This window comes from Ovis aries, chromosome 3 (assembly GCF_016772045.2).
Source record: "Ovis aries strain OAR_USU_Benz2616 breed Rambouillet chromosome 3, ARS-UI_Ramb_v3.0, whole genome shotgun sequence".
Classification (NCBI taxonomy): Eukaryota; Metazoa; Chordata; class Mammalia; order Artiodactyla; family Bovidae; genus Ovis; species Ovis aries.
This window is the reverse complement of record NC_056056.1, coordinates 15,415,612-15,487,700: the sequence shown is the minus strand read 5'-3', so window position 1 is coordinate 15,487,700 and position 72,089 is coordinate 15,415,612. Positions and strand designations below refer to the sequence as shown.

The following is a 72,089-nucleotide window of genomic DNA, read 5'->3' as shown; positions in this document are numbered from 1 at the left end:
CGGGGTGCGCCAGCGGTCCAACCAGAGAGCTGAGCGGCAGCGGCGGAAAAGGTGACAAGCCGCGGCAATTGCGCTCGCCAAACTCCTGAGCTACTCGGACCTGGGAAGGGCACAAAGCGCAGTCCCAGCTGCATTTATGCCTCTGAGGGCTGCCTGAGGGCCGAACCTGAGCGGCTTGGACCGGGGAAGTGCACGCAGCCTAGGGCCGCCCCCAGACGGTTCCCGGCTGAGCATCGTAGAGCCGGAGTGGTTTGTGCGCCGCGAGGAAGGACAGGTCAAGCGGGGCAGAGATACTGTGTACACACGACAGTGCTATTTGTTTGCAGCATCCCCCCTCCCCACAGCGCGACTGAACTAGTGAGCCTAAAAACCAGCAAACAGAAGAAGTTAAACAGAGGGAACCACCTTGGAAGTGAGCCCACACGGCCCATAACATCAGAGAAGAGCCAGATATATTTTTAATTTTTTAATATTTTTAAAATCATTCTTTTTTTTTTTTTTGCCTTTTGCATTTTTTTTTCTTTTTTTTCCGAGCTTTTTTTAATTGTTAAATCTTCTTTTTCTCCTCTAATTTTTATTTCTATAACCTAGCATTACTATTTAAAAAAAAAAAAGACTTTTTTTTTTTTAAGGCAAACACCATATATACTCTTTGGATGGTTGTTGGTGTTTTGTTTTGTTTTGTTTTGTTTGTTTGTTTTTAATAATTCTTTTTTTCTTTCTTCCTTTTTCCTTCTGCTTTTCTTTAATATTGTATCTTTGAAAATCCAACCTCTACTCCAGATTTTTAATCTTTGTTGTCAATTTTGTACATTTAAAAACCCAAACTTCACTACCCAAGTTTACCTGAGAGCGAGATTACTGGCTTGTCCACTCTCTCCTCCTCTGGCCTCTCCTTTTTCTCCACCAGGTGGCCTCTGTCTCTTTTCTCCCCCATCTCTTCTATATCCAACTCTGTGAATCTCTGTGTGTTCCAGACGGTAGAGAACACCTAAGGAACTGGTTACTGGCAGGATTTGTCTCTCCTACTCATTCCTCTCTCTTATCCTCCTGGTCACCTCTGTCTACTTCCTCCCTCTCCTCTTCCCCGTATAACTCTGTAAATACCTCTGAGCGGTCCAGACTATAGAGCGCACATAAGGAAGTGACTACTGGCTAGCTTGCTCTCTCCTCTCTTGATCTCACCACATCTCATTCCACTTACCTCTAACTACCCCCTCCATCTTCTCTTCTCCTTGTAACTCAGTGAACCTCTCTGAGTGTCCCTCAAGGTGGAGAAACTTTTCATCTTTAACCTAGATGTTTTATCATCGGTGCTGTATAGATGGAGAAGTCTAGAGGCTACTGTGAAAATAAAACTGAAAACCAGAAGCAGGAAGCTTAAACCCAAAGCCTGAAAACATTAGAGAACTCTTGAATTCAGGGAACATTAAGCAATAGGAGCTCATCAAAAGCCTTCATACCTACACTGAAACCAAGCTCCACCCAAGGGCCAACAAGTTCCAAAACAAGACATACCACGCAAATTCTCCAGCAACACAGGAACACTCCCCTGAGCCTCAATATACAGGCAGCTCAAAATTATCCCAATACCTTTGATGTCTCATAACCCATTACGGGTCACTCCACTGCACTCCAGAGAGAAGAAACCCAGCTCCACCCACCAAAACTCCAACACAAGCCTCCCTAACCAGGAAACCTTGACAAGCCACTGATAGAACCCCACCCAAAGTGAGGAAGCTCCATAATAAAGAGAACTCCACAAATTATCAGAATATAAAAGGCCACCCCAAACGCAGCAATATAACCAAGATGAAGAGACAGAGGAATACTCAGCAGGTAAAGGAACAGGAGAGTTGCCCACCAAATCAAACAAAAGAGGAAGAAGTAGGGAATCTACCGGAGAAGGAATTCCGAATATTGATAGTAAAATGATCCAAAATCTTGAAATCAAAATGGAAACACAGATAAATAGCCTAGAGACAAGGATTGAGAAGATGCAAGAAAGGTTTAACAAGGACCTAGAAGAAATAAAAAGAGTCAAAATATAATGAATAACACAATAAATGAGATCAGAAACACTCTGGAGGCAACAAATAGCAGAATAACAGAGGCAGAAGATAGGATTAGTGAAATAGAAGATAGAATGGTAGAAATAAATGAATCAGAGAGGAAACAAGAAAAACGAATTAAAAGAAATGAGGACAATCTCAGAGACCTCCAGGACAATATGAAACGCTCCAACATTCGAATTATAGGAGTCCCAGAAGAAGAAGACAGAAAGAAAGATCATGAGAAAATCCTTGAGGAGATAATAGTTGAAAACTTCCTAAAATGGGGAAGGAAATAATCACCCAAGTCCAAGAAACACAGAGAGTCCCAAATAGGATAAACCCAAGGCGAAACACCCCAAGACACATATTAATCAAATTAACAAAGATCAAACACAAAGAACAAATATTAAAGGCAGCAAGGGAAAAACAACAAATAACACACAAGGGGATTCCCATAAGGATAACAGCTGATCTGTCAATAGAAACTCTTCAGGCCAGGAGGAATGGCAGGACATACTTAAAGTGATGAAAGACAATAACCTACAGCCCAGATTACTGTACCCAGCAAGGATCTCATTCAAATACGAAGGAGAAATCAAAGCTTTACAGACAAGCAAAAGCTGAGAGAATTCAGCACCACCAAACCAGCTCTCCAACAAATTCTAAAGGATATCCTCTAGACAGGAAACACAAAAAAGGGTGTATAAACCCGAACCCAAAACAATAAAGTAAATGGCAACGGGATCATACTTATCAATAATTACCTTAAACGTAAATGGGTTGAACGCCCCAACCAAAAGACAAAGACTGGCCGAATGGATACAAAAACAAGACCCCTCTATATGCTGCTTACAAGAGACCCACCTCAAAACAAGGGACACATACAGACTGAAAGTGAAGGGCTGGAAAAAGATATACCACGCGAATAGAGACCAAAAGAAAGCAGGAGTGGCAATACTCATATCCGATAAAATAGACTTTAAAACAAAGTCTGTGAAAAGAGACAAAGAAGGCCACTACATAATGATCAAAGGAACAATCCAAGAAGAAGATATAACAATTATAAATATATACGCACCCAATATAGGAGCACCACAATATGTAAGACAAATGCTAACAAGTATGAAAGGGAAATCAACAATAACACAATAATAGTGGGAGACTTTAATACCCCACTCACACCTATGGACAGATCAACTAAACAGAAAATTAACAAAGAAACGCAAACTTTAAATGATACATTAGATCAGTTAGACCTAATTGATATCTATAGGACATTTCACCCCAAAACAACGAATTTCACCTTTTTTTCAAGTGCTCATGGAACCTTCTCCAGGATAGATCACATCCTGGGCCATAAATCTAAACTTGATAAATTCAAAAAATCGAAATCATTCCAAGCATCTTTTCTGACCATAATGCATTAAGATTAGATCTCAATTACAGGAGAAAAACTATTAAAAATTCCAACATATGGAGGTTGAACAACACACTTCTGAATAACCAACAAATCACAGAAGAAATCAAAAAGAAATCAAAATATGCATAGAAACTAATGAAAATGAAAACACAACAACCCAAAACCTGTGGGACACTATAAAAGCAGTGCTAAGAGGAAAGTTCATAGCAATACAGGCATACCTCAAGAAACAAGAAAAAGTCAAATAAATAACCTAACTCTACAACTAAAGCAACTAGAAAAGGAAGAGTTGGAGAACCCCAGAGTGAGTAGAAGGAAAGAAATCTTAAAAATTAGGGCAGAAATAAATGCAAAAGAAACAAAAGAGACCATAGCAAAAATCAACAAAGCCAAAAGCTGGTTCTTTGAAAGGATAAATAAAATTGACAAACCATTAGCCAGACTCATCAAGAAGCAAAGAGAGAAAAATCAAATCAATAAAATTAGAAATGAAAATGGAGAGATCACAACAGACAACACAGAAATACAAAGGATCATAAGAGACTACTATCAGCAGTTGTATGCCAATAAAATGGACAACGTGGAAGAAATGGACAAATTCTTAGAAAGTACAATCTTCCAAAACTGAACCAGGAAGAAATCGAAAATCTTAACAGACCCATCACAAGCACGGAAATTGATACTGTAATCAGAAATCTTCCAGCAAACAAAAGCCCAGGTCCAGATGGCTTCACAGCTGAATTCTACCAAAAATTTCGAGAAGAGCTAACACCTATCCTACTCAAACTCTTCCAGAAATTGCAGAGGAAGGTAAACTTCCAAACTCATTCTATGAGGCCACCATCACCCTAATACCAAAACCTGACAAAGATGTCACAAAAAGAAAACTACAGGCCAATATCTCTGATGAACATAGATGCAAAAATCCTCAACAAAATTCTAGCAATCAGAATCCAACAACACATTAAAAGATCATACACCATGACCAAGTGGGCTTTATCCCAGGGATGCAAGGATTCTTCAATATCCGCAAATCAATCAATGTAATTCACCACATTAACAAATTGAAAATAAAAACCATATGATTATCTCAATAGATGCAGAGAAGGCCTTTGACAAAATTCAACATCCATTTATGATAAAAACTCTCCAGAAAGCAGGAATAGAAGGAACATACCTCAACATAATAAAAGCTATCTATGACAAACCCACAGCAAACATTATCCTCAATGGTGAAAAATTGAAAGCATTTCCCTAAAGTCAGGAACAAGACAAGGGTGTCCACTTTCACCGCTACTATTCAACATAGTTCTGGAAGTTTTGGCCACAGCAATCAGAGCAGAAAAGAAATAAAAGGAATCCAAATTGGAAAGAAGAAGTAAAACTCACTGTTTGCAGATGACATGATCCTCTACATGGAAAACCCTAAAGACTCCACCAGAAATTACTAGAGCTCATCAATGAATATAGTAAAGTTGCAGGATATAAAATCAACACACAGAAATCCCTTGCATTCCTATACACGAATAATGAGAAAGTAGAAAAGAAATTAAGGAAGCAATTCCATTCACCATTGCAACGAAAAGAATAAAATACTTAGGAATATATCTACCTAAAGAAACTAAAGACCTATATATAGAAAACTATAAACCACTGATGAAAGAAATCAAAGAGGACACTAATAGATGGAGAAATATACCATGTTCATGGATTGGAAGAATCAATATAGTGAAAATGAGTATACTACCCAAAGCAATTTACAAATTCAATGCAATCCCTATCAAGCTACCAGCCACATTTTTCACAGAACTAGAACAAATAATTTCAAGATTTGTATGGAAATACAAAAACCTCGAATAGCCAAAGCAATCTTGAGAAAGAAGAATGGAACTGGAGGAATCAACTTGCCTGACTTCAGGCTCTACTACAAAGCCACAGTCATCAAGACAGTATGGTACTGGCACAAAGACAGACATATAGATCAATGGAACAAAATAGAAAGCCCAGAGATAAATCCACACACATATGGACACCTTATCTTTGACAAAGGAGGCAAGAATATACAATGGAGTAAAGACAATCTCTTTAACAAGTGGTGCTGGGAAAACTGGTCAACCACTTGTAAAAGAATGAAACTAGATCACTTTCTAACACCGCACACAAAAATAAACTCAAAATGGATTAAAGATCTAAATGTAAGATCAGAAACTATAAAACTCCTAGAGGAGAACATAGGCAAAACACTCTCAGACATAAATCACAGCAGGATCCTCTATGATCCACCTCCAGAATGCTGGAAATAAAAGCAAAAATAAACCAATGGGATCTAATTAAAATTAAAAGCTTCTGCACAACAAAGGAAAATATAAGCAAGGTGAAAAGACAGCCATCTGAATGGGAGAAAATAATAGCAAATGAAGCAACTGACAAACAACTAATCTCAAAAATATACAAGCAACTTCTGCAGCTCAACTCCAGAAAATAAACGACCCAATCAAAAAATGGGCCAAAGAACTAAATAGACATTTCTCCAAAGAAGACATACGGATGGCTAACAAACACATGAAAAGATGCTCATCATCACTCATTATTAGAGAAATGCAAATCAAAACCACAATGAGGTACCACTTCACACCAGTCAGAATGGTTGCGATCCAAAAATCTGCAAGCAGTAAATGCTGGAGAGGGTGTGGAGAAAGGAACCCTCCTACACTGTTGGTGGGAATGCAAACTAGTACAGCCACTATGGAAAACAGTGTGAGATTCCTTAAAAATTGCAAATAGAACTACCTTATGACCCAGCAATCCCACTTCTGGGCATACACACCGAGGAAACCAGAATTGAAAGAGACACATGTACCCCAATGTTCATCGCAGCACTGTTTATAATAGCCAGGACATGGAAACAACCTAGATGTCCATCAGTAGATGAATGGATAAGCAAGCTGTGGTACATATACACAATGGAGTATTACTCAGCGGTTAAAAAGAATTCATTTGAATCAGTCCTGATGAGATGGATGAAACTGGAGCCGATTATACAGAGTGAAGTAAGCCAGAAAGAAAAACACCAATACAGTATACTAACACATATATATGGAATTTAGGAAGATGGCAATGACGACCCTGTATGCAAGACAGGGAAAGAGACACAGATGTGTATAACGGACTTTTGGACTCAGAGGAGAGGAGAGGTGGGATGATTTGGGAGAATGACATTCTAACATGTATACTATCATGTGAATTGAATCGCCAGTCTATGTCTGACGCAGGATGCAGCATGCTTGGGGCTGGTGCATGGGGATGACCCAGAAAGATGTTATGGGGAGGGAGGTGGGAGGGGGGTTCATGTTTGGGAATGCATGTAAGAATTAAAGATTGTAAAATTTAAAAAATAAAAAACTAAAAAAAAAAAAAAAAAAAGAATGCTCAAACTACCTCACAATTGCACTCATCTCACACACTAGCACAGTAGTGCTCAAAATTCTCCAAGCTAGGCTTCAGCAGTATGTGGACTGTGAACTAACTTCCATATGTTCAAGCTGGATTTAGAAAAGGCAGAGGAAACAGAAATCAAACTGCCAACATCCGTTGGATCATCAGAAAAGCAAGAGAGTTCCAGAAAACATCTACCTCTGCTTTATTGTCTACACCAAAGCCTTTGACTGTGTGGATAACAATGAACTATAGAAAATTCTTCAAGAGATGGGAATACCAGACCACCAGACCTGCCTCTTGAGAAATCTGTATGCAGGTTAAGAAGCAACAGTTAGAACTGGACGTGGAACAATAGACTGGCTCCAAATAGGGAAAGGAGTACATCAAGGCTGTATATTGTCACTCTGCTTATTTAACTTATATTCAGAGTACATCATGAGAAACGCTGGGCTGGATGAAGCATAAGCTGGAATCAAGATTGTCTGGAGAAATATCAAGAACCTCAGATATGCAGATGACACCACCCTAATGGCAGAAAGCAAAGAAGAACTAAAGAGCATCTTGTTGAAAGTGAAAGAAGAGAATGAAAATGTTGGCTTAAAACTCAACATTCAGAAAACTAAGATCATAGCATCTGGTACCATCACTTCATGGCAAATGATGGGCAAACAATGGAAACAGTGACAGCTTTTATTCTGGGGGGCTCCCAAATCACTGCAGATGGTGACTACAGCCATGAAATTAAAAGATGCTTGCTCCTTGAAAGAAAAGCTATGACCAACCTAGATGGCATATTAAAAAGCAGAGCCTACTTTACTGACAAAAGTCCATCTACTTGAAGCTATGGTTTTTCCAGTAGTCATGTATAGATGTCAGAGTTGGACTATAAAGAAAGTTCAATACTGAAGAATTGATGCTTTTGAACTGTGGTGTTGGAGAATGCTCTTGAGAGTCCCTTGGACTGAAAGGAGATCAAACTAGTCAATCCTAAAGGAAATCAGTCTTGAATATCCATTGGAAGGACTGATGCTGAAGCTCAAACTTTAATACTTTAGCCACCTAATGCAAAGAACTGACTCACTGGAAAAGACCTGGATGCTGGGAAAGATTGAAGGCAGGAGGAGAAGGGGATGACAGAGGATGAGATAGTTGGATGACATCACCGATACGATGGACATGCATTTGAGCAAGCTTCAGGGGTTGGTGATGTACAGGGAAGCCTGGTATGCTGCAGTCCATGGGTCGCAAAGAGTTGGACATGGCTGAGAGATTGAACTGAATAGTTGATTTAAAATGCTCTGTTAGTTTCTGGTGTACAGCAAAGAATTTCATCATATACGTACATATGTACAGCTTCTTAAGTGGCTTGGTGGTAGAGAATCACCTGCCAATATAGGAGATACAAGTTTGACCCTTTGGTTGGGAAGATCCTTTGGAGTAGGAAATGGCAACCTGCTCCAGTATTATTTCCTGTAAAACTCCATGAACAGAGGAGCTTGGCAGGCTACATTCCATGGGTTCACAAAGAGTCAGACACGAGTTAGTGATTGATCATGCACACACGCACACACACATATTAATATATATTTATATATACACACGCCCTGGCTCACACTGTAAAGAATCTGCCTGCAATGCAAGAGACTCAGGTTTGAGCCCTGGGTTGGGAAGATCCCCTGGAGAAGGGAATGCAACTCACTCCAGCATACTTGCTTGGAGGTTTCCATGGACAGAGGAGCCTGGCACGCTACATTCCATGGGGTTGCAAAGAGGCAGACATGACTGAGGGATTAACACTTTCATATTTCTATATATTTCCTCATATCCTTTTCCATTGTAGCTTATTGCAGAGTATTGAATGCAGTCCCCAGTGCTATCAGTAGGTCCTTGTTGTCTATCTAGTCTATATATAGTAGTTTGTGTCTGCTAGGTGCAAACTCCTCATTTATCCCTCCCCGAGTCTTTTCCCTTTGGCAACCATTTTTGTTTTCTATGTCTGTGAATTTCTTCCTGGTTTGTAAACAAGTTCATTTGCATCATATTTTAGATTTCACATATAAGTGATACTGTATGGTATTCTTGATCTGACTTACTTTACGTAGTATAATAATCTCTAAGTTCATTCATGTTGCTGCAAATAGCATTATTTCATTCTTTCTTATGGCTGAGTAGTATTCCATTGTATATTTGTAACACATCTTCTTTATCAGTTCATCCATTGATGGACACTTAGGTTGCTTCCATGTCTTGGCTATTGTGAACCCTGCTACTATGAACACAGGGGTGCATGTATCTAAGTGAATTAAAGCTTCTGAACATTTCTCATTTTTGAATGTCATTGGTGACCTTTCTCTAAACTAGCAAATACATATATCTCTGACCAGATCTCTTCGAGTTGTAGTGAGGAGGAAGGAATCCTCTGGGTCCACTTACTGTGGAAGTGATATAAATTTTTTTTATCTAAGATTATTCCTTTAGGATAGACTGGTTGAATTTCCTTTAGGATTGATTCCTAAATCCTAAAGGAAATCAGTCCTGAATATTCTTTGGAAAGACTGATGTCAAAGCTGAAACTCCAATACTGTGGCTGTCTGATGTGAAGAGCTGACTCATTGGAAAAGACCCTGATGCTGGGAAAGATTGAAGGCGAGAGGAGAAGGGGACGACAGAGGATGAGACGGTTGAATGACATCACCGACTCAATGGACATGAGTCTGAGTAGACTCAGGGAGTTGGTGATGGACAGGGAGGTCTGGCGTGCTGCAGTCTATGGGGTCGCAAAGAGTCAGGACACGACTGAGTGACTGAACTGAACTGAACTGAACTGAAGATTATTCATGCTACCTCCTCCTACTTGGGGGTTTGAAAGGAGACCTTAACTAACAACAATGTGGAAAGAATGGAGGCAAGTGGTAACGAGAGTGGAACTGCTGCCTAACTGAGGCAACGTAGGAAGAGGTGGATGTTGACCACATTAACGTCACAGGCTTGGAGAACAAATAGAACTGGGGTTTGGCCAACCATCCAGGAATCAGCTCTATAAACCTGAGGGCATTCATTCAGCATTTGCTTCCTCAGCTGTGAGAGGGAGCACAGGCAACTGCGGTCCTCTATGAGGCTGACGCCATGCTGACCTTGAAGTTCATGGTGCAGGACCAGGAAGGCGGGCACTGGGCTGTGTGCGGCACCCAGGAGGGTGAGGACCTGAAGTAGCATCATGGCAGGTGCCAGAGACCAGACACATGCAAACGGGAAGAGGGATGTCTCCACAAGCCAGCAAGGCTGTCAGAGTGAGCCCTGAGATTGTAATTTGGTGCAGTCGCGGGAGTTGTGACAGTTGTATTTAGAAGTCTCAGGGTGAACAAACACCATTCTTCACATAAAATGAAACTGTGGAAAACTCTCAGAATCTGAGTAGATGCTTTCAATTATCTTCTCAGAAGGCAAGTTGGCTTTACACAAATTCATTATGTGATAATCCTTAGATTCACTATTTACATATGTGTGCACATGGAGTGCAAGGAGTGATTAAATCATATTATTCCAGTCATATTATTATATTATTATTATTATTCCAATCCTAATCCACTGTTGTTGTTCAATCACTAAGTCATGTCTGACTCTTTGTGATCCCATGGACTGCAGCACACTAGGCTTCCCTGTCCTTCACTATCTCCCAGAGTTTGCTCAAACTCATGTTCATTGAGTTGGTGATGTCATCCAACCATCTCATCCTCTGTTGCCTCCTTCTTCCCTCAGTCTTTCCCGGCATCAGGAATGAGTTGGCTCTTTCCAATGAGTTGGCTCTTCAGGTGGCCAGAGTATTGCAGTTTCAGCATCAGTCCTTCCAGTGAATATTTAGGGTTGACTTGTTTGATCTCCTTGCAGTCCAAGGGACTCTCCAAGAGTCTACTCCAGCACTACAATCTGAAAGTATCAATTGCTAGTTTATGCTGAAGTATTAATATTGATTCTCTCAGTCTTCGGGGGGCAGACAAGTCCAGGGCTAACTTAGTGATCTGTGCAAATACTTTAATCTTTCATGGGTATCAGAGTGTGGAAAGTTAGGGAAGTGCTAAGTCTGCCAAGGGCAGTCTGTGGGTCAGAGTAAAGCATATTTGCAGCACTGGCCAAGCAGCACACAGCACTCTGTCTTCACTACTAAGATGCTCAACAGATGCGATGCTGTGTAATCTATCCATCAGGCAAAAAATGAACTCCATCCTCTGCATTTTCACCAATAATATGTTATTTTTCCCTCTGTGTTTCTGGAGGTATACCTATTCTGCAGGTGTGCCCCTCCCCCTACTTTGCTTGTAAATGTTAGAAAATTTGATTAACGCTTTCATCTCTGACTCCCATTCACAGAGTTGATCTGGGCAAGATTTATCTTCTGAAATGGATCAGCATGAATTAGAAGTGGGTGGGAGAAGCTGATAAGAAAATCGTCCCAACAGGGCAGCTTCCAAGCCATTTCTCGCTAATAACCCAGCCTATTGTCAGCGCTGCCACTGGGGCCAACACCTCTGCCTTTGGGAAAAAAGGCATACATCCTCTGGAGCAAGCAGCATACAGGGTAGGATCTGTATCTAAAATTCAAGCTAAAATGAACAGTTAGATCTTGATGGAGAGGACATTGATGGAGTGGCTTAAAATACACATTCGGAGTACAGAAATCATAAACATGGAGATGCTTCAGGCTTTTCCTCTGCGCCTCATGCATGGGAACTGGGATGTGTTGAGCTACTCTTGCAGTAGTAACTCATCAGAGATTCTCTGGATTCCTAATAACAAATCACGCTCCAAGCAGTAGTGATTTTTCTTTCTTCGATGGCTCAGATGGTAAAGAATCTGGCTGCAGTGTAGGAGACCAGGGTTCAATCCCTGGATCAAGATGATTCCCTGGAGGAGGATATGCTTCAGTTCAGTTTAGTTCAGTTGCTGAGTCGTGTCCGACTCTTTACGACCCCATGGATTGCAGCATGCCAGGCCTCCCTGTCCATCACCATCTTATCTCCCGGAGTTCACTCAGACTCATATCCATCGAGTCCGTGATGCGATCCAGCCATCTCATCCTCTGTCATCCCCTTCTCCTCCTGCCCCTAATCCCTCCCAGCATCAGCATCATTGACTCTTTTCCAATGAGTCAACTCTTCGCATGAGGTGGCCAAAGTACTGGAGCTTCAGCTTTAGCATTATTCCTTCCAAAGAAATCCCAGGGCTGATCTCCTTCAGAATGGACTGGTTGCATCTCCTTGCAGTCCAAGGGACTCTCAAGAGTCTTCTCCAACACTATGGTTCAAAAGCATCAATTCTTCAGCGCTCAGCCTTCTTCACAGTCCAACTCTCACATCCATACATGACCACTGGAAAAACCATAGCCTTGACTAGATGGACCTTAGTCGGCAAAGTAATGTCTCTGCTTTTGAATATACTATCTAGGTTGGTCATAACTTTTCTTCCAAGGAGTAAGCGTCTTTCAATTTCATGGCTGCAGTCACCATCCGCAGTGATTTTGGAGCCCCCAAAAATAAAGTCTGACACTGTTTCCACTGTTTCCCCATCTATTTCCCATGAAGTGATGGGACCGGATGCCATGATCTTCGTTTTCTGAATGTTGAGCTTTAATCCAATGTTTTCACTCTCCTCTTTCACTTCATCAGGAGACTTTTTAGTTCCTCTTCACTTTCTGCCATAAGGGTGGTGACATCTGCATATCTGAGGTTATTGATATTTCTCCCTGAAATCTTGATTCCAGCCTGTGTTTCTTCCAGTCCAGCGTTTCTCATGATGTACTCTACATAGAAGTTAAATAAGCAGGGTGACAATATACAGCCTTGATACAGTCCTTTTCCTATTTGGAACCAGTCCGTTGTTCCATGTCCAGTTCTAACTGTTGCTTCCTGACCTGCATACAGATTTCTCAAGAGGCAGGTTAGGTGGTCTGGTATTCCCATCTCTCTCAGACTTTTCCACAGTTTATTGTAATTCACACAGTCAAAGGCTTTGGCATAGTCAATAAAGCAGAAATAGATGTTTTTCTGGAACTCTCTTGCCTTTTCAATGATCCAGCGGATATTGACAATTTGATCTTTGTTCCTCTGCCTTTTCTAAAACCAGCTTGAACATCAGGGAGTTCATAGTTCACGTATTGCTGAAGCCTGGCTTGGACAATTTTGAGCATTACTTTACTAGCATGTGAGATGAGTGCAATTGAGCAGTAGTTTGAGCATTCTTTGGCATTGCCTTTCTTTGGGATCAGAATGAAAACTGACCTTTTCCAGTCCTGTGGTCACTGCTGAGTTTTCCAAATTTGCTGGCATATTGAGTGCAGCACTTTCATAGCATCATCTTTCAGGATTTGAAACAGCTCCACTGGAATTCCATCACCTCCTCTAGCTTTGTTCGTAGTGATGCTTTCTAAGGCCCATGTGACTTCACTTTTCAGGATGTCTGGCTGTAGGTGAGTGATCACACCATCGTGATTATCTGGGTCATGAAGTTCTTTTTTTGTACAGTTCTTCTGTGTATTCTTGCCACCTCTTCTTAATATCTTCTGCTTCTGTTAGGTCCATACCATTTCTGTCTTTTATCGAGCCCATCTTTTCATGAAATGTTCCCTTGGTATCTCTAATTTTCTTGAAGAGATCTCTAGTCTTTCCCATTCTGTTCTTTTCCTCTATTTCTCTGCATTGATCGCTGAAGAAGGCTTTCTTATCTCTTCTTGCTATTCTCTGGAACTCTGCATTAGATGCATATATCTTTCCTTTCCTCCTTTGCTTTTCACCTCTCTTCTTTTCACAGCTGTTTGTAAGGCCTCCCCAGATAGCCATTTTGCTTTTTGCATTTCTTTTCCATGGGGATGGTCTTGATCCCTGTCTCCTGTACAATGTCATGAACCTCATTCCATAGTTCATCAGGCACTCTGTCTATCAGATCTAGGCCCTTAAATCTATTTTCTACTTCCACTGCATAATCATAAGGGATTTGATTTAGGCCATACCTAAATGTTCCTGTGATTTTCCCTGCTTTCTTCAATTTGAGTCTGAATTTGGTAATGACTTCATTATCTGAGCCACAGTCAGCTCCCGGTTTTGTTTTCGCTGACTTTATAGAGCTTCTCCATCTTTGGCTGCAAAGAATATAATCAGTCTGATTTCGGTGTTGACCATCTGGTGATGTCCATGTGTAGAGTCTTCTCTTGTGTTGTTGGAAGAGGGTGTTTGCTATGACCAGTGCATTTTCTTGGCAAAACTCTACTAGTCTTTGCCCTGCTTCATTCCGCATTCCAAGGCCAAATTTGCCTGTTACTCCAGGAGTTTCTTGACTTCCTACTTTTGCATTCCAGTCCCCTATAATGAAAAGGACATATTTTTTGGGTGTTAGCTCTAAAAGGTCTTGTAGGTCTTCATAGAACCGTTCAACTTCAGCCTCTTCAGCATTACTGGTTGGGGCATAGACTTGGATTACGGTGATATTGAATGGTTTGCCTTGGAAACGAACAGAGATCATTCTGTTGTCTTTGAGATTGTATCCAAGTACTGCATTTCGGACTCTTTTGCTGATCATGATGGCTACTCCATTTCTTCTGAGGGATTCCTGCCCACAGTAGTAGATATAATGGTCATCTGAGTTAAATTCACCCATTTCAGTCCATTTTAGTTCGCTGATTCCTAGAATGTTGACGTTCACCCTTGCCATCTCTTGTTTGACCACTTCTAATTTGCCTTGATTCATGGACCTGACATTCCAGGTTCCTATGCAATATTGCTCTTTACAGCATTGGACCTTGCTTCTATCACCAGTCACATCCACAGCTGGGTATTGTTTTTGTTTTGGCTCCATCCCTTCTTTCTTTCTGGAGTTATTTCTTCACTGATCTCCAATAGCATATTGGACACCTACTGACCTGGGGAGTTCCTCATTCAGTATCCTATTATTTTGCCTTTTCATAGTGTTCATGGGGTTCTCAAGGCAAGAATACTGAAGTGGTTTGCCATCCCCTTCTCCAGTGGACCACATTCTGTCAGACCTCTCCAGTATGACCCGCCCGTCTTGGGTTGCCCCACGGGCATGGCTTGGTTTAGACAAGGCTGTGGTCCTAGTGTGATTAGATTGACTAGTTTTCTGTGAGTATGGTTTCAGTGTGTCTGCCCTCTCATGCCCTCTTGCAACACCTACCATCTTACTTGGGTTTCTCTTACCTTGGGCATGGGGTATCTCTTTACGGCTGCTCCAGCAATGTGCAGCTGCTGCTCCTTACCTTGGACGAAGGGTATTTCCTCACCGCCGCCCTTCCTGACCTTCATCGTGGGATAGCTCCTCTAGGCCCTCCTGAGCCAGCGCAGCCACTGCTCCTTGGATGTGGGTTGATCTTCCTGGCTGCCGCCCCTGACCTCGGATGTGGGGTAGCTTCTCTCGGCAGCGCTGAGTGCGCCGGCTATCGCAGCTGCTTGCGCTGAGGAGGATATGGTAACCCACTCCAAAACTCTCGCCAGGAGAATCCCAGGGACAAAGGAGTTTGGCAGGCTACAGCACATGGGGTCGCAAAGAGTCGGATGTGACTGAGCGACTAACACACTTGGGTTGTTTTATAGCTATCCCAGGTGAAGATATCTCTTCTTGGTAATGGAAAACAAGTACTAACTAATTTTCATGTTTATACTATTAGATTCTACAATTTTTGCTATGCAATGAAATACAGAGGGTAATTTAATGAAACGTTGGTAAGTCATATGTGTGCTTTCAAAGCATTTAAGCACAATTCAGAATAATTGACAAGGTATCATTCTGTTTCTGTTAAACGTAATAATTAAAGTTTTCTCATCAAATTAAACCTATCATTCAGAAACCTTTGTAAATGCTCTGACATACCTATTTGCAGGATTTCCCAGATGGCTCAGTGGGTAAAGAATTTGCCTGCAATGCAGGAGACACGAGTTCGATCCCTGGGTCAGAGAGATCCCCTGGAGGAGGAAATGACAACCCACTCCAGTATTCTTGCCTGGGAAATCCCATGGACAAAGGAGCCTGGTAGGCTACAGTCCATAGGGTTGCAAAGTCAGACAGGACTTATCGGCTAAACAACAACAGCATCATCTATTTGTAATTACAAAAAGTGAAGTCGAAGATGTAATGAACATTGGCCCAAACTAGACAAAATAGTACCGAGTCCCCTTGAAGCTCAAGTCCTTGATCCAAGCTTCTTGTGATGGCCAGCTGCCCCAGGTGGCACCTACTAGGCTCTGGTCCTCTGACATATCTCCTATCTTGTTCATTCCTTTTTGTTACTACCTTTCTTGAACCTACCTGCAGTTTGTACTACTTTTTATGTTTATTAATGAAGAAATATTACAGTATTAAAAGAGTTGACCCTCTCCTTTCCTCCATGTTGAACACTGGCCACCTGGATGCATGGAGGAGAAGGCCAGGTCTGCAGGTGCCATGGAATAAACTAGACTCCAGACCTCCTCCCAGTGCCCAGGCCTGGACTGTGCAGGACTAAAGTCCTACATGATCCCACACTTCTGGGAGGAGCCAACTTTTCAGTCCCCAGCTTCATGAAGTCAGTTACTCTCAGCAGGCGGTGTGCAGGGAAGTGGAAGGGTAGGGGTATCAGTGCAGTGGATTTGGGAGCTTTGCTCACATTCTCAGAGGCCTTATCAGCCATGAGGCTGCCACACATCCGAGTGGACCCAGAGCTGTGATTTCTGACCCTGTATCCCTATTAGTTTCTCATTTCTCTCCTGACGGGCTTGTCCATAGCTTGCCTTAACCAAATCAGAAGATCAATGTCAGAAGATCCATGTGTCGAAATGAATCATAAAATCTTAAAATATGGTGAAAAAATAATAAAAAAATAAAGTCTTTACATTGTAAAATATGAGTTAGGATACAACTGAAGATCAGAGTGAGCCCCAAATAAACTTTTCTCCATCTGCAGTGGCTAAATCACATCTTAGTAGATTAAATTGCATATTTGTTGCTTTTTTAAAGTTGCTAAGTCATGCCCTACCCTTTTGCCCGGTCGATCACAAATCTGTGTTTGTAGTTTATGGTCTTTTGTGGAAATCACGGTGCTAGACCTTCCCGGGGAGGAAGGGGAGCCGTGGAGCAGATCTGATCTTCAGGACTCTGTTCAGAGATTTCATCATCTGTCTAGGTTGGCCGGCAGCTTCTTTATATTTCAGTTCCCTTGCAAAAACAGTTGAAAAGTAATTCAAATACTCAACCCTACATAAATGAATATATGAGATCCCTTTGATCTCAAAGGACTTCCCAGGTGGTGCCTGTGTAAAGAACCCACCTGCCAGTGGAGGAGACATAAGAGACGTGGGTTCAATCCTTAGTCTATAAAAACATTACTATGATGGAGATAATGACAAACACTCAGATTTAAAAAATCCAAGGGTTTCAAAAGGAAAATATTGTAAGACTGGTTCAAAATAACAACAAAATACCCAGGGTTGGGAAGACTGCCTTTCGTTAAAGCCTTCAGTGTGGGATCCTGGGTATGGAGAAAAGGGTAGTTTCCCCAGAAGGAGCTAAGCTGTGGTCCAAGACCCCCCAGAGGAGAAGTGGTGTTAACCAGCAATTCTGGTGTTAGCCATAGTGGAGAGAGGTCCCGGGAACACACATCTCTGCTTTGGGTCTTCATCTGAGGATGAAATGGGCAGGTAACAGAGCAGGTAACAGGGTGGGTGGAGAGAATGGGGCAGGAGAACCCCAGGCCTTGCTGAGAGGTTTTTGCTTTTAAAGCGTTTGGGGTAAAGAAGGGGTACAACCGTGATGGAAGTTTCACGCCCTCCTCTAAGTGAAGAATCAACTCTCCATCTGAGTGAACAACCGAGGATGTGAGTTTAACATATCAAAGGGGTAGAAATTGGAACTTGTTTTTATTTGGACTGGCCTCACTTGGGGGGTGGCCTGGAAATAACGTCTGCAGGCATCTAGGGACGTGTCCACACACACAGGCCCCTCTGACTTTGCTGATGGATTCGCTGGCCAGGGAATGGAACAGATACAGGAAAGAAAGCTGCATCAAAGGACCAGGTGAGGAATTCTGGGTTCACACTCTGTTTTCGAGGACAAATTGCCAGCACTCACAGGGCCTCAGATTGCACATACATAAAAAAGAGAACCATCTGAGATGACCTTAGATTTGAGAATTAATTACATCAGTCCAAAAGTACACACATCTGTTTCATCAAAGACTTATTCAAAATTTGATAAAATACATTATGGAAATGAATTTACTTGTGTTTTGATTTAACTATTGTTGATTCAATTTTTTTCGGTGCTGTCAATTTTTTTTTTAATCCAGATTTTTTTTTTTTTAAAGAACAGTTTCAGATTCATAATAAAATGGAGCAGAAGGCACAAAAGTTCCCCTACACCTCCTTCCCCACCTGCCACACAGCTTCCCCCTTTACCATTGTCCCCACCAGAGGATACATTTGTACGATTGATGAACCACATTGACACACAATCATTGCCTAACGTTTATCATTTGCATCAGGGTCCCTCTTAGTTTCACACATTCTATGGGTCTAGACAAATGTATAATGTCACATACTCACCATTGTAATATCATACAGAGTAGTCTTGCTTCCCCAAAGCCCCTCTGAATCCTACTTATTCATTCAATTTTTAGCAAACATTGTTTTGAGGATGTACTCTTGGCCAGGCAGTGTGATAGGCATGGGCTTCAAGGACAATTTAGCTCTTTAAAGGGCACAGTGAAGGGTCAGGAGAGGTGCAAGTTTTATGTTTTCTTCCCTTATGGTAAGCTCCCTAAACTTTATAAAAAATGTCTAGCCAGGGAAGGTGGAGGCTTCAAGTGAGAGCCAGAGATTGATTAATGATTAAAGAAAAGTAACAAGCCTAGCTAGGAAATATTTTAGTTAAATATAAGCAGCAAGATTTTTCCCCCCTTTCAAATTTCTGATAAACTTTCATCTTCCTGACTCTCTATGTGCAAGTTAAAATACCTCTACTAGCATCTTCCCCAATGCCAGGCATTTTTCTGACTTTTCTCTTTGGGGACAAACCATAGTTAAAAGCTGTTTGAATATGTGAACATCCATAAATCCAGCTCTCTGTATATGTTTAAGATCCAACCAAAGCAGGATTTTTTTTAAGCGTGCCATGTTTATAGTTTTAATTTAACATTAGTGGGACATCTGCCAAGCTAATATAGACCCTCCTCTATCACTGGAAAACCCAATTAGGACTTGTTCTGAGTTTGATTATCAGTCAGAAACATGCATTCGGAAACATTCATTAGAGAGCTGCTGAGAGTTGTGATAAAGCAGCAGACGGCTGAATTATGGAGCCGTTGTCCCTCTCCCCCACGGTGTTACATCTGCCTGCTAAAAGGCGAGGGACCTTGCACCCTCAGGGTGCCATGGTGCCCACAGGAGCCTATTGCATGCTGAGGGGCGCCCTTCTGACTCTTCTGATGGTACCCAGCCTTTCAAGACATGCTACAGACAACGGTGGATGGCAGCCTGACCACAGTGCATGACAGCTGCTCTCGGGTGGGCACGCTCCAAGCTTCAGTATTGGACTTGGAGACTGTGTATGCGGTACCTGGAGGGTCCACATATACAGGGGAGGGTCCCAGCATACCGAGAGGGTGGGGGAATCTGAAAGGTGGCATCTTCCTGCCCTTCTGTCATAGAGCTGCAATTCTTACCATGAATTCCCAGATTAATCTGGTACTAGGTGCTAACTCTGGACTGGACTTGTTGAGGTGGCCCTAATCATTCCAAGAGGACTTTGAGAGACTCAGGAACAGGCCCAGGACTGCTCAATAAGGAGAAGAGGAAGAAGGCCTGGGGACTCTCTTTTCTCAGGACCATTTCTTTGATCTGGGTTTTGAGGTTAGAATCTTTTTTTTAATGCTTTACTTTAAAATTCTTGTTTTATATTGGACTATATAGTTAATTAACAATGTTATGTTAGTTTCAAATGTACAGAAAAATGATTCAGTTATACATACATATATCTATTCTTTTCCAATTTAGTTTATTACAGAGCATAGAGTTCCCTGTGCTATACAGCGGGTCCTTGTTGGTTACCTATTTTAAATACAGCAGAGCATACATATCAACCCCAAACTCCCTACCTATCCCTCCTGCTGGTAACTATAAGCTCATTTAGAGTGTTCTTCTAAAACACTATTTTTTAAATAAAACAGTTTGGCGAAAATGAATAGAATCTGGCTAACTCAGCAAACTCGAGGACAGCACTCAACTAAAACAATAAAAGGACGACTTTTCCCCTCTCGTTGGGTGTTGGGATTATGATATAGCTGAGTGCTCCTTTCAGGGCCTCCAGTGGTCTTCTGCTCCCAGAGTGGCTCCAGGCCTCAGGGCATGGGACATGTCAGCAGACCGCCCCCACTCCCTCTTAAGAGGCCCATGCTGGGGCTGCCATTCTGCTGTCAGCTAACAGGATCAAAGACTTCTGAGCAGCTTATTTGAAAAATATTTGAGTAGTTTAGCTCTTAATGGCTTCAGTGTGTTTGCTATTTCAGACGTTAAATCGATCATTTTTAAAGTTTAAAAAAGGGAAAAATTTGTTTTCAGATTGGCTGTTTCATCCATTGAACAATATTCATTCCCTGCATAAACTAAGACACCAAATTAATTAACACAGCCTCCAATGCAGTACAAGAGCATGTATGAAAATGGTTAACCTTGCCTGGAAAAAAAAATTTAACTTTGTATTTTCTAAAGAAAGTAAGTTGGTGTCTATCTATCAGTATAACATTCCTCATAGAGTGTCTGAAATAATGGAGGACTTTACAGTCAGCTGGATTTCCCTGGTGGCTCAGATGGTAAAGAATCTGCCTCCGGTGCAAGACACCTAGGTTCGATCCCTGGGTCGCGAAGATCCCCTGGAGAAGGGAATGGCAACCCACTCCAGGATTCTTGCCTGGAGAATCCCACGGACAGAGGAACCTAGCGGGCTGCAGTCTATGGGGTTGCAAAGAGTCGGACACAGCTGAGCGACTAAACAATAACCCACTTCAGTGTTCTTGCTTAGAGAATTCCATGGACAGAGGAGCCTGGTGGCCTGCAGTCCATGGGGAATCACAAAGAGATAAACATGACTGAGTGACTTTCACACACACATTACAATCTGATGCTTCAAGATGTCAGTTTCAGGATGGGGCCATGTCCATGACATTTAAGTACCTTCATAGGATTGATCACACGATGATGTGATCACTCATCTAGAGCCAGACATCCTGGAATGTGAAGTCAAGCGGGCCTTAGAAGGCATCACTATGAACAAAGCTAGTGGAGGTGATGGAATTCCAGGTGAGCTGTTTCAAATCCTGAAAGATGATGCTCTGAAAGTGCTGCACTCAATATGCCAGCAAATTTGGAGAACTCAGCAGTGGCCACAGGACTGGAAAAGGTCAGTTTTCATTCCAATCCCAAAGAAAGGCAATGTCAAAGAATGCTCAAACTACCATGCAAATTCACTCATCTCACATGCTAGTAAACGAATGCTCAAAATTCTCCAAGCCAGGCTTCAGCAATACATGAATCGTGAACTTCCTGATGTTGGCGATTTAATCTCTGGTTCCTCTGCCTTTTCTAAAACCAGCTTGAATATCTGGAAGTTTATGGTTGGGATTGGCATGAAAACTGACCTTTTCCAGTCCTGTGGCCATGTACCATTTTTTGCCAGTATGCAGACAGGGTCTGCAGACAGACAGTCTTTCTCTTCTGCTGTGTCACGTCTAGGGGTGCACTTCTTGAAGATATTAAGGGCTTTGTCCCATAATGTCCACAAGTATTTGTCCCACTGATGTCACAGAGGAAAAGGAAAGTGAAGGGGAATTTTTGTGAATTAGGTAGACCTTCCTGGCATTGATTGTTGACAATCAAGAAAATTCTTTACCACAAATGATCATTTGAAATTGACTATCAGTGGGCTAAGAGATACTGTCTCATGAGGGTCCTTGATCCAGTATTTGGGGAGTGTTGATAGTTTTGAGGATGTTTGTATGTAGTGAGGATGAATGGCCTCTATTTCAAAATTAGGCTGTGGGTCATGGAAGTCTCTTTCCTTGAATTTGAAAGGAGATTCAAGATGGAGATGAATAAAAACATATGCATTTTAAAGTGCATTCATTCAATTTCATGGTGCTCTTTTTGACTCTTAACATTCTGTTTTCTTCAAATATTCAGTAAAATCTCAGTATTCCAATCCACTGTGTGTGTCTGTGTGTGTGTCTCTGTGTGTGTGTGAATCATTCAATCAAGTACAACTCTTTGTCACCCCATGGACTATAGTCCTCCAGGGTCCTCTGCCATGGGATTCTCCAGGCAAGAATACTAGAGTGGGTTGCCATTTCCATTTCCAGGGGATCTTCCTGACCCAGAGATTGAATCCAGCCCTCCTGCACTGCAGGCAGATTCTTTACTGTCTGAGCCACAAGGTACCAAATGCGAATTAAGGAAAAAGATATGAGTTTCTGTTTGTCTAGAGCACTGGTTTTCACCTGGAAGGAGGAGACACTGTTGACATCTGAAGACATGATTTTCTTGTCACACTTGGAAAAGGGGTTCCTGGCATCTCAGGGGTACAGGAAGGGCTGCTGCTAAGCATCTTAATGCAAGAGACAGCCTCACTGCAAAGAACTGCTCAGCCCCACTTGTCAACAGCATCTGGATGGACAAGTCATGGTCTAGAGTGTTAAGCAGAGGCCAAGGGGCTTCCCTGGTAGCTCAGAGGATAAAGCGTCTGCCTGCAATGCAGGAGGAGAACAGGGGTTCGATCCCTGGGTTGGGAAGATCCCCTGGAGAAGGAAATGACAACCCACTCCAGTATTCTTGCCTGGAGGGACTGATGAGCCTGGTGGGCTACAGTCCACAGGGTCGCAAAGAGTCGGACATGACTGAGCTACTTCACTCACTCAATGTTTGCTGAAGTTAGTTTGATTCTGGTGTTAACAGCAGTTATAAGTAATTAGATATTAACAACTAGTTATTAGCAAATTATTAGTAAAAAAAACTCCGGGAGATATTGAAGGACAGGGAAGGCTAGCATGCTGCAGTCCATGGGGTCACAAAGAGTCAGATACAACATAGCGACTGGACACAGTAAATAATTGCCAAATTCAAGAGTTAAGATGAATACAAACCTTTCTTGCGTCAATATTTTCCCCAAAGGGTTTTGCTGTAAAACTGGAGTATTCACGGTGTTTTGCTTGTTTATTTTCATTGCTGTTGGTTTTAGCAAGGTCATAAATGCCTTCAAAAACAGGCTGGACATACAGGCTTCTCACCACTGGTTATTAACAGGGATCGTACCAGGTTTCTGCCTGTTCTGTGTTGTTGAACTGGCAGAAATTAAATTTATAAAGTTCTTTTGGTTGACATTCAAGGATAATATGTGTAATATAGCTCTGTGTCAGCTTCTGCACGAAGGATGCTCTATGTCTAATCTCATGCAAACCTGCTGGCAAGCCACAAAATAAGTAATTATTTTCTCTTTATTAAGAGGAGGAAGCAAAAATTTGATTTCAGTGATTTTCCCAGGATCTTAAAATTGGTTAGTGTAGACTTGTGACATTTCTTTCTCCCACTCCTCACTTTTTATCATGCTCCACTGTCATTTTTCATCATCACTTGCTGCTGTGACCTCGAAGCCACATGGAATGCCTACATCCCTTCCGACTTGTACATTTTAAGGCAGCTGTGAGGTCAGCCTTGAGGCTGAACACTCCCAGTCTCCCTGCTCATTCTGATGCCAAGGTAGCCAGTCCTATCCTAGCCTGATCGCCCTCTTCTTGAGCTTCTCTCTGACTTGACCTCCTGCAATGGGAAACCACAGAGGCATCAAGTCCCCCTGAGGTGAGGGTGTGGGCATGATGTCCAGCCAGAGCATCACATCCTTTGAGAGCAAACACTGCATCTCTCTTATTTACCCAAGACAGATTCCAGAAGCCTAGCCCTCAGTGGGGCCCCTCGTCTTTAATCATCGCAATACAGTTAAAGTGCTACAAAATCAGGTTGTCATACAAACACACACACAAATAACACAAAAACTAAAATCTTTATACATTGATCAATGCATAAATATGTTGAAATATGTTTTATCTCTAAAATAGCTCATTTTAAACAGATTTAGATATAGACATATACAGGAATCTTGGTTTGTTCTTTAGGTGGAAGGAACAGCCTGAAGAGAAGGATGGAACCTCTGTGGGGAATTCTGATCCTTAAATATTTGGAGTGGAGTTGCTGAGGTTTAGGCTATATGAATCTCCAATGGCAGTCTATTTGTTTGATATCATTTATTATTTCTAAACTTTATTTGGATTTAGTCTGTGGTTCTTATTCAAACCCCTTGAATTGCAGTCTTAGCTCATCAATTTTCAGCCCCTCTTCTCTAATGAAAATGTTTATAATTATAAATTTCCTACTATAAATCTCTTCGGTCACATCATACAGGTTTGGCATTGCAGTACTATCACTATCATTTTTATCACTACTATTTGAAACATTTATTATTTTTACTTTGATCCATGACATTTTTAGAAATACATTTTTAATACTTGCAACTGTATGTTTTTTGGACTTGACTCTATATTATTGATTTTTAATTTAATTACCTTTTTTAAGAGAATGTATTCAGTATGGTATTGATTTTCTTGTCTAAAATGTTATCCTTGTTCAGGATTTTAATTCCATTGTGTTTTCTTAGCCACAGAATTAATTTGTTGCTATTTTAATGTAGTAAAGTCAATATTTATTTATATTTACTCACATTTGCCAGGCTTTTTGACTCACATTTTCTTCTGGTATTACACTCTCCCTTTGGGGATCAATTTTATTTTTCCTGATGTATATTCTTTAAGTGTTGCTCTAATGAAAGTTTGTGGTAAATATTTTTAGAGTTTTAAACTTTGTCAGAAAATGTGATTATTTTGGTATTATGGGTGGCACGCATTCTTTTCCAGTGAAGCAAATATTCTTTATCATAGTAAATATTTTTTATCCAGGAAACTTACACATGTATTTGGGCTTCCCAGGTGGTGTTAGTGGTAAAGAACTCGCCTGACAAAGCAGGAGACACAAGAGACTTGGGTTCAACCCCTGGGTCGGGAAAATCCCCTGGAGGAGGGCGTGGCCACCCACTCCAGTGTTCCTGCATGGGAAATCCCCTGAACAGAGGAACCTGGTGGACTGCAGTCCATGGGTCTCAAAGAACTGGACACTACTGAAGCAACTTAGCATTCATGCACACACATATATGAATGTATGTAAGTGTAAAGATGTACTATATATATATATATATATATATAGAATGATGAAATATATCCCCCTCTAAAAATGCTTTATCAGTATAGGCTTTTTGGAGTGAAACAAATACTAACTTGTTCAGCATATATCTAGTGAGCTCATATTATGGACCGCCTAGGCTCTGGTCTGAAGATTCAGAGATAAAATGCAGTCCTGACGCTCAGGTATTGTACAGAGCCATGTAGGAAATTTCATGAGGGGGATATTCACTTTGGACTCCAAGAGCCACATGAAAGTTTTCTGAGTCAGAAGAGAAGAGACCAAGTAGAAAAGCTTTTTAGAAGATTAACACCAGAACTGAGTCATTAGGAATGAATATGACTTTAATCAGATCTGGTGGAAGTTGCCTGGTATGAAGGACTGAGCTGCTCTGGGACCAGAGGTGCTGCTGGGGAGCCTCCTGCAGAGACGTGGAGACTCTCAGCTGCTACCCCTGCAGCTGCGGATGGTTCTACCTGCCAGGAACTCACTATCCTGTTCCATTAGGTCTCCTAATCTGAGACACATCTATGAGATAGGAAAGGAGACATTTTTACTCCCCACAACTGTCGCAGGAATGAATTCAATGCAACTTGTCACGTGGTCAGTGTTTCCTCAACAAGCCTTGGATCCTCATCAACACCTCCACCCCCCTCCATCCTTTGAGAAAACACACAGCTCTGCCATCCCTTCTCTCTAATGTTTTTGGCAGTGGTTCTCAAAACCACCAGGGAATTTTGATGCTCATTTCAGAGATTCTGATTTTATTGGTTTGCTGTATGACCGAGACATCTGCATTAAAGAAAAAAAAAATTTCCAGGTGACTCTAGTGTGCATCAGCAAAAATAACCACTGGCTTATACTCTCTGTTTGACCGATCGGTTAGCTTTCCTAAACTAGCTGTGCTTAGTCACTCAGTCGTGTTCAACTCTGCGACCCCATGGCCTGTAGCCCACCAGGCTCTTCTGTCCATGGGGATTCTACAGGCAAGACTACTGGAATGGGTTGCCATGCCTTCCTCCAGGGATCTTCCCAACCCAGGGATCAAACCCAGGAATCATCCCCCTTGCAGGAGGATTCTTTACCATCTGAGCCACCAAGGAGGCCCAACAACACTGGAGTGGGTAGCCTATCCCTTCTCCAGGGGAACTTCCTGACCCAGGATTTGAACTGGGATCTTCTGCATTGCAGGAGGATTCTTTAGCAGCTGAGCTACCTAGAAAGCCCCTTCTTCAACTACGGTTATCCAAAAAACAAACAAACAAAAAATTAAGCCTCATCAAAATTGATTTAAATGATTATGTTCTCAATTTTACAGTCGTGACATATAAGTAGTGATTTTTATTTCATGGGAGAGGAATCAGTTCCTTACTTACGGTGGATACTTCACAGCATTAGACTGAATTTTCTCGTGGAGAGAGGTAATGTTTATAATTGTTGAAAGATATGTCAACAACCAGTGGTAAGTTAGTAAAGCAGCTCTCTATGGTAGGGGGAAGAAGCCTTGGGATGGTTGCACCTGCTGCTTTCCATGGTGCAAATACTCCACCATGACTAATGTTAATCCACCAAATACTTAAGAAAAAGTTTACAACATTCCTGAATAGTTAAAAACTAGCTTCCACAACCAGGTGTCACAAATTGTCAGGGCCAGCCTCCAGCACACCGGACATTTCTTGAGAAATTAGTCTACTTAGTATATAGACTAAACCCCATGGACTGTAACCCACCAGACTCCTCTGTCCATGGAATTCTCCAGGCAAGAATATTGGAGTGGGTAGCCATTCCCTTCTCCAAGGGGTCTTCCTGACCCAGGGATTGAACCCAGGTCTCCAGCATTACAGGAAGATCCTTTACCATCTGAGCCACCAGGGAAGGCCCTGTAACACCACAGTCATCAGCTATAAGAGAGTGGGATATGGGTGCAAGAGGAGAAGAAACTATAAGATTACGCAAAGGATTCTTTGAAAGAATTTGCATATCACGTGGTGAGGAAAACCAAATCTCAGAATCAGAAATCATAATACTACTTTTGTTCTTTAAATCTTGGTTCAAAGCAAGGATGAGCATCCAGAGTAGAAACAGTTGGCTCTTCCTCTCTTTTATTGAATAAAAACATTCACATTCAAAAGACCCCATCGTATATTTCTGGACTCAGAACACATGGAAAACTTGTGATTCACCATCACACAACTACAGATATTCTAATAAGGTGGCAACCTGAAAAAATGTCACATGATATTGAAAATAGGAGGGTGGTGCGGGGAGGGGAAGAAACCAGACTCCATGCCTCAGAAATACTAGCATGCCATAAAAGTATTTTAGAAATTTAAGAATATTTACTTGAAAGAAAAGAAGACCCGGGACTTTGCTGACAGTCCAGTGTTTAGGACTCCTCACTACCACGACAAGGGGCATAGGTTCCATCCCTGATTGGGGAACTAAGATTTCACAAGCCGGGTGGCACAGCCAAAACAAAAAAAGAAAAGAAGACCCAAGAATTCATGATTGTTACTTCCAAATAATTGTCTAAGTAGGAGTTCAAATGACATGACATGGTTATGAACACTGGGAAACGTGTTCACGTCTAAACATAAGGATGGACTTTATAAAACAGCTTTGAAAGTGGCAAACATTTTGCCAGAGGCTGGGCGATATCTAGTGATGTTATTGGAAGAAACCACTTATTGAATGAGGAAAAGCCACACTGAATTATCTTTCAGAATCTGACCAATCCTGTTTCCCCAAGATTATATTAACCACGCAACTAGGAAGTGGATGTGCTGGACAAAGGCATGGTCCCCATCCTGGGCCAAGCAGAGCTGGGCTGCACAAGACTTCATCATGACTCAGAATGGCGCTTAGTTTAAAATCTCAATTTTTTGATGCTAGAAATTTCCATTTAGCAATTTCAGACCATGGGTAAGTGAAACTGGGGACAAGAGGAAACTATAAGTTATTCCCTCTTATTTCCTTTGGAAGAAAATGTAAGTTACATCCGACATTTAAAAACATTTACAAACAGGCAGAGTGATCTGAATTTCTTATCACTGATTTTGTCATCAAAACTTGCTTTGCCAAGAAGTTTATGTAAGTGCAGTTTAGATATATCTTCTTTCCATAGTATTCAGTCATCTTCACATTGCCTGTTTTACCTTAATGTAATTAACACTATATTGATCATTTTTTATGGCATAGCATCAAACCTCAAAACCCTTTATGGTTTACTATAAACAAATATTGATTGTCTTTCTCAAGGCTGTGGTTTGCAGGGGCTCGCCTGGTCTCGCCTAGGATGAGCTAGTCTTATTTCAGGCTATGGATTGCTTTCAGGACTGCTACACAATCCCCTATTTTCTTTGGTCTAGCAGTCACATGGGGTGTGTTCCTTTAATAGCAGAGCACAAGGGATGCTTCCATCTAAAACTCACCTGCTAAGACAGGGTAAGTCATAGCCCAGCACCAAAGATGTGGGAGCATATACACCCCAGTGTCATATCATGCAAAATCACACAGCAAAGTTAAACTGAAAAGACTAATTCAATCAAACAAAAACAGTATCTGCCCAAGATTTTGTGGATTTTTCTTTGCTGTAGCTATAAAGTCACTTCTTTTAGAAATCAATTTTTTAAGCCAGATTCAACTAAGAGAGTTAGACCATAAAGAAGCTCGAATGTCGAAGAATGGATGTTTTTGAACTGTGGTGCTGGAGAAGACTCTTAAGAGTTCCTTGGACAGCAAGGAAATCAAATGAGTCAATCTGAAAGGAAATCAGTCCTGAATATTCACTGGAAGGACTGATGCTGAAGCTGAAACTGCAGTACTTGGCCACCTCATGGGAAGAGTCAATTCATTGGAAAAGAGCCTGATGCTGGGAAAGATTGAGGGCAGGAGGAGAAAGGGGCAACAGAGGATGAGATGGTTAGCTAGCAGCATCTGACTCAATAGACATGAATATGAGCAAACTCCGAGAGACAGTGAAGGACAGAGAAGCCTGGCACACTGCAGTCCACCTGTTTGCAAAGAGTTGGACACAACTTAGCGACTGAAAAATAGCAACATTCAACACAGCCTCTGAGTCTGATATATTAACAGCTATGGAACATGCTATATGCCATTATTCATTATGCCTTTACTAAAATGTTGCCAGGATTATAAAGTTATCAAAGGTGAAAGTGAAAGTGTTAGTTGCTAAACTGTCTGACTCTACCATGGGCTGTAGTAAACCAAGCTCCTCTGTCCAGGGGATTTCCCAAGCAAGACACGGGAGTGGGTAGGGTTGTCATTTCCTTCTCCAGGGGATCTTCCCCTTTCAGTGACTGAACCCAGATGTCCTGCATTGCAGGCAGATTCTTTACTGTCTGAGCCACCAGGGACGTCCTAAATTTATCAAAAGGAGATACTATTATTCACCATAGTAGTGAATAGTTTTCAAACGAGGGACTCTCAAGTCAGAGTTCTCACTCAGAGCTACATATTTGTTCATGAAGTTAAATATGAGCAGAAAACAAGTGATAGGAGAGGACCTCATGAATGGAGGTCACTGTTCCACAGGGTTTGGCATTCTGTAGGCATTCCATTGGTATTTTTAGCATATGAAAAACTAGCCCCTCGTACACCTTTTCCCCTCTGAAATCCAATAGAATCCAACACACTCCTGGCCACATAGGTGATACCTAAAGTCTGTTGATACCCCCCCGTCTTGACACCAAGTTTCTCACCAACCTTCATATTTGAATATTTTTAAAAATTATTTTTACTGGAGTATAGTTTCTGCTGTACTGCTGCTACTGCTAAGTCACTTCAGAGGTGTCCGACTCTGTGCGACCCCATAGACGGCAGCCCACCAGGCTCCCCCGTCCCTGGGATTCTCCAGGCAAGAATACTGGAGTGGGTTGCCATTTCCTTCTCTAATACATGAAAGTGAAAAGGGAAAGTGAAGTCGCTCAGTTGTGTCCCACTCTGCAACCCCATGGACTGCAGCCTACCAGGCTCCTCCATCCATGGGATTTTCCAGGTAAGAGTATTGGAGTGGGGTGCCATTGCCTTCTCAGCAAAGTGAATGTTATACATATACATATATCCACTCTTTTTGATATTCTTTTCCCATATAGATCATTACTGGGTATGAAGTAGAATTCCCTGTGCTGTACACTAGGTCTGTATTAGTTTTCTATTTTATATACAGTAGTGTCCATGTGTCAACCCCAATCTACCAAATTATCCCTCCCCTCCCTGTTCCCTCTTGGTAACCATAATTTTTTTTTTCTATTTCTGTGACTAGTTCTATTTTGTAAATAGGCTCATTTGTATCAGTTTGGTTTTTTTTTTTAGATTCTACATATAAGCAGTATCAAATGACATTTATCTTTGACTTACTTTACTCAATATGATAATCTCTAGATCCATGCATGCATCCATAGATCAATCCATGAAAGGACATTATTTCATTCTTTTATACGGCTGAGTAATATTCCATTGTATACATGTACCACATCTTTATCCATTCTTCCATGGAACATTTTAAGCAAGTTCTTCTCACCTGTCTGCTATTCAATTTATTATCCATCACCTCCATCCACTGAAACGTCACTTCTGCCCTTCTGTACTCATCAAGGTCACCGATGGCCTTATTGTCAATTCCAATGTATGGTTCTTAGCCTTTATTTCATAGGATTTATTTGATACCATTGTCCACCTCCTTTGTGAAAGGCTCAGCATTCTGTTTCTGGAATGGCACCTTTTGCTGGTTCTTGGCATATCTCAGCAGTCATTTATTCTGCTCAGTTAGCAGCTCTTCTAGGTCCCGTTATCCTTTTAAATGCGCAGGTTGCTCAGAGTTCTCAGTCCCCTGCTCATCCATCTTATATCCTGTCCTCTGTGATAATAGCCACTGTCGTGCTTGCTTCCTTTGCTGTTTCTTCTCTAATGTGTCTCCAGGCTAGAGTTTTTCCCAGGGCTGCAGACATAGAAGAAACTCTCCTCCCAGCCTCGCCCACTGTATTTTCCTAAGCACTTCACATGTGTCCAGCCCAAATGAAATGCAGTTGTATTTCCCCATAAATGTCTTTCTTTCCTTATGTCATTATGTTAGTCTGTACAATTACCATCTCTCTAGTCTCAAAACGACGTGTTGATGGCCACAGTTGGCTCTGTCCGGTCTTGTTTTCTCCACATTCCATGAATTACAAAGTTTAAGGGCGTTGTCTCGCAAATACTTTTTTTAGATCCTTTTCTCTTTTCTATACTTAGTGCTCTACTAATAATAGCTACAATGTATCAATTACCTAATATGAGCCAGTTCTTATGTTAGCATTTTGCTGTTTATTTTGTGCTTGTTTTCTCAGGCAAATGTTAATTTCTCTATGTTATGGATGATAAGACAATCCAGAGATTTGGAAGATGAGAAAAATTAGACTCCAAAAAATTAAGTTCCTTGCCCTGGGGCTATGATTCAAAAATTTGTCTCAGTTCAAAGTCTAAGCAGGTTCTTTTTCTTATCTCTTCTCCTCTTGTGGGCAAATAGTGTGTATTTGTTTTGAATAATCTACTATATTCCTAATTCTCTTGATTCTATAAAGTTGATAGAACTAATATTTGTTAAATGCTTCAGTATCCCAGGAGCTGGGCCAGATGCTAGAGATAGAAATGTGAATAAGACATCTTTTCTGCCCTCAGTAACCGAAATACTCACCGTTTCTGAATAATAGACATTCATCCATGTTAAGGCACTTCAGTCATGTCCAACTCTTTTTGCAACCCCATGGACTGTAGTCCACCAGGCTCCTCTGTCCATGGAATTCTCCAGGCAAGAATATTGGAGTGGGCTGCCATTTCCTTCTCCAGTTATAAATAAAAAATTCATGCAAGAGATATCAGTTTTGGGTTATTCTACAAATTTGGTGACATTGTATTTTATATTATTAAACCCTAGAATGATCATGTTTGGGGGTATTCCTATAAGTTATTCTGGTGACTCAAGCCAAGAACCACATTGATCCTAAGTAACTAGGTAATAACTAATTATTTTTATCACCGTTACCAAGATAGTTCCTATGTGTTGCTTCAGGCTAGGTTAATATGTCTCATTTAGAAGAACTACACATTTTTAAAAAGATAAGTTTCCGATGTGAAGTTAGATGGTTCAGGATGAAGAGGGGAATTTCATCAGCTTGTCATCTTCCCAACAACACCCGGATCAACGCACCCTGGGGGAGTCCATGTGTTAGAGCCGTTCCTTCTCCGCTACCTTCTGAGATGGAGCTGTACCAGCTCCACTTTTAAGTGGTAATCAGCAATAACGTATAACGTGTTCCTTAATGTCAGGATTGGTGATTTAGTGATTGATTATCTGACTGCTGTGTAGTGCTTAAAATAATCCAAATGCAGGAAGTAAATGAGTTGATGGGGAGGAAATTCTGTCATGCAAATTCACACAGTCCAGACCTTCACTGTCACACTCATTGCTGGCAGCAGAAGTGGGTCACCAGAGTGGCTGGCCCCTGATAATTTATTTTCTCAGACACACCATCCATATTCATGATATCCTGCTGTTTGTCTGTCACCTCCAAGAAGCCCTCTCTAGTTTTAGAATCACAATTAACAGAAAACATGCACATTTAGCCAATGAATATAAGTAGACTAGAACAAGTGTGGATCTGATTTTTTTCCAGGCTTTTACTCTAGATTGGAAACAGCAATTATTTGTCCATATGGTACTCTTACCATGTTAGTTCATGCACACTCAGGTACAATGTTCCTAGGAAAAAGTACTCATGAAAGGAAAATATTTATTCATTCATTTTAGAGTTCTGGGGCTTGCTAAACTGCTAACCATTCTGTTCTAGTCAATATGAACAAATGCAGATTATGCAGATAAATACATGCAGCTAAACACAGAGACACAGCCCAGTTTATGTGTCCACATTTTATCTTTCAGGCATAATTAATGCTGATGGGATCATGACATAGTTGCAACCAGCACAACAGAACTGGGATAAAGGCCTCTGTCAAACAACATTTTGTTCACTATTTTTTTCTCCCTGAGAATATGATGTGATTTATTAGCAGACAGAAGACGGTATAATTGCTTTCTCCAGAGGATTGCACCTTGATCAGTTTCCCTAAGTGACTAAAGATGACTACAACAGGTAGATGCAGACATAGGAATATCGATCAACTGGCGGCAGCATTTATTATTTGCAAAGATTGCTTTCATCAGACGTGTATCTTTTTTTGCAAGAAGTCTTTGCCTTCCAATGCAGGGGGAGCAAGTTAGAACTCTGGTCCAAGAGTTAAGATCCCACGTGCCTCACATGCAAACAAAACAAAACAAAACAAAACAGAATATAAACAACAGAAGCAATATTATAACAAATTAAATAAGGACTTTAAAAATGGCCTAACAAAACCCTATGTGAAATAATTAAAATGGTGAAAAATAATAGAAAGTTTGTCCAAAGCCTCTGCATATCCTTTTTGATACGTACAAAGCAAAGGATTAACTCCATCCATGATATTTGTGTCAGGGAGGCACTGATTAATTTAATATTCTGATTGGATGAGCAGCAGAGCTTTAATGGCTATTAACTCTTTGGCAAATCGCTGTGAGAGGGTGATAATGAGGTTAACATTCCTAGGACCTGATCTGCTTTGTCGCTGTATTTAATTACTACTTTGATGCCAAATAGTGCTCACTCAGAGTTCTCTAGGTGGGGCACTGTGAATCCACATCTGGGTCAGTGAGGGAGCCTGCTTTAGACAATTGTAGAAAATGGGCTGTTTATTAATTGCCCTCCAAAAGGTTCCCACATTCAGGGAAAGGTGTGAGTCACTGCTTGAAATTGACCTGTTCCTCCTCCATCCAGTCTTTGGTGAGATAGAAACATAGAACCGAATCTGTATCTACCCTTCAACTATTTACAAAGCATTTTAACAGTCATCACGTCACTTGATTATTCCTTAAAACCTCATGAAATGAAGTCTCATCATCCCGATTTTATATGTGAGAGAAGTCAAACATGGCCACAGGCTGGCCTGAGTCATGTACCTTTTGTTTAGAAAGTCTGGGCTTAAACTCAGGCCTCTACATAATGTCCTGAAGTACATTTGGCCCAGGACAGATAGAGGTCTAAAGCCAGGTATTCATTTATTATCTTCCAGCTGTCAGGATGGATAAACAGGTCAACTTTCTCAGACAAGTTAGGAAATAAAGAGAAAGAATCCTCTCTGATGTGAAAAGCTCTATGAAAACATGTTCAAAGAATTACAGGACAGGTCTAATTTAAAATACATTAAGGAAACCGAAAAGATGAATCAATGCTATGTCTGGCCGTCTTTGGAGCCAATGGCTTGGAAGGCAGAGAACACAGCACACCTTTTTTCGTCTTCTCTGTTCTCACTGATACAAAGGACTTGCTCTTTTTTTAATATATATTAAGCTTTTAATTAAAACTGAGTCTTTACCATATATTTAAAATTATATATATATATATATATATATATATATATATATTTAAAAAGATACATATACACATCTCCAAATTTATATCAATGATCTGGAACACCTGAGCTTTAAGTTGTTGGTTTTCCAGATAGTGTGAAATACTTTTCATCTACTTTAGAAAAGGATCCAGCCCATTGAGAAAGAATAACTTTGGTGAACAGACATTATCTTCCAAAGATCACATAGAGGTCTTCAATGAGATTACAATGTCTCTTCAGAAACTTCTTCCAAGTGGAGATCTGTCTGTGATGTAAGGAAGGATTCCCATGTAGCAAGACACTGTTCACAACAGAGGATGTTCTCCTCAGCCATAATTGTAAATGCTGCCTTGATATCATTTTGCATGTTTTTAATTGTAAATGCTGACTTGATATCATTTTGCATGTTTTGTTTCCATCTTTCCCAATATGCTTTCAGGGCATTATCAGCACAGTCCACTTTATCTTGCAGTTTTCCAATCTCCTCCGTAAGCAGATCAGTATCTGCCTTTTTGGACGTCAAAGCTTCTGCCTGTATCTGGTCTCTTCTTTTCATGACAGCCATTAACATTTCACTATAAAGCACATACTCATGTACGACAGGAAGCAGGGCTTCTGAAAGTCCAGACATCCGTTTTCAGTGGCCTTACAGCATCTGTCAATGTGGTAACATTGACAAAGCTGGCAACACTTTTTAGAGTATCAGCCGGATCTTCTTCTGATGCCGACCAAAGAATATGAACTGGGTCATATTCTTTCATTTCATCGAAATATTCCCATTCTTCCTTGTAGATTCTCTGAGATATTTTATCTATCAAATTTATTTTCTGGCTAAATATTTCAATGAAGTCCTCAGGGCGAATTTTAACTCCTCTCATTGACAGTGCAACCGCTTTTACTGTCTGTCCCATCCTGCTGAGTAATCCAGGCCCTTGCTTCTTCTGAGAAAACAGTTCCCAAGCTTGTGCAGTAAGAAAACATTTAAAGTCTTCATTAAATGTTAGAGTTCGATGATCAGCAATTCGGTTCAAAAATTTGTGCAATGCCTTCCTGCGTGTCTCAATGAAGTCATCATTAGCGCTTTCCACCATTTCTTTCATATAAACTTCTCTGGCAACCGCGGAATAATCAGAGTCGGGTGTGCTTCTTCGAGTTTTTCTTTCAACCAAAGGAAATCTTGATAACGTCTCCTAACTTCAAATTCACTGGAGTCAAATTCCCCAGGAGATGTCTTAGTAATAATCCTGTAAGTAATAAAAGTTTCCATTGTAGTAACATGGTTTTCAGGTTCATCGACTGTAATAAAAAGAGCCTTCAAATCTGGCTCATCTTCAAACTTGACTTGGTTTATCATTGATGAAGGGGATGTCGGCATCAGGCATCAGCGGGCTGAAGGAATTCGTGTCTATCAATGAGGCATCCTTACTGAACACCTCCAGGTTGTCGTCGTCCTCGTCCAGATCCAGCGCCTAGGGCTGCAGCAGGGCGGAGGAGCTGTTGCTGCCTGAACAGGGCGTCACTGAACCCCGCCCCCTCGCCGCAGGCTGTCCCCGCCATCTGCACTCGCCCTCATCCGCAGAGTGCTCCCCTGAGCACCCGTAGCTGCCAGCCCCGCCTTCCCTGAGCTTGCCCATTGGCTCCCGCGTGCATCCTGTGCCTCCCCAGCTGGCCCCGCTCCAGCCCCACGTCCGCTGCGCAGACGCGGAACTGCTGTAGCCCTGAAATCGAGGACTTGTTCTTTAAAGCTCTTTTTCAAAACTGATACACTATAATGCCACATGTTTTCAGGCTTTCCTATGTTTATAAACTAATATGCAAGTCGATACAAACAGGCGAGTTATAGTTCAAAGTGGACCTAGTTTTCAACCTCCAGATTCCTTCACACCCCCTTATGGTTAGGATGCCTTTCAGGAAGCAAGAGTTAGAACTGGACATGGAACAACAGGCCGGTCCAAATAGGAAAAGGAGTACGTCAAGGCTGTATACTGTCATCCTGCTTACTTAACTTATACGCAGAGTACATCATGAGAAACGCTGGGCTGGAAGAAGCACAAGCTGGAAACAAGATTTCTGGGAGAAATATCAATAACCTCAGATATGCAGATGACACCACCCTTATGGCAGAAAGTGAAGAGGAACTAAAAAGCTTCTTGATGAAAGTGGAAGAGGAGAGTGAAAAAATTAGCTTAAATCTCAACATTCAGAAAACTGAGATCATGGCATCTGGTCCCATCACTTCATGGCAAATAGATGGGGAAACAGTGGAAACAGTGTCAGACTTTATTTTTGGGCCTCCAAAATCACTGCAGATGGTGACTGCAGCCATGAAATTAAAAGGCACTTACTCCTTGGAAGGAAAGTTATGACCAACCTAGATTGCATATTGAAAAGCAGAGACATTACTTTGCCGACTAAGGTCCATCTAGTCAAGCTTATGGTTTTTCCAGTGGTCATGTATGGATGTGAGAGTTGGACTGTGAAGAAAGCTGAGTGCTGAAGAATTGATGCTTTTGAACCGTGGTGTTGGAGAAGACTCTTGAGAGTCCCTTGGACTGCAAGGAGATCCAACCAGTCCATCCTAAAGGAGATCAGTCCTGGGTGTTCCTTGGAAGGACTGATGCTGAAGGTGAAACTCCAATACTTTGGCCACCTCATGCGAAGAGTTGACTCATTGGAAAAGACTCTGATGCTGGGAGGGATTGGGGGCAGGAGTAGAAGGGGACAACAGAGGATGAGATGGCTGGATGGCATCACTGACTCAATGGACGTGAGTTTGAGTGAAGTCCGGGAATTGGTAATGGACAGGGATGCCTGGGGTGCTGCAATTCATGGGATCGCAAAGAGTCGGACACGACTGAGCGACTGAGCTGAACTGAACTGAACTGAACTGAGTAAAGTTTTTGACTGGCAGGTGCAGTTCACTGGTAACTTGTTTTTTCATTATAGAAGTCAATATGATCATTCAGGACTAATCACAGAAATATCGGAGTATGACTTCTTCATTCAATAACTAATTTACCTGACAAAGAAAATTATTAGATACTGCATCTGATGAAATGTGGAAAATTAATTATAGAAGGAAAAGAAAAAAAATCTAAGACACCAGGCACATAAGGCAACATTAGGTTATTTTATTGGCTGTGTTTCCTTTTCATGTGAAAAATCATTTTGCATATTGGCATTAAATGAACAGAGAGAGGAAAGGTCACTTGAAACAATTACTAACTGGTAATGATTTCAGAAGTGTGTAGCTGGTGCTTTCTTGGGCATATTGATGTTCTGTGTGTTCATAAAGCTGGTACCCATTTCACAGCTTACAACATTTAATGTTGTCTTGAAAATGAGATGTACAGTTGGGTAAGTCTGTTATTGGTCAGTCACCCTGCCAACAGCGGGACTAACAAAAGATAGCTGTGAGGTGTAGCATGGACACTTGTCTCCCTGTGGGGTGGCCTGTTTAGAATATTCTCTAAGTGGGCTGGCAAGTTCCTAGCCATCTCCAGAGTGTCAGCTTGATTTCTGTCTCTGATGGACTCTTGCCAGGGGAATGAGATGGTCAAGAAGGCTCACTTGGGTTCGGGTACTATCCTTCAGATAATTGCTAAGCAGAGTTCTCAGCCTGGCATTTCAGAGACAAAGCAATTATCAAAGAATAATTAAATCACAGCATGAGTGAAATAAATTCACATTTCACTAAATGGTTTACCTTAGGCATTTTAACTAATTCCAGCTATCTCTGTAGACACAGGTGTCCAAATTTCACAATTACAGTTCTGCTCCTGATTTAGTGATTGGGGCTCCATTTCTTCCTTTTCAGACAGACATGCAGACAGACAGACAGACACATACACACATGCACACACACACACACACACACACACACACACACTGCTCAATCTATGTACATTATTGCCAAAGAGTTGACTAAACCTTTCACACTATTGTTATTATTGCCAGATTTGCTTTACTTATTTTTCTTCTATTGCTGCATCGCTCATGGGGCTTCTCTGGTGGTTCAGCAGTAAAGAATCCATCTGAAATGCAAGAGATGCAGGAGACACATGTACCATCCCTGCGTCAGGAAGATCCCCTGGAGGAGGAAATGGCAACCCACTCCAGCAGTATTCTTGCCTGGAGAATCCCATAGATAGGAGCCTGGTGGGCCACAGTCCATGGAGCCACAGAAGGTTCAGACAGGACTTAGCAACTAAACAACAACATAACATATATATCATGCTATATATTCCATACGTATATTTGGTTCTAAAATACCAAATAATCTGGGCAGCTTCAAGTGTAGCACCAGCTACACTAGAAACAGGTTTCCTAACAAATTCTCTATGACTAGATACCTACTCGAGGCAGTGATTTTGTAGCAGACAGACTCTGCCTATCTCATGAACAGACAATGGATGGGACCCTCTCTCGCTTCTTCCCAATGCGTGTGTTCTCGTGGAGCTCTGTCCTCCTTCCTGGCTGCCACACGTCAGAACACAGAAAAGCTGGGTGTACCCAGAGAAGGATTAGCATGCTTTAGGAAGGCGAAAGCTTCTGAGACATTTCCCTGGAGAATAGAAGATTCAGCGCTTCAGGAGGGCTGTCCTCAAGCTTGTGAAGGCTGTCACAGGCAGAGGGTTAAAGAGTTCTCTGAAGCCCCTGAGGTTAGTGCCCAACCAGAGGGAGATGGATCGTGTTCCAGGGACATGAATTTCCTAATAGAGATTCCCAAATGGGACCAGACTGTCTCAGGAGGAATCAGGGTCCTGTCACCAACTCTCAGTGATGCTGAGAATGAACTGATTGGTGCTCAGCATAAGTGAGTTCATGGGTGACAGGGAGGAGCAAGCAGAGTTTAACCATCATGTGTCTGAGAAAGTGTGTGCATGCCTCTGTGTGCATGTGTGTGACTGTGTATCAGTCACACAGAAAATGGGGGCTGAAATGGAGGACCTCTTGGGGTTCTTATAATCTGGGTGCTGTAATAATTTCTGTGGACAGGGCTTACTTCTCTATTTCCTATTTTTTCATTCTCTCTATTGAGTCCAGTCCAGTACATCAGTGGGTCTATTTTATTTTTTCCAACCTGTGAGTGTACATACTTTGAAGGAGACCAACGTGGGATTCAGACGAGGGTTTTAGGATTGCCACCTAAAACTCTGAAGGTTTTTCAGCTCATCATTTTCTAAAATAGAATCTTAGAAAAACCCCAATGTGAAACGCTTTCCTCACATTAGTGAGCCTACAAATTTTACATATTTATTAGGCTTCAGTTCAGTTCAGTCGCTCAGTCGTGTCCAAATCTTTACGACCCCATGGACTGCAGCACACCAGGCTTCCCTGTCCATCATCAACTCCCAGAGCTTGCTCAAATTCATGTCCATCGAGTTGATGATGCCATCCAACCATCTCATCCTCTGTCATCCCCTTCTCCTCTTTCAATCTTTCTTAGCATCAGGGTCTTTTCCAAGAAGTCAGTTCTTTGCATCACGTGGCCAAAGTATTGGAGTTTCAGCATCAGCATCAGTCCTTCCAATGAATATTCAGGACTGACTTCTTTTTGGTTCGATCTCCTTGCAATCCAAGGGACTCTCAAGAGTCTTCTCCAACACCACAGTTTAAAAGCATAAATTCTTTGGCGTTCAGCTTTCTTTATTAGGTTTGGTCCATGCTAAACCCCCTGGAACACACCTGCACCAGAATCGCAGTAAAGCTTCCCATCTGGAAGACTATGATATGTTCACACAGACCTTTTGTTTTGTGTTTCACAGGCTCCTGAGATGAGCAGAAGCCACTTATTCTCCAAGCAGCATCTTCTACTTACTGGAAGAAGCTTGGGTGAGGCATTCAAGGAAGAAAAAGCATTTGCCCTTATTTAAAGCTAGGGTTTTATTATCATCCAAGAGGACACATAAAAGCCTCCGGTCTGCATTTGATATGTAACATTTGTTTGTGCTGAGGTGTCCCGGGTTGCTGATTTATATTCCTAACACTGTCTCTGGGAGCAGTCCACTCCTTACACATCTGCCTCCCAATCAGCATCCTGGTTTCCTCCCCCGACTTCACTTCCATGGGAGTTCCAAGGCTTTCTGATTATTAAACTGAAGAGAGCTCATATTTGCTATCAGACAATTGGACCTAATTGTCTGAGACAATTTACATCTATCAGTGCAAGGTTTATGGCTTTTCAGGCTCAGTGGAAGATGAATAAATAACGGAGCTGGAATCATTACTCTGTTTTATTACTTGCACTGTGCAGGGGAATCTGAAAATAATTTGGGCACTGAAGCTTTGTCAAATAGTGGACATCTGTCAAGTTACAGGTTCTGATGGTATTTTGCAAGCTGTCCACTCATACCTTTTACAGCTGCTACCATAAAACCAAGGAATCAAGCTTTTTTTTTTTTTTTTTTAAAGTAAGGAATTCCTTTAAAGATGTGAGAGTGAGTTTCACTTAGGGGATTCACCTTTTGGTAATATGGACTTCTGTTTTCTTTCCTGCTAATCACCTCCTCACCTGACTCACACACTCCATCCTACTTAAAAAATAGATACAGAGGTAATCAATATCACCCTTGACAACTTGTTGCCTTGATTACAAACCAGATGGTGGGGTCTGCCCGCATTCTCCGCCATCTCACTTGCGCTTGAGTTGGTGAGATGGTTCACCAGCTCTGGCTTTGACAAGCTTATTTTAAAGTACTTTAAACTATCTTCAAAATTATATTGTTCACTCCTTCTGGGAAAGCGTTTTCATAGTTAAATGGTTTTTACTGTTTGAAAATTTCCCCAGATTCAGATTTACTTTTGTATTTATTTTTATAGAGCCATTTTAACTTGATATTTTTCTGACCCCATCTTGCACATAGAGCTAGAGAACCGATGTTTGATTCATATATTGAAAATGACCCATCAGCATTGTTTGGTAAATCCATAGCTGTCTTCTGAAAAATTCTTGGATGTATCACCAAACATGAAGGACAGAATCAACATCAAACTCCACCCAGGCTTAGAGAGAAGAAAGTGGGAGCCTGGCTAAACTTCTCCAAGAAAGTAAATCACAAGGACACACATTTCAGGTAAAAGTGTCCTTGTGTCTCCTTCTCCACTATGATTTTCTGTCACCTGCCATTTATCATGAGAAGATAGGCCATCACTGAGCTCAGATGCCACGGACGCATCAGGCGCCTGCCAAAATGAGGATGTGAGATTTAATAAATGTCAAATCAGTACAAATCAGTACCACCGAATGTCTGGTTTGGTAACTGAGTGCTCAGATGTAAGCAAGACAGTGTCACCTGGCTTCAGGAAGCTGCAGTGGATAGTACACATGGACACGTCACAAGGACATACAACTCGGGGTCTGTCACTTCAGCAGGCATACAGAATAGCACAGGAACAGAGGCAAGGGAGCAACTTACTTAGAGGAGGTTTAGGAAAGTGTCCACAGACCTGATCTGCAGCACCAACCCAGAAGGATGAACTAAAGTTTGCTAGAGAACAAAACTAATGAGAGAGCCAACTGTAGAGGGTCCTCTACCCAGTGCTCCATGGTGACTTAACTGGGAACAGGATCTGAAAAAGAGGGGATGAGTGCGTATGTGTAGCTGATTCATTTTGCAGTACAGAGGAAACTAGCACAACATTGTAGAGCAACTTATGCTCAAAAAAAAAAAAAAAAAAAGATGAAGTGTATTCTGATGGAGCCAGACCAGAGTGAGGCTGGCTACTGATTTCTTTTGTCTTCGTCCTTTTCCTCGTCTCCTGTCACTGTTGCTAATCTCTTCTTCACCGTTCTTGATTTTAAAGGTAAACAATGCTGCTGACTTCACAAATTCCTTGTGCTCCCTTAGTCCTGCTCTGCAGGGTCTCATCTGTGGAAAGGCTTCAGCTGTGATGTCAGAGCCCTCTTCTGGAATGCCACTCCCTTCACCCCTCCTACCCTCCACCCCCTGCTGCCCCTCCCACCTACTTCCCCCAAAGCTGGAAGTCCCACAGGCTCCCCTGGGCTGCCCAAAACCTCTCGCAAGAAGAAGCATCAGGGGTGGGATTTTCCTCTTTCTGAGTCCAACTATCTGCTTTGGATTTGAGCTCTTACTTGTATTTCATTTTTCAGGAAATACCTTTATTTTACATAGAAGAACTTTAACTTGAATTTAAAATAAAAATTGTGCTGTTGAGGTCTCCTATTTCCTGTTTATGTGCTAAGTCATGTCCAACTCTTTGTGCCCCCACGGGCTGTAATCTGCCAGGTTCCTCTGTCCATGGGGTTTTCCGGGCATGGAGTGGATCCTTCTCCTGAGGATCTTCCCCATTCAGGGATCAAACCCAAGTCTCCTGTGTCTCCTGAATTGGCAGATGGATTCATTATGGCTTGAGCCACCTCTAGGTAGCTTCAAATGTATGCAAATCAAGTTGTTATGGTGATTCCCACAAGAAAGCCTATACTCAATGTGATAATAGCCATAAGCCTTTAAAACCTTTGGCAAGAGGCAAAAACACAAAATTAAATAACTACCTATAATGTCGGCTTATTCTTTCAAAAGTTGACATCTGTTAGCGTTTGATTTCTTTTTTCAAACCTTGTAATATTGAAAAAAATGCAAGGAAACTAGGGCTAAATGTTAGATTTTCTGTTTCTGTTTATCTTCTGTTTTATTTTATTACCTAAGTCTGAACTTGCTGGATTTCTCAATTATTTCATGTAACTTAAAAATTGAGCTAAATTTTTTCCTAAATCGGAAATAAAAATACTTAGCAAAGATAATTTGTGCAAATGTCAGTTCCTAGTAAAAACCATGGGTGTATAGTACTTGCCTGTATTGTGGATCATGATGCTGATAATGACAGGTAACAAACAATGATTTTGTAAAGGGATTAGGTTACTGTTTACTGTGTACCTACTCTGTGAAAGCAGATAAAGTACTACTAATCAAATACGTCAATTTTTATTGGTCCTGCTTCACCAGGTAGCCATCTTATCGCAGAATTCAAAGAACATTAGTATATAGGCTGGTTACAGATTTGCCTTACCATCTCTCTTTTCTCAACTATCTGCCTGAAACAATTGATTTCTTAGAAGACTCTCTTTCACACTGAAGAAAGTAAATGTATGTTTTTTTAAAATCTGTTAAATGACATTGTTGGAGAAAACTTCCTCCATGATTTCAATATCTCCGTTAGTCTTGCATGAGGCACACCCACTGGAATATTATATACTTTGATATCAGTTTGGTCCCTCAGAAAATGCTTTCACTAAATTTTAGCTTACAAAATTGTTATAAGAAATTGCCATGTGAAATTCCCTATTGCTACCTGTTAAATATCATTTCAGGGGGACAGGATTCAACATAGCCTTTGGCAATAAGTCTGTCAAGTTCAATGGGACTAACTTTTAAAGAAAACTCCAGAGTAAGATTATTATAATTGATTAAAATCAATACATATATAATATAATAAGATGATGACCCAATAGTATCATATTAGTATATCAGATAATTTGTTTGGAAGATATTTCTGTGTACTCAATTTAACAGAATATCAATTAAGGAGGATATAGTAAAAGTAATGCATCTTCTTTTATTTTGACGTTATAATTTGCAATGTAAGTTCTTCAAAATATGTTGTCTCAATTTTCCTTTATGGCAATATCATGAGATTGTCAGGGCATTGTAATTACACACTGTCCAAATTACATATTTTTATGGGTGATGAAGCTTTATTTCAGGGACAGCATGAAGGTTTTTTCCTACGATGATCCATTTGCATAGGAGCAGTTGTATATCAAGAAAGATTGGAACTTGACCTCAGGTTTTCTCCTTACTTGTGCAATATTGTTGCTGCTAAGTCACTTCAGTCATGTTCGACTCTATGTGACCCCATAGACGGCAGCTCACCAGGCTCCCCCATCTCTGGGATTCTCTAGGCAGGAACACTGGAGTGGGTTGCCGTTTCCTTCTCCAACGCATGAAAGTGAAAAATGAAAGTGAAGTTGCTCAGTCGAGTCCGACTCTTTGTGACTCTATGGACTGCAGCCTACCAGGCTCCTCTGTCCGTGGGATTTTCCAGGCAAGAGTACTAGAGTGGGGTGCCATCGCCTTCTCCTGTGTAATATTAGGCATGGTTAAATTTGGAAATATCGATAGAATTATTGTAAATTTTAGTCTTATTTCTGTGCTGGATCCTGAGGGGGTAATAAGCAATGAGAAAGAAAACATGGTATTTATACAGTACAGTGGTAGAAATAGACATTGTGTGCTGGTGTTTGCCCAGAGACACTAAAGTCAGCATAAAGAATGGGCTGACTCTGCCTTTGCTACTCAAAGAAATATTAAAAACTACCAGCAAAAACCCACAAAGATCATGAGGTTCCATTTTATTCCTTGAGCAATGGCTCCTTCAAGTCAAAACTATTAAAATGGAAAATACACAGATTATTATTTTTTTTTGCTTCTACAATAGCGTTTTGGGAAACTGATATAGAACTCATGCAACAGGGTGTCAGGAAGCAGGCACCAGGATGTTTGTTACAGCACTGTTTGTAGAGGCTGAACAGCAGCAACCTTACTATCTGTTGGTAGGGAAATATTTAGAAGATATATGTTTATGCATATTAAATTCATACTGTGGAATCATATGCAGGTGCTTAAAATGGATTATCTCTGTACCTATTGACATCAAGGTATAGCCATATACACTGAGAAAGCAAACTGCAGAATAATGCTTATAGTACTGTATAGTATTGTAGGAATAAATAAAAGCCAAATCAATATATTCATGTATATACGAGTGTATATGTTAGAAAAGGTATGGAGACAACTACTGAATGGTACTCAACGCCAGGCATTGAGTAGGACTGAATCCAGTAGGATTCAATGCCAGCTTCCTTAGGAAAACTGGATTGTAGGATTCAGCAGGGAAGCTTTTTAACCATATCTCTGTGATATTTCATTATTTACAATCCAATATTCATCACTTTTTTTGTAGGAATCTCCTATGTTTTTCCAATGCTTGAGTGCATGCTAAGTCACTTCAGTTGTGTCCAACTCTGTGAGACCCTATGCACTGTAGCCCGCCAATCTCCTCTGTCCGTGGGATTCTCCAGACAAGAATCTTGGAGTGGGTTGCCATGTCCTCCTCCAGAGGATCTTCCTGACCCAGTGATCGAACCTGTGTCTCCTGTGGCTCGTGCATCACAGGCAGATTCTTTACCACTGAGCTGCTGAGGAAGCCCCATATATACACTACCGTGTGTAGAATAGATGGCTAGTGGGAACCTGCTGTATAACATAGGAGGCTCAGCTAGGTGCTCTGTGATCACCTAGAGGGGTGGGATGGGGGTGGGAGGCAGGCTCAGGAGGGAGGAGATATATGTATACATACAGCTGCTTCACTTCACTGTGCAGCAGAAACTAACATAACATCGTAAAGCAATTATGCTTCAATAGAGTATCATTATAATATATGTTTACATCTGTTAGAACTTGTCTCTCTTTCCCCACCACCCCATTATCAATAGAGAATATTACTTTATTTTGTTGTTGTTGCTGCTGTTGTTGTTATTGTTAATGAGTATTTCTGCTATTTTTCTAAGGTCTGGCTATAAATGGATAAAGATTTAACATTTTTAATGGACTCAGTCTTAAGTTCTTGAGTTTTTGTCCAAGAAGTAAGAAACTGTTCATCTTATTCCACCTTGTTTCCACATTGCAAAGTAGTGTCTAGTAACTGCTACTGCTGCTAAGTCACTTCAGTCGTGTCCGACTCTGTGCAACCCCAGAGACAGCAGCCCACCAGGCTCCCCCGTCCCTGGGATTCTCCAGGCAGGAACACTGGAGTGGGTTGCCATTTCCTTCTCCAATGCATGAATGTGAAAAGTGAAAGTGAAGTCGCTCAGTCGTGTCCGACTCCTAGCGACCCCATGGACTGCAGCCCACCAGACAACTCCGTCCATGGGATTTTCCAGGCAAGAGTGCTGGAGTGAGGTGCCATTGCCTTCTCCGAGTGTCTAGTAAAGGCACTTGATAAATGTGTTTGCAAAAATTTAAGAACGAATTCTTCCGAAGATCTAAGATTCAGAGGCAGACTGAGATCTAAACCTCAGCCCCGGGTCTGTTGTAAAGATTAAAGTTGGTCATTTATCTGAGACAACATTATGCAGAGTCGGGCATATAATAGGAAACTGATACTTAAATCATTTTTCTTAATATCTTCCCACTTAGTGAATACTTAAGAGAAGGATATTTTCCTTTACTTTTTTAAAGTTCTGGTAGCAAATCACCTGTAATAGAAATTCTAGCAATTTGGAAATACCCAGTTTCCTCAGATACTTTCTCAGAGACCTAGTTCGTCAACACATTTAAGAGAGCAAAGTGAATGAAATTCACAAGGTAAGTCTTGAAGGCTTGGATCCTACCTGCTAATTCTATGTGGTCCATGGCTGCTGAAATTGCTCTCTATTGATAGGACTTGGGATTCATTGTCTTAGCATTTAATTACTGAGAAAATCAGGGAGCTCTGCCTAGATCAGACATAGATTTTTATAACCCAAGTTCCAAGTTTGCATTTGAGGACAGACCTCTACCATTTTTGGTGGACTACAGTCCACAGGGGGGCAAAGAGTTGGACATGACTGAGCATGCATGCATGGCTATTAGATACAAGCCATGCTTGTTTTTGACTTAATGTTAGTTGAAAATGCATTAAAATGATTTCTATTCTAAGGAAGAATTTTTTTCTCATTTAAGTAGGGGGAATCACTCAAGTCATGAAGAACTTCCTCTTGGATTACAAACCATGTCTGTCTCCAACATTCTTACAATATTCAAGTCAACCTCTTAGAGTAGAGACTGAATTTTTTTTTTTTTTTTTGCTCTGAGATGGAATGTTTCCTTCCTTCTCTGTTTCATGAGGGACTCTCGGTCTCCTGGTTATGAATCACATATTTTACTGCCAGCAACACTTTCGTTGTTGAAATATTCATGCAAGATCCTGGGCTCCTGTTCCAGCAATTCACATGAGGGAAAAAAGAAAGCTGCTATTCTGAGCACAGGGTGAACTTCAACTCAAATAAAGCTTTAGCACTGATTTCAACTTTGAGGATTGCCCGATGTAATAGGATATGCTTTTCCCCATCAATGCGCTGAATTGCAAAGCTGGGCTTTGGGTGAACTGTCCACTTATAGTCCCAGATATGAATGTTTCCTGCAAAAGGCTGCATGGAGTCAGTATTCTAATGAGACCAGGGTCTGAAAGGTGGTGCTCCCAAGAGCAGGTAGTCCTGCTCTGCACCCAGGTCTGGAAGCACCAAGGAGCTGCCCCCCAAGCAGCTGCAACGCACCTGGCGTCTGAGTCCATAAACGACTTTGGCCTCAGTGCTCTTCCCTCCAAGCAGTCCTAGTGCTGGCGGCTGTTTATAGAATGAAAAAGTGAAAGTGTTAGTTGCTCTTCTGACTCTTTGCAACTCCATGGACTATAGCCTGCCACGCTCTTCTGTCCATGGGGATTCTCCAGTCAATTTCATAGAAAGGGATGTCCAAATGCTTTAAGATGCTCAGTGTCTGTTCACACATGCTATGCACAATGTCTGCACCACAGAGTGCATGCTCAGTAGCTCAGTCATGTCTGACTCTTTGGTGACTGTAGCTTGCCAAGGTCTTCTGTCCATGTGATTTTCTAGGCAAAAATACTGGAGCTGATTGCCATTTCCTTCTTCAGGGGATCTTCCCAATCCAGGGATCAAACCTGTGTCTTCTGAGTCTTCTGCATTGACAGGCAGATTCTTTACCACTGAGCCACCTGGGAAACCCACACAACAGAGGGAGTGTGTGTGTGTGTGTGTGTGTATTAGTTGCTCAGTTGCGTCTGACTCTTTGAGACCCCATGGACTGCAACTCGACAGGTTCCTCTGTCCATGGCATTCTCCAGGCAAGAATACTGGAGTGGGTAGCCATGCTCTGCTCCAAGGGATCTTCCTGACTCAGGGACCAAACCCGGGTCTTCTGCACTGCGGGCAGATTCTTTGCCATGTGAGCCACGTGGCAAGCTCCAGACAACAGAGCAATAACCACCTAATGCATGCCTTCATTATGCTGTATGATTCCATTAGCTGTTCTGACTTTTCTGGGAGGATTTTGGAATCAGTTCCTTCTAGAAATTCATCTTTATGCGTAGGTGCTAGGGTTAAGAAACATACCTGAAGCCTGACTGGAGCATTGCTTTAATCTTCCCTATCTTATTATTGAAGGTATCAGAGTAAAAACTTCCCAGGTGGCTCAGTGGTAAAGAACCTACCTGCCAAACAGGAGACACAGGTTCCGTCCCGGGACAGGAAGATCTCCTGGAAAAGGAAATGGCAATCCACTCCAGTATTCTTGCCTGGGAAATCCCATGGACAGAGGAGCCTGACGGGCGACAGTCCAAGGGATCGCAAAGAGGCAGAGCACACACGCATTTGGAGGGTACATGTTGACCACAGAACGTGTGCCGGTGGTGAGCACAGCGCAGAAAAGAGCCACTTGCAAGGAAAGCCAGCCCTTTCCGGGGCGCAGAGGAGTCTGCATCCAATGTGACAGCTCTCATCTTGATCAGAGAGACGCCAGGGCAGCTGCTCTGGCCACAGGCCTTCTTGGCTCTGGATTCTCGGGAAAGAAAACACAGTTCATCACCCAATGCTTCTCTCTCCCCTCCCAGCCCCAGCTGCTCTGGTGTCTTCCATTGAAAACAGGGATGCTGTACGTATGGTGCAAAGATCCCAGATGAGAGATGCGAACGCCTAAAATAAATACTATATGAACCCAGAGAGGCAGAAAGGCCCCTGGGAGTTAACAAATGAAATGCCCTTCAGCCTCTGACAAGTCGGAGCTCCTAGCTGGGCGGCTTCATGCCTCATTATGCTCGGATCAGACGCATGGCTCTGGCCCCAGGCAGGCTTTCTGTTCGTGTCCCCTGGCGGGGCAATGGGAAGAAGGGGTGAAGGAGGGTGGGGCTGATTCGCCACAGATATAGGGAGCGGGGTGCCCACTGCCAGTGGACCCTGAAATCCGTAAGAAGATGCTCTTTCTGCTTTCAGGGTGCGCTCGTTTGTTTTGCAGCATAGTTATTCAGTGTGTGTGTTTCATGAGCAATTATTCTCATCAGGCGGGTTAGAATTTACAGAATACAACAATAAACAAACCCTTCTTCTAAGAAAGGAAGAGCACTGAAAAGCTGAGTGACCTACTGCCGCTCTATGTAAACTCTGATGCTGGCTTTCTGTTTACGGAAGGATCAGCAGATGAAGCTGGTGAAACAGAGCAGAAGCCGTGACATAGCCTTCAATCATGCTAGCCTCCTGGTCTACTGAGGAAGAGAGTCCTCAGCTCAGAAAAAGTGCAGAGGCATTCACGGGTGCACAGGTGATTAAAAGCATGAGCTGGTGGCCTATGGTGAAAATCCAAAATTAATAAAAATTGGAAACTGCAAGGGTTATAAAACTGGAATTGTGGAGGAAAATACTAGTCTATTTGATTTGAGAGAAAATATCAAACATGTCTAAGCAGAAAAGGAATAATCATAGTCCTTTATTTTAATTCTCTTGGACTGAGGAAAGGTGAGGAAACATTTCCAGGCGTGAAAGTGATTCTATTTCAAGATTCTTGTATTCATAAAATTTTCTATGAGGTCACTCAGAGCAAATGGCAAAGCAGAAGGTGAAAAAAGAAACGAATGCTTTTTATTTATTTATTTGTCTGTAATGGTCACAGCAACACTACATGAAATATTCATTCATGTCTGTGTCACAGAATAGAATTTATAGGCTTCAAGCAAAAACCATATTTTTGTTGTAAAGCAAGATGTTCAAGATGTACACATTGCACAGTAGTAAAAAGTAACACCAACTTTCTCAATTCTCTTCCTCTGAATTCAGACAGGATATACTGGGGATTTAAACATTGCATTTTTAAAATGTGCATCTGGTAGTGATTAAGATGTGAATAGGGGGAGAGAATTGCTTATTCTGAGCATAGATTGTGCTGTTACTATAAATAGGGGAAGGGCTGAGTGGTCTTCCACTTTTCTCTTATGTCTAGCTTGTAATTCTTTCATTAAAATATTAATTTGTTTCATTGATGCTTACCTCTGAGTGACATACTTCTAGATTTCCTGAGAAGCTGCTATTTGAATGTTCTTTAATGTGCTCCTTTAAATAATTTATACAACTCAAGCTGTCTCTGTGAGGCAGGGAAAAAATGAATCACTTGGGCCAGATAACCCCTCAAAACATTTTTGGAGATTCTTATTTTGTTGTCAAGCACTGATGATACCGTCTGAGTGTCTGGCAAGGGAATAGGAAGTAAGTCTATCAAGAAGGTGATGAACTCTTAGCAAAATGAATGAAAGCTGCCTTCATGGACTCTGTTTCAACATAAACAGATGCCATTCATAATGACCCTTTTCCCTCAACTTTTCAATTTCATTAAAATCAACCAAGCAATGTTACCACCCTAATTGAGAGAAAAATGTTTAATAGCTCACTATTTCAGTGTAGGATTCTACTGACATTTTTTTCTAAATATCATAGATATTTCAAAAAAGAAACCCAGTAAAAGCACGGCCATCCCTTGTGCACACTGGAGAAAACCTTACAGCCTGATCCTCTTACAGGGCCTGGTTTCTTCAGATGTGTTCATGTCCCACCAAGGTACTGCTTGGCGGTAGACGAGGAGTTGGAACCAAGAGGAACCAAGAGGTCACGGTTCTCCTTGGAGTTGGAGACACTCAAGCTCTCACCATTTCCCCCTCATCTCTATGTCTGAAGAGAACTGAGAATCTGAGGGAGCAGTGCAAGAAGGAAGCCACAAAACACAAGATCGCTAAATCCCTGCGTGACTACCTAGAAACATGGTCCAAACCCCAAACAGCCAGAGGCAAAGACAAGAGGCCTCCCCCTCGAAGGCCCGGGGGAGCCTCTAAGAGAGAACCTTGGAGGCAAAGCGAAGGCATTTTCTAGGCTGCTCTTTGAGCTAGGATTCAGACACCATCCACGGTCCTGGCGGACTCTGGGGGTAGTGGCAGGAAAACCCAATGCAAGTGAGGGCCTGTAGCCAAACCTGCGACCCTCGTCGCTGTGAGAGCAGCGGGCAGAGGTGAGCGTGGAGCAGAACTGAGTGACCAGGCCCCTGAAGAGCCCAGCACCCATCAGTGCTCTTGGCTGGAGCCATTTGTTAATATTTCCAGGCAGCACACAAAGCATCTGGTGAGATGCTGGGTTCATGAATGAGTGCTTGAGCCACAGCCATCTAGTCATGGCCTCCGATCAGTCATGTGAGGACCATTCACGTGAGAATTTCTGTGAATGTAACTTAAGCCTGTGTTTCTCCAACATCAGGCTTTGGTGTATCATCTTCACAATGTGTGCTTTGTTGAAATTATACATACAGCAGAACTGTTCTTTAGAAATGTAACATAATTGACATATGCAATCTTAATAGCTGCATTAAAAAACATAAAATTTTTAAATCAAAAAAGGCCAACAAGAGAAAAAAGATTTTAAAAATTTTAAAGTAAACAAATGGATAGTTGATTTTAATTAGAAACTTTATATCATGCATTGCATCAAAAATATTATTTCAACATAAAACACTACCCACATTTCAAGCACTCATTAATACCACATGGCAACATAACAGAAAGTACAGAATGCTGTGATTTCATTAATATTTTCTTTCATTAGACTGGATTCTTTTTACTTCAAAATTTTCTACTCTGAAATGAAAATTTTATCATCACAAAATATTATATATTCAGGTGGTGAATATGCTTTTCTACTATATATGATTATATGACTACTAAAATTAAACAGAATATCTGCTTATATACTATTTTTAATTAAATAATGGGCTTCTCCAGTGTTTTCAGTAGTAAAAAATCCACCTGCAAAGCAGGAGATGCAGTTTCGATCTCTGGGTCAGGAAGCTCCTCTGAAGGAGGGCACGGCAACCCACTCCAGCGTTCTTGCCTGGAGGATCCCACGGACAGAGGAGCTTGGTGGGCTACGTCCATGGGGTCACAAAGAGTCAGACACAACTGAAGTGACTGAGCACAAATTAAATTATATTAAATGCTTATACTAACCACATACGGCCAGGCTCCTCGGTCCATGGGGATTCTCCAGGCAAGAATGCTGGAGTGGGTTGCCATGCCGTCCTCCAGGGGATCTTTCCAACCTAGGGATCAAACCCAGGTCTCCTGCACTGCAGGCAGATTCTTTACCATCTGAGCTACCAGGGAAGCCCCTAAAGAAAGAAATCTGATTGAAGCAATCAAAATATTGCAAAAGGAGCACTCTTGTATCTCAGAAACATTTTTTTTTTCTGGGAACTTCTTAGAAACTAGGTGAAATGAAATGATTTCTATAATACATTCTGAAAGGTAGAAATAAAAATTTTATTCTGGATGAAAGTTAAACACATCAAAAGTCTAAATGGGAACTTTTGATAAATTCATTTTCGTAAGAGGAAAATGAAGAAAATATTATTTCAAATACAGAACAGGCATTTGACATTCTTTGATGTTATTTTTTAAAATATTGGCTTAAACACTTTTATTTTCAATCCTTTGTCTCTGTTACAGAAGTAATAGTGTTTTTAGTATTTGGCATTGCATCCCACATTCATCCTCAAGTCATTTATTAATTCTATCAGTTTTGGAGACGTCTTAATTTTCTGAATCTACAACTATGCCATCCCTAAACAATGACACTTTTTGGCATTCTTTTTGATGAAAGGCCGTGATGCAGAGATGCAGGAAGTTCAGCAAAGCTGAAGCACAGCAAATGCATGGGTAACACCATCTGGGCACATAATAGTCAAAGTGCTGAGAACCCCAAATAATGAATAAATCTTAAAAGCAACCACAGTGAGGGAGAATATACATCCTGCTCATTCGAGATCAGGAGAGTGATGACTGATTTAATCTAAAAGTCTAGAAGTGAGCTAGAAGTTAATAATAAAAATAACTTCAAGGATAATGGGCACCAAAACATCCTGTCCAGAATACAGCGATTTATTCCTGCTTCTCTCTAACCCTCCATCACGTGCTTCTGCTGCTGTGGAGCTTCCTGTTGAATCCTCAGTTCAATCACCTCACTCACCTCAAGCAGGTAAAAGTCAGGCCCCAAGTGCTGCCAGTTATGCTATTTGAGACCATAATAACTGGGGATCATAGGTGACCACAGGGGGCTTTCTTGATACCAGACTCACAACTGCGCGCACTGTGGCCATCACCGTGAGCACAGGCCCATGATTCAGTGTATGAATCAACATCCAGTTTTTGTCTGGTTCAGAATCAGAAGTTAAAATAGAGCCATCAATTCTTGTTGACACTGACAACTTCCCTCCAGGGCTCTGAACTGCTCCTGTCCAGCTCTGAATTCCATCCAATTTTCTCCTGTACATATGAAACCTTGCTTCCTGCAGACACAGTGTTTTGAAACTTGCAAATATCCAAAGAAAAGCATGTTTTCAAGAATGGATCAAGTGTCTTTCACCTTTTCATCATTCCGACAGAGTATGCCCATAAGAATAAGGCGATAAATGTAAAAGCATGTGTTATGAAAAAGAGTTTACAAGGCCCTTGTCATGAGAGGAGCCTAGATGCTCATCTATTGTGAAGCTTGTCGCTGCGGATCTCTCAGATAACACATCCCCCTGCAAGGGGAGGGCAAATGACAAGCTGGAACCTGAAAAAGCATCACCAGAGGGCATGGCTCACCTTTTATCAGCACCATCGCCATCATTATGATGCTTATCACCATTGTAGACATTGCGAGAACACCACAATTGAAGTGTTTGCACATGTAGAAAACTTAGGCTCTTTTTCTTTCATATTTCATGAGACTTAGAATAATAAATGTCTTTTACTAGAAAAACACATTCAACTCTTGTCAGTTTGATTGTGGGGCTAGAATTATTTTCACCTTTGTTGTGTTACTATTTCAAGCGGGGAACTAAATAAAAGATGACTAAAATCATACTTGTTATCATATTGTTAGCATGTTGCTAGGGTTACCTGGGTATTCAGTAGGTTGATTAAACATTACTTACAGACTTTCCAACATTTTTGGCAATGTCAGAAAATAAAGACATTTCTATAACCCATCCCTTGATGGTGTTTCTATCTATTTCTTGGATTACATTCCCTGTTCTACTGTTCTAACCATCTTAAATCCTGACTGCCAAGTTTTATCTGGTCCCTGATCTAGCTGCCAAGTTCTTGACATCAGGTATTTCTGATCTAGATTTTTGTTAGCTTGTTGTTGTTGTTCAGTCGCTAAGTTATAACTGACTCTTTGGGACCCCATGGACTGCCACATGCTAGGCCTCCCTGTGGTTCACTATCTCCCTGACTTTCCTCAAATTCATGTCCATTGAGTCAGTGATGCTATCCAACCATCTCATCTTTTGCCAACCCTTTCTCCTGTTCTCAATCTTTCCCAGCATCAATGTCTTTTCCAATGAGTTGGCTCTTTGCATCAGGTGGCAAAGGTTTTGGAACTTCAGCTTCAACATCAGTCCTTCCAATGAATACTTAGAATTGATTTCCTTTAGGATTGACTGCTTTGATCTCCTTGCAGTCCAAGGGACTCTTAAGAATCCTCTTTAGCACTACAATTGGTAAGCATCAATTCTTCAGCATTCAGCCTTCTAAATTAATGTTGGCCTTTTTCCTAATCTAGGACATCTTCTTTGTCATTTCCCAAGTGTGTGTGTGTATGTGTGTGTGTAAGTAAATGTGTGTGGCTCCACCATATCCAGCAGTGATAGGATATCCATATGTGCTAGTGTCTTAGGGTGTTTAGTCTTTCAGGAATATTTGCACTTCAGTAGGGATCACCAGAATATTGAAAACACTAAGCTTTCAAAGTCCAATAATACTGAAATTTGGATTTTCAGATAGAATACCTTTTTTGTGCCTAAGTAATCATCTACCTTGACAATGTGTCTATCTGCTTGGCCTGGCCTATGCAGGCTATTTTTACAGGGTCTTGCTCTCAGCCAGGTTAGGTTACAATTATTGCAAATGTTTTGAAAACCATAAAGTCCTCCATAGGTATGAGACTTGATTTTATACACTTACCATTATGATGTGACAATGACTTTTTGTGGATGTGTGTTACCCATTTTGAATGACATGGTTTGGGCTTAATATGCCTTGTGGAATCCATATATCTTTGTCCCCAAGAGGAGACTCTTCTGGGTGTTATCATCAGAGCACGAGAAGGCAGGGGTCACCGGGGTCATAAAGTGTCCCTGGAACTCAGCAAGACCGCTCAGCTTCTGCCTACTGGATGGCCATCCTTGTAGGAACAGCGGGAAAGATTCCTTAGGTGACAGAGACAGACTCAACTCTGTAACTGAAAGTGCACTCACATGGAGGCAGGGACTGGCTCTATGCCACTGTATTCCAGGGCCTTCTTGGCAAAATATTTCTTTCATTTATCCCAAATTTTATTTCTTGAGTACAAATAAATTTTTTTTAATATTCAAAAACATTCATTCTTGGTTGCAATATTGTCAGCAATAACTAAGTTTTAGAATACCAGAGTTGTCTATTTTCCTTAAACCTAGAATGTTCTTCAATAATTTATTTTTTCTTTAAAAATTTCTAACCTAGGAAACAATTTCTTTTTGGATTAGTTACCACTCTTAGAAATAACAGCACTTCAGATCTATGTGTTTTTTTTTGTTTTTTTCTTTTTCTTTTTCTCATGGAACTTTTCAGAAAGTCAAGAATGCACACGTTATAGGATATAACACAGAGGGGAGTCAGAGCAACTTTCTTGGGGACTCATGCTCACACATGGTAACACATTCAAATTCACGTTCCTCTTCTCATCCACATCCTGCAAAGACCCCCATTTGTCCCTCCGGAAGAAAGGAGAGGCGTTAGACAGCACAGTGTGTTGGCCTGGCTATTCTGCTTTGAGATCTCCAGGGAGGCTTCCTTCAGGAGACTTTCAGGAGCTCAGATTCCTGCTTCCTCAAATGCCACTCCCACTTGCTGACCACGTAATCCTGAGGTTTTGCAGGGATGTCCTGACACTTAGCTTTTTCATTTATAAACTGAAAAAAATAGGAGACAATCTGCCCCTGCAGTAAGTACCACCACTGGGGTTCTCGTGAGCGGATGTGGAGACTGAGTTTGCCATTTGGGATGTTTCCTGGAGCTGAACATCTGGCAGGGAGCAGGACTGGTCAGAGAGAGAAGGGAACCTCACTGACGGTGAGATAAAACTTCTCCATGCCTACAGAGACTGAGAAGGAAATGGCAACCCACTCCTGTATTCTTGCCTAGAGAATCCTGCGGACAGAGGAGCCTGGCGGGCTGCTGTCCATAGGGTCGCACAGAGTTGGACACAACTGAAACGACTTAGCATGCATGCACGCATTGGAGAAGGAAATGACAACCCACTCCAGTGTTCTTGCCTAGAGAATCTTCTGGATGGAGGAGCCTGGTGGGCTGCTGTCTATGGGGTCACACAGAGTCAGACACGGCTGAAGCGACTTAGCAGCAACAGCAGCAGCAGCATGCCTACAGAGAACTTGGTGGCAGACATCATGTGTAGAGTTCTCCCTAAGTGACTTGGGCGTTTATACCCTCTGCAGCCAGTCCTTGGGTGTGGGTGGCCCTGTGAACCCGTGACTTGGACAAAGCAGTGCTGGGCAACTGAGAAAAACCCTGAGGGAGCTGGCAGTCAGCTGGTCCCTCCTGGGAGAGCTCTGGGAGGCACAAGCCCTGTCCCACAATAAGAGGAGGTGATATGGGGAAAGGACTTTGCTCTTGAAATGCAAGAATCTTGCTTGATTCTTTCTGTAAACATTTGCTGTTTTCCTTATTTTATATCAAGAAACAATGAGCTGAGGGAGGAATGAATAGGCAGGACACAGGATCTCCAACGAAGTGAATCTTCTCTGTGTAGAATGTTGTGATGGTGGACACATGTCATCGGACGTTTGTGCAAACTCAACACTGAGACTGAACCCTATGTCAACTATGAACCTTAGTTAATAATAGTTTATCAATACTGTCTCATCGTTTATAACAAATGTTTCACACTTGTATGATGTTGATAGTGGGCAAGGGTGTGTGAGTGTATAGGGACACTGTATATTTTCTGATCACTTCTGCTGTGAACTAAAACTGCTAGAAAAGTCTATAAAAGTAATAAAAATAGTTAGATGTATTTAAATATCATGGGCTAAATCCAATACTACAAATACACATTTTCTTGTCTAAGGTGTGATGTTCAACAGGAGAGTGGAAGGCTCTGCGTTAATTTATGCAATTTTATGCAAAATGTCCTCCTGACTCTTGTGCAAAGTCAAGCATATAAAACTCAAGTGAGATTATGTCACCTTTGTGCAAGTTAGGAAATGCACTTCCATGCTCAGATGTCTGAGAAGGTCGAGCCTCTCCCCTGGGCAGACAGCACCCTCATTTGCAATAGTTGCGGAGTGGAGACAGGCTGGCATCTTTGGGCAGTGTACTACTGCATAGCCAGGCTGGATGCAGACCAAACCATAGCCCCATGGTGGCTTCAACATCACATGAGGATTCCCCTGACACTAGACTTCTGTCTGATTTCTGTATGTCTCCATCATCTCTGTTTCTTGGTCTTCCCTGGTTCCATCTCAGCAGCCCAGCCTCATGTCAGACCACAGACTTGCAGTTACCAGCAGCTGGGCCATTTCTGAAACGTTGATTTTGAGAAATCTGCACTTTTACTCTCGTCTCTTATTCTTCCAGCTGGGATAATCTTCCAGCTGTTCCTCAGCTGAATGCATTCAACTTACTACCTCCACCTTTGTCTGTTCTCTCTGACTCCTCTGAGACCTCATGGTTTGGATAAATGACTTTCTTAAAAACATCTTAAACTTCCTTACACATTCCTTTGACTATCATATTTTCCTGCCAATGGAAACCATCTTCTTATACCAAGCAGCAAAATGTTGCTGGAGAAAACTCTCACAACCATTTGAATTGTTCTTGCTTGAAATGTGTAATCACAGATCTCAGAGAAGCACTTGGCATGTGCCCAGTAGATCCTCAGCCAAAGAGGAGGCGGGGAGGAAGGGGAGGGGGAGGGGAGGAAAGGGGAGCGGAGCAGAGGGTCCACACCCTTCCTTCCAGGACAGTGTGAGCATTGCTCTCTGCTGGCCAGATCCTGATCAGAATTATGAGTAAGAACGAAAAAAGAAGGAACACCAGGATTGCTGGGTTGATTGAATCTAGAAAGGACAGAGTGCTAACCGCTGAAAGCAAATTACAGATTATGAATGGCCAGAGCCAAGAATAGAAGTGAACTTAGTTATAGAAGCAACCTTAGTTAAGACGTGCCAAGGCCTGTTGCTGTTTGGCAGTGACTTCCAGAACCACTGACTTGACCGAGGGGAATTTATCTGCAGCTCTGTCTGCCCAGAATTTGAGTTTCTCAACCTTCTTGGACTCTCTCCTAGCTTCACTATGCACCCGTCATATTTTTCAAATATTTTGGCATCACCTGTCATAGCCCCTGGACAGTTTTCAGCAACAATAAAACTCAGTTTCAAGTCAAAGATTATGAGTCCGGAAAACATTTGTCGAACATATGGTTTAACTTATTTTTTCCTGTGTCTGGAAAATTAGTAGATTTCTGACCTACAGAAAGCATAAAGAATATAAGAGTAAGTATTTCCTGGTAAAACTAAGGAGGAAGTTGCTCCAACAACATATAATTTATTTGCATAACAGGCTGTAGACATGCTTAGATATTTAGCAAAGCCAAGCTCTAATAAGACAGCTTCTAGACAGAATATTCCAGAAGATTTTTCCAGAACAATGTCTGCAACAGGCCGAGAATACATGTTACAGATGTGGAAATTAAGTTAATGTCAAATGCATTTCTTGAGCAAGCTGCCAAAAAAAAATAGTTATTTCTTTCATTGTAAATGACTTAATCATTGATTTATGTGAAACTTTATTCTCAAATATTTTAATTGATAAAATATCACACATTTCCTGAAAGAGAAAATTAATTAACAATGAATACAAAGATAAAGCAAAAGAAGGACAAAGATAGGAAAAAAAATCTCTAAAAATTAAAAAAAGGAGAAGAGTAGTTTATGAATTTGGGGGAAGCATTAACAAAATTAAAGACCACCTGGACTTCCTTGGTGGTCCAGCGGTTAAGAATTTGTGCTCCCAATGCAGGGGACTTGGGTTCAATCCCTGGTCGGGGAACTAGATGCTGCTACCTGGAGTTCTCAGGCTGCAACTAAAGATCCCGTGTGTCTAAACTAAGACCCGGGGCCATCAAATAAACAAATAAAAATTTTAAAAAGTCAGTCTGAATATTATTTGGAATTTTGAGAATGGTTTTCTGGGATTTTTAGATGATTATTATTATCCTAATGTCTCATTGATTTTTCACTAACTTCACAGGATCTGTTCTAGAGAGATTCATAGGTTACTGATAAAATATATAGTTGTAAAGATTACAGCACAGAATTGAAAGTGCTCACCTTGCGAACTGCTTTCTAGTAAGACGTGTCTCTTCTGATTTTGCAGGATAATTTCCTTCTCTCCTGGAATTCCAACCAGAATGAATGATTTCTGTGTGTGAAGGAGATGACGTCTTCTACATTTTTGTTGTTGTCAAAGATAAGTACGCTCTCTAGAAATACCAAAAAGGCATTGAGCAAGGACCCCTGGAAAGATTTGTGATTACAGCTAAAGGGAATAGCTTTGAGTTTTAAAGGCAGTGATACCTGATTGTGCCATGCAGTTAATAAGATGACCACAATAGAGATTTTCTAAGAAAAATTCCAGAAACATTTTGTATGTGTGTGTGTGTTCATAAACATAATTTTAAAAACGTAGGACTTTTTTTAAAAGAGCAGTTTTAAATTTACAACGAAACAGAGAGAAGTAGAGAGAATTCCCATATACTCTGTTCCCACACATCACACCCCCTTACCACGCGCCCCCCGCACCCTGGCCCATGATCAGCATCTCTCACCAGAATGGCAGAATGATACTTTTTTTTTAAACAAGGATGACTCTACACTGACATGTCACAAAGTCTACCGTAGGCTTCACTTTTAATGTTATACATTCTATGAGTTTGAAGAAATGTGTAATAATATAAACCCATCATTATCACATCATACAGAGTATTTTCACTGTCCTAAGAGTCTGCTCTCCAGCATCAGTGGAAGAAGGGTATAGTTTCTTTGGGTAATCACTTGGAAAAGGAAAAGCTTATACAAACTCACACATGCTATGTATTCTACTTTAAATCTGCCTCTATGAATTCCTGCTCCAAATAAAAGAAGGAACAAAGAGAGAGAACTCCTGGATCCCAGAAAAGGACCTGGTGAGTGTCTCCCTGAGCAAGTCTGGGCTTGTTCCGCCCTAAGTGCCATGGGTCCTTGTTTTATTTTTCTACCAACATTTTCTTTTATATCCAGCACTTAGCACTAGGCCTGGTACATAGCAGGATCCTAATAAATGATTCCTTCAAATAAAAAATGAGAATTTTTCTAATTTTACAATTTTCTTTCCTATTTTTTTCTGCCTCTGTTCTAGCTGTGTCATCTTCTTTCGATCAATTCCTTCCAGACAATCTTGTTTCCCTACAGGTCAGGTTGGGGCATTTCCTGTGTGAGACAGACTAGCATTGGTCCAATCTGTGGACAATGGGTCTGGGCAGACACGCCCTCTGTTGAGTGGAGCTGGCACAGAGCTCCCCTTTAACAGCTCAGCCCTTCCCCACGCTCTGGACTCAGCCTCTGTCCACGTGTGAGAGGCTGGGGAAGCCCCCGGCCCACCGCCCTGCTCACACAATTCCTAGGAGTACCCTGAAGTAGATGAATGCCAACACCTGTGCGTATGAGCAGACCCTTCATTGTTCTAAGGGATATGCATTCATGCATGTATGCATGTGGGTATGCATACATTTATATTTCATACCTATTGATTTTTGCAGAGTGCAGATGTATCAGATTAAGTAAATAATTGATGTTTAATGGAACACTGCTTCCTTTGTATAAAATCTTAGGAGACCACTTCCTTGTTGCCTGGTCAAGTTGATAACCTTTACTCAACTTGAAGGAAAAACTATCATATTATTTTATCCTACTGTTATCTGACTAAGAATAAAGCAGACAGAAGTTAGCAGAGGGCTCTACTTAATTTTTCAGGATTACCTAGCTTCTGGTAATGAATTAATGAATTCTGATGATCAAGCTAGAATCTGAGGAGCCACCAAAAGTAATAAATTTCATGACTCGTCCTTCTGTGTTTGCAAGGTGAGAAGTTTTTTTTTTTTAAATTTTTTTTGGGGGGAAGTATTGTGACACTAACTAAAGAGTATGCTGTAACACAAACACAGCCTGGGCCAATAAATGATAAAGAGAATAAACGCTATGCTTAAATGGTCAGTTTCCTGCAATATTTAAGGTAACACACACAGGACCATGGAATGATATCAGTAAAACAATAATCTGTATTTTTCTTAATAGTCTTCAAAAGAAATCCTGATCTATTTTATCTATATGGTGCTATATATCAAAATAATAAATTATTATTAGTTAATAAAAGAGAAATTAGGACTATTTTATCAGAAGATATACTTCATATAGAATTATGTGCTGAAACTAACAAGTCTTGTTTCATTTTTCTGATTACTTACAGTCTTGTCATTTACCTGGGATTCTAAAGACTGTAGATATATTTGTCTACCTTTTGTATGTCATTTAAAAACAGCTTTAAATGTGTTCCTCACACTTGCAAGCTGATACAGGCATTTTGGAGCATGGACTTTAAAAGTCTTCAGAAATCTTCATGCCTCCCGAAGTGCCGATAATTGGTAATATTTTTTATAACTTTGCTCTGCTAGGGCACCCACACATTAAATAGCACCAGCATCGCTTTCTAATACAAGAAAAAAAGTAGACTACTTTCTAAACTGCCTAGCTTTTTAGAGCCGGGCTTATTTATAAACACCTCACAGCTGTCTTCTGAGAAACATCAAGACACAGAAGATGAAAGAACCACTATGGTCCCTCAGGCTGAAGAGGATGCTGTCGAGGGGGCGGGGCGGGGGTAGGGGGTGGGGAGGCGAGCCCTCATCCCCACTTGATCAGATAATGGATAAAATGAGGAGGGTTTTCAGTCTCCTTCAAGTGTTTTTGAGATGGTAGATTGTTCTTCCTGTGCATTTTAAAGTCATAATTTTGAAATCTTATTTTGACAAATGTTCTGGAAGATGTATAATTACTCTGTCAGCACTGTGCCCTCTGAGGACGTCCATTAACACACCATCTCTGAGCAAGGATGTGCGTGCTCAGACCCCACGGTCCGCTCTCCCTAGTGGGTGGCTAAGCAGATACCAGCCACTCACAGGCACCACCCTGAGAACCTGGAACTCTCACCTACCGGGCTCCTTCTCTGCCTTCACAACTTGTGAAATCTCCCTGAGCCCTGAGCCCTGAGCCCTGAACCCTGGCTCAATTGTCTCTCCACTGGGTCTTTGTATTCATCAGCTCTGGCTAGACTGGATTCTTCTCTCCTCTGTGCTTTTATCCATTAGGTCCTTTCAATGAATTGCTTCTGGACAATCCACAGGACGGTGTTTCCACAGGGCAGGGAAAGGATGGTGTAGGCACTGTGGTCCTGTGACCTGCGTCAGGAAGGGGAGGAGGGATCATGGACAAGTTAGATTGCACTGTGTTTCCTACAGTGCTAACTACCGCACTGACCAGTGAATCAGGATGAGGGGAAGGCAAGGGGTGAGGAAAGGAAGCTCTTTAGGATGTTCAGGAGTGAACTGGCAAAGGTAAGACTTTTTGTATCGTCTCTAAGAACACTATTTTTAACCCTACAGTCAAGAAGACTTTATCCTACTTAATTTTTTGTATTTATATGTATTACACTTATATCCATTATCAAATTTTAGTTAATCTATGTATAAGGCAAGAGGTTTAAATTGTTTTTGTTGTTGTTTTATTTTGTGTGTGTGTGTGTGTTTTGCATATGGATCCCCAATTGTTCCAAAGACATTTGTTGAAAGAAATTGCTATTTCTTCATTGATTTGCTTTTGTACTTTTGTCAACATTTAGTTGACTATGTTTGTGTGGATCTATTTCTGGACTTTATGGTCCAACTCTCATATTGTGGATATGAGTGTTGAACGGATAAATAAGGTTGAGTACCAGAGAATTGATGCTTTTGAATTATGGTGCTCAAGTCTCCAGACTTTTGAGAGTCCCTTGAGCAGCAAGGAGATCAAACTAGTTAACCCTAAATGCAATCAACCCTGAATATTCATTGGAAGAACTGATGGAGAAGCTGAAACTCCAAAACTTTGGTCACATGATGCAAAGAATCAACTCACTGAATAGGCCCTGATGCTGGGAAAGATTGAGGGCAGGAGAAGAAGGGGATGACAAAGGATGTGATCGTTGGATGATATCACCGATTCAATGGATATGAGTTTAAGCAAACTCCAATTGATAGTGAAGGACAGGGAAGCCTGGTATGCTGCAGTCCAAGCGGTAGCAAGGAATCAGACACAACTGAGCGACTGAGTGATCTGAACTCCCATTTGTTCCACTGTTATATGTGTTTATCAGGTCATCAAATCACCCTGTCTTTTTTGGTGTAACTTTCATAGTCAAAAGCGAATAGAGTGATTTCTCCAACATTAATTCTTATTTTTTAAAAATTGTTTTGTCTATTTAGGTCCTTTGATTTTCTATATAAATTGCATTGCTGCTGCAGATAATTTTCAGGAGAACTGATTCATTTTCCTTCTTCCGTGGAAGGAAGTCCTCTTGGATTCCTTTCATTAGTTTTCTGTTTATGTACCTTGCATATGTTTTCTTAGGTTTATGCATAAGGATTTCATTATTTACAGATGCTTTACATGGACTTCTTTTCTAAATTTTGGTTTCCAAATAGTTTTCTGCCAAAGACATGAAAATCAACACTCTGGCTTCTTCATAAAGTTCTCCTTTAAAAAATATTGTTTGCAGGAGTAAATGCTGAGGTCAGTGATACAGTTCATTTACCTCCTGGTGCTCTTCCTTATCGTACTGCAAACCTGGGAGAAGCAGCTTGTTGAACATATTTTGAAAAATGCTTATTTAAAGTAAAAAAATTTAGTTATTATTAGTCTGCGGCCTCAATTAATCTTCATAAAAATTACATAAGGGGTGTTGTTTATTTTATAGTGTATGAGAAAATGGTGACCCAGGAAGCTTCAATATAATATTTTCCAAGTCCCGTGGGTGAAGAAAGTCCTCGAATGAAACATTACAAAATAAAAATAGGAAAGATAATTTGGACTGGGATCAGAGTACCTTTACTAGTTTTTCTGTTTGTTTTGTTTCGTTATTTGAAGGAAAGAAATAGCTCTGCTAATTAAAAATTGTATCAAAATACTGAGAATGTGAAGCTTTGAACAGCATGGTGGTTAGGGGTTAACTCTCTGAGTAGCTGAAAATCTCCTGTAATTTCACAACTGTCCTTTCGTATCTGTGTTTCTGCATCCAGGCATTCAACCTATCCTGGATCAGACAGTACAATAGCATGGACTTACTGAAAAATCCATGTGGAAGCAGAGGTTGTCCAAGAGTGAATTGTAACTAAATTATAATAGATTTGATTATGTTGAATTATAACCAAATAGACCAATATGTACATTTATTTGTCAATCAAGCATAACTCGTGTTAATAAAATTTGTTGAACTTGTTGACCTTTGGAGACTGTTAATCTCAAGAGGTTAAAAAAACTATATAAAAAAGTGATACTTTGTTAAAACAAATTCCACATTTTCATTTCATAAATGTTAAGCCAGACTATGTGTCATATATAGCGTCTCGATATGGAAATTCAAAAATAGATTGCATGATGTGTACCCTAAATAAATTCCTGATTTTAACGCATGAATGAGCTGGGTTTCTTGTTACCTGAAACTCACAGGTGATGAAGCAAACAGCAAAACATTGTAGAGTGTGATATGGAAAATATGTAAAAAAATAACAGAGAAACACAGAGAAGGTTCTGTTAATTAACCACGAATATGTATGTATGATTAAGAGGATGGGAAATCTATACTAAATAAAATATACTTGCTCTGGTACTTTATAAAAGGCTGGGAGAAAAATCAGTTTTTGTGCAAGATGGGAAAACACACAACAAATTGTGAAAAATTCTTGAAGAGATGGGAATCCCAGACCACCTGACCTGCCTCCTGAGAAATCTGCATGCAGGTCAGGAAGCAACAGTTAGAACTGGACATGGAGCAACAGACTGGTTCCAAATTGGGAAAGAAGCATGTCAAGGCTGTATATTGTCAACCTGTTTATTTAACTTATATGCAAAGTACATCATGAGAAACGCTGGGCTGGATGAAGCACAAGTTGGAATCAAGATTGCCAGGAGAAGTATCAATGACTTCAGATATGCAGATGACACCACCCTTCTGGCAGAAAGGGAATAACTAAAGAGCCTCTTGATGAAAGTGAAAGAGGAGAGTGAAAAAGTGGGCTTAAAACTCAACATTCGGAAAGCTAAGATCATGTCATCCGGTCCCATCACTTCATGGCAAATAGATGGGGAAACAGTGGCAACAGTGGCAGACTTTATTTTCTTGGGCTCCAGAATCACTGCAGATGGTGACTGCAGCCATGAAATTAAAAGACGCTTAGTCCTTGGAAGAAGAATTATGACCAACCAGCATATTAAAAAGCAGAGACATTACTTTGCCAACAAAGGTCCATCTAGTCAAAGCTCTGGTTTTTCCAGTGGTCATGTATGGATGTGAGAGTTGGACTATAAAGAAAGCTGAGCATCAAAGAACTGATCCTTTTGAACTGTGGTGTTGGAGAAAACTCTTGAGAGTCCCTTGGACTGCAAGGGGATCCAACAAGTCCATCCTAAAGGAAATCAGTCCTGAATACTCATTAGAAGGACTATTGCTGAAGCTGAAGCTACAATACTTTGGCCATCTGATGCGAAGAGCTGACTCATTTGAAAAGACCCTGATGCTGGGAAAGATTGAAGGCGGGAGGAGAAGGGGACAACAAAGGATGAAATGGTTGGATGGCATCACCGACTCAACGGACATGAGTTTGAGCAAACTCTGGGAGTTGGTGATGGCCTGGCATGTTACAGTCCATGGGGTAGCAGAGAGTCGGACATGACTGATTGAACTGAACTACTGAACTGAATGGCTAGAGATATGGAGAACAATCAGAAATCCATTGCACTGTTCTTGGCACACAGCAGCCACACAATAAAACAAAAGTAAAAGCCCACAGGCAGTCTGCTAGGATATGTTGTTCAGTCACTAAGTCGTGTCCTACTCTTTGTGACCCCATGCACCACAGCACACCAGGCTTCCCTGTCCTCTAGTATCTCCCAGGGTTGGTTCAAAGTCATATCCATCGAGTCAGTGATGCCATCCAACCATCTCATCCTTTGTCACCCCTTTATCCTTCTGACCTCAATCTTTCCCAGAATCAGGATCCTTTCCAATGAATTGGCTCTTTGCATCAGGTGGCCCACGTTTTGGAGCTTCAGTTTCAGCATCAGTCCTTCCACTGAATATTCAGGGTTGATTTCCTTTAGGATTGCTGTCCAAGGGACTCTCAAGTGTCTCTTTCAGCACCACAATTTGAATCAAGAGTCTTCCCCAGGACTTTGCATACTATTTTCATGCTTCCAGCATCTCCTTCAACATCTGACAAACAGTTGGTGCTTAATTAACGCTTTCAGAATGAATGTTGAATACAGTAAATCCACGGTGCCCAACCTTTCTAGCACTAGGGATTGGTTTCGTGGAGGACAATTTTTCCGTGGACAAGGGGGTGAAGGTGATGGTTTTGGGATGATTCAAGCACATTACATTTATTGTACACTTTATTTCTATTATTATTACATCAGGGCCATCCCACAACAACAAGCATTAGATCTTGGAGGATGGGGACTTCTGACATGTGATAGACAGGTTTCTTGATCAAACTAGGAACTAGAAGTGACCTAAAAAGACAGGAATTTTGTTACAGGAAACGTGACCTCACACATTCAGCTTCTCCAGTATAGCTTGACTCCGTGGTTGATGAATTTGGTGGCTCAGTAATAACCCTTTCAGAGTTCTTTTGGTCTTTCTACTCTTCCACCCTCCATGTACTGCCTTTTACCCTCGAGTTTTTCCCTCACTGCTGCAGGATTATTGTAACACCTCCTGGAAATTAACCTTCACCCAGCAATGCCTGAAACAAGAGAAGGTGTTCCTGTGTGTTTTCTGCCACGACAGCAAACTGTTCTTGGAATCAGTATCTCCTCTTCCGTTGCCAAGAATTTTCTCTGATTTGCTATTGAGCGGACACTATGGTCTGAATATTTGTGCACACTACATCCGATCCCGGTTTATGTTAAAACCTAAACCCCAGTGTGAAGGTTCCAAGGGATGAGGCTTTGGGAGGTGATTAGGATATGAGGGTAGACCCCTTCTTAATGAGATTAGAGCTCTTATAAAAGAGACCCCATAGAGCTCCCTTGTACTTTCAGTCATGTAAGGACTCAAGAAGTCTGAAACCCAGAAGATAGCCCTAACCCAATCAAGCTGGTGCCCTGATCTCGGACTTTCAGCAGGCACAATTGTGACAAATAGCTGTCTGTGTTTATAAGTTACTTGGTCTTTGGTATTTTGCTGAACCTGAATAGACTGTTCTAAAACATCAGGTTTGTATCATATGCTGTACTCAATTCTTAAGTGACCACAGGAAGGGGATGCAATTATCACTATGGGTATAAACAAATAAAGATCCACCCCTGGGGATCCACCTTAGCCACCAGGGATCACACAACTTCAGAAACTAACAGAATGTGCTGAGAGCAGAGAGCCATGGGTATTGGGTCGGAAACTAACAATCCACAGCCATCTTCTCTCTTTCAGAAGTTGTTTTGAAGGTCATGGATGTGAACCTCATGTTGTAAATGGGAAAGTTCTATGCAAGAATGAGTTATTAATAACCAATCGGATGGGGAGTGTGCTTTACATGTTCCAAGAGCTTTTCGTGCTGATAGTGTAAAAGACAGAGCCTTACAGAGGAAGAATCACAGGTTATCTAGTGCCTCTGTAACTGATCAGCTTACTTTCATCAGTAGAATGTCACTGTTTCTACTTATCTATGGTGATAAATCTACCTTACCTTAGTCCTTCTCCAGATTATTGTGTAAATAGTCTCTGTGATAAATAGGAAATTAGACTATTGATCGAGGAGTCTATTATTGAAGACTTACCCACAGGAAATAAAGTTGTTGGGGGGAGAGTCTGATATTCCTTGACCATTCAATGTCACAGGCACACACTTTCTGATTTCATTCATAAACACATAATCCTCTAACAAACACATAATCCTCTAGCATTTCTCATCCTCATTTTATAAAACAGAAGTCTATGTCTCAAGGCTCTATATGTCTTCATGAATCACACAGCTTTGACTGGCAGTAACAGAATTGAACCCACGACTGTTGGACCCTACTGGATTCCCTCAAATAATGCTGCTTACTGGACCGGCCCACGTGGGCAGAGTCAGGCAGACTCCTGAAGTGGCGGAGATGGTGTCATCCACATCAAGCTGATCCCTCACTTCTTCTCGGTGCTCAGGGCCCAACCTTCTCTGGAACCGCCATTCTAAACAGATCACCAACATAGTCTTCAAAAAAGCCTAATAGGAAATGCAAAGACTAAGCTTCCTGACTTTTTAAAATGCACTTTAAAATAGAAAGAAACTTCTCTTCCTATTTCCTTGAAATAGGTGAGACAGTCTCCCAGGCTCAGAGGTTGGAGAAATGAAGGCTTCTAGAGTTTTACTGGAGTTTGTGGAGTTAGCTATGGCTCCTGGTGCTCTTTCCTCACATGTGGAACCTTTGAAGCGGGTGTATCTGTGGCTACAGGAAGAGAGAGGCTGGGTGTTTTGAAATGTTCTTTGTATTATCACCAGGGGCAAACCACGAGGCTGTGGGGTAAATAGGGAAACTTGGGCTTAATGGATAATCAACAAGGGCATATACGGTATAGCACATGGAACTCTACTCAATGCCATGTGGCAGCCTGGATGGAAGGGGATTTGGAGGAGAATGGATGCATGTGTATGCATGGCTGAGTCGCTTCACTATTCACCTGAAGCAACCACAAAACTGTTAATTGGCTGTGTGTATGCTAAATCACTTCAGTCGTGTCCAACTCCTTGTGACCCCATGGACTGTAAGCCCACCAGGCTCCTCCATCCATGGCATTCTCCAGACAAGAATACTGGAGTGTGTTACCATGCCCTCCTCCAGAGGACCTTCCTAACCCAAAGATGGAACCAGCATCTCTTACACTTCCTACATTGGCAGCTAATTCTTCTACCAGTACCACCTGGGAAACCCCCAATACAAAAACAAATTTTTTAAGTTTGAACAAAAGAGAAATTCTTGGTAACTTTGACTCATAGCAGGCTGGTTCCAGCATGCAGCACCCACGTCAAAGAAGCACTCCCAAAATGCTGTCTGCTCACCTCCACCCATAGTTGCCCACCTTGCGCTGCTCAAGTGCTTTCAGTCTCCAAGGATGGTGGAGTAGTGGACGCAGACAAGGAGGCTGGCTGTGCAAGTGGAAATGTGAGCACTGAAGGAAGGAGTCCCTGAACAGGACCAGCTTTGATGAACTTTTCTCCTGTGAGTCAGAAACAAACACAAAATCTCCACCTCTGGCATCCAACGGGAGAGGGTTCTGTCTAAATATGCTTGTCATGAATACTTCTCTGTTCAGTTCCTTTAACCAAATAGGAAATGTGATGTGTTGGTCAGGCTTCTCCAGAGAAACATAATCAATGAGATACAATAGGATATCTACCAATCTATATTTTTAAAGTCCCTGGACTGCAAGCAGATGGCAGAAAGTGAAGAGAAACTAAAGAGTCTCTTGATGAAGGTGAAAGAGGAGAGCGAAAAAGCTGGCTTAAAATTTAACATTCAAAAAACTAAAATCATGGCATCAGGTCCCATTATTTCACGGCAAATAGATGGGGAAAAAAGGCAAACAGTTACAGACTTTACGTTTTGGGGCTCCAAAATCACTGCAGATGATCGCTGCCATAAAATTAAGACACTTGCTCCTTGGAAGAAAAGCTATGCCAAATCCAAAAAGCATATGAAAAAGCAGAGATATCACTTGGCCAACAAGGGTTCTTAAAGTCACAGGTCTTTTCAGTAGTCATGGTTTTTCTAGTAGTCATGTACAGATGTGAGAGTTGAATCAGAAGAAGGCTCAGAGCTGAAGAACTGATGCTCTTGAACTGTGGTACTGGAGAAGACTCTTGAGAGTCCATTGGACAGCAGTCCTAAACGAAATCAACCTTGAATATTCATTGGAAGGACTGATGCTGAAGCTGAAACTCCAATACTTTGGCCACCTGATGCAAAGAACCGACTCATTGGGAAAGACCCTTATGCTGGGAAAGATTGAAGGCAGGAGGAGAAAGGGATGACAGAGGATAAGATGGTTGGATGGCATCACTGACTCAATGGACATGAGTTTGGGTAGGCTCTGGGAGTTGGTGATGGACAAGGAGGCCTGGCTTGCTGCAGCTCAAGGGGTCGCAAAGAATCAGACACAACTGAGTGACTGAACTGAACTAAACTGATTATAGGTAGCTTGTCAGCCAAAGGAGACCTTCATATCTGGGAAACAAAGCAGCGACTGACCTCAGGACTCTTGATTACAAAATGAATTGAAAAAGCAATGTCTTCTGTCATAGGACCACTCAACTGTAATCATCCTCCTTGCCTTTTACTTCATCTGTTTTCTGCCAAAGCAAAGGGTACTGCTTTTCGGAGAAGTTCCTTGGTCTGTAACTCTTTACCTCATCACTCACTATAAGCATCACCCACGTGGCAACACTGCCTGCAAGACAGGCTGTACTCCCTGGCCAGAGCTCAGAAAAAAGAGATTACTTTTGCTTTTATGGTCAGTTTTGCTGTGTGTTTTGGAGTGACATTCATTGTATCCACTACTGTATATCTAACGTGTCCATGACAACAGACAAATAGAAAACGGTAAAAGGATGCGACTGCATGACAATATACAGCAGTGGCAACAATAGACCTCACACGAGCTGTGTGAGATCATAGGAATAAATACAAGCAAAAGAAGTAAAAATAAGGGTAAAACACTGTGTGATGTTCATTCTGTGAAAACATGTCCTCCCATGACTGTCTCTTAGATTTCAGCAGAGTCTGAGCTGCTTAGCTTAGCAGAGGGTGATCCTTTAGAGCTGAACCATTGGAAATCTGGTGTTCAGCGTATGCG

The 72,089-nt window shown here is 41.4% G+C and overlaps 1 pseudogene; it reads right to left on the bottom strand.

Moving 5' to 3' along the window:
* Window positions 1-34,792: 34,792 nt before the first annotated feature.
* LOC101122851 (sorting nexin-7-like) lies at window positions 34,793-54,504 on the bottom strand (annotated as a pseudogene).
* Window positions 54,505-72,089: the final 17,585 nt, after the last annotated feature.